Source organism: Dama dama, chromosome 5 (assembly GCF_033118175.1).
Source record: "Dama dama isolate Ldn47 chromosome 5, ASM3311817v1, whole genome shotgun sequence".
Lineage (NCBI taxonomy): Eukaryota > Metazoa > Chordata > Mammalia > Artiodactyla > Cervidae > Dama > Dama dama.
The window spans coordinates 129,617,750-129,689,838 of NC_083685.1; positions in this window are offsets into that span (position 1 = coordinate 129,617,750).

Here is a 72,089-nt window from a genome sequence, read left to right on the forward strand (position 1 = left end):
AATGCAAAAGTAGGAAGTCAAGAAACACCTGGAGTAACAGGCAAATTTGGCCTTGGAGTACGGAATGAAGCAGGGAAAAGGCTAATAGAGTTGCCAAGAGAATGCACTGGTCATAGCAAACACCCTCTTCCAACAACACAAGAGAAGACTCTACACATGGACATCACCAGATGGTCGACACTGAAATCAGATTGATTATATTCTTTGCGCCAAAGATGAAGAAGCTCTATACAGTCAGCAAAAACAAGACCAGGAGCTGACTGTGGCTCAGATCATGAACTCCTTATTGCCAAATTCAGACTTAAACTGAAGAAAGTAGGGAAAACCACTAGACCATTCAGGTATGACCTAAATCAAATCCCTTATGACTATACAGTGGAAGTGAGAAATAGATTTAAGGGACTAGATCTGATAGAGAGAGAGCCTGATGAACTATGGATGGAGGTTCGTGACACTGTACAGGAGACAGGGATCAAGACCATCCCCATGGAAAAGAAAGGCAAAATGGTTGTCTGAGGAGGCCTTACAAATAGCTGTGAAAAGAAGAGAAGCAAAAAGCAAAGGAGAAAAGGAAATATATTCCCATTTGAATGCAGAGTTCCAAAGAATAGCAAGGAGAGATAAGAGAGCCTTCCTCAAAAAGACAACCTCTTTAACAAGTGGTGCTGGGAAAACTGGTCAACCACTTGTAAAAGAATGAAACTAGAACACTTTCTAACACCATACACAAAAATAAACTCAAAATGGATTAAAGATCTAAATGTAAGACCAGAAACTATAAAACTCCTAGAGGAGAACATAGGCAAAACACTCTCCGACATAAATCAAAGCAAGATCCTCTATGACCCACCTCCCAGAATATTGGAAATAAAAGCAAAACTAAACAAATGGGACCTAATGAAACTTAAAAGCTTTTGCACTACAAAGGAAACTATAAGTAAGGTGAAAAGACAGCCCTCAGATTGGGAGAAAATAATAGCAAATGAAGAAACAGACAAAGGATTAATCTCAAAAATATACAAGCAACTCCTGCAGCTCAATTCCAGAAAAATAAATGACCCAATCAAAAAATGGGCCAAAGAACTAAACAGACATTTCTCCAAAGAAGACATACAGATGGCTAACAAACACATGAAAAGATGCTCAACATCACTCATTATTAGAGAAATGCAAATCAAAACCACAATGAGGTACCATTACACGCCAGTCAGGATGGCTGCTATCCAAAAGTCTACAAGCAATAAATGCTGGAGAGGGTGTGGAGAAAAGGGAACCCTCTTACACTGTTGGTGGGAATGCAAACTAGTACAGCCGCTATGGAAAACAGTGTGGAGATTTCTTAAAAAACTGGAAATAGAACTGCCATATGACCCAGCAATCCCACTTCTGGGCATACACACTGAGGAAACCAGATCTGAAAGAGACACATGCACCCCAATGTTCATCGCAGCACTGTTTATAATAGCCAGGACACGGAAGCAACCTAGATGCCCATCAGCAGATGAATGGATAAGGAAGCTGTGGTACATATACACCACGGAATATTACTCAGCCATTAAAAAGACTTCATTTGAACCAGTCCTAATGAGATGGATGAAGCTGGAGCCCATTATACAGAGTGAAGTAAGCCAGAAAGATAAAGAACATTACAGCATACTAACACATATATATGGAATTTAGAAAGATGGTAACGATAACCCTATATGCAAAACAGAAAAAGAGACACAGAAATACAGAACAGACTTTTGAACTCTGTGGGAGAATGTGAGGGTGGGATATTTCAAAAGAACAGCATGTATATTATCTATGGTGAAACAGATCACCAGCCCACGTGGGATGCATGAGACAAGTGCTCGGGCCTGGTGCACTGGGAAGACCCAGAGGAATCGGGTGGAGAGGGAGGTGGGAGGGGGGATCGGGATTGGGAATACATGTAAATCCATGGCTGATTCATATCAATGTATGACAAAACCCACTGGAAAAAAAAAAAAATAATAATAATAATAAAAAAAAAGAGAGCCTTCCTCAGCAATCAATGCAAAGAAATAGAGGAAAACAACAGAATGGGAAAGACTAGAGATCTCTTCAAGAAAATTAGAGATATCAAGGGAATATTTCAGGCAAAGATGGGTTTGATAAAGGACAGAAATGGTATGTACCTAACAGAAGCAGAAGATATCAAGAAGAGGTGGCAAGAATACACAGAAGAACTGTACAAAAAAGATCTTCATAACTCAGATAATCACAATGGTGTGATCACTCACCAAGAGTCAGACATCCTGGAATGTGAAGTCAAGTGGGCCTTAGAAAGCATCACTATGAACAAAGCTAGTGGAGGTGATGGAATCCCAGTTGAGCTATTTCACATCCTGAAAGATGATGCTGTGAAAGTGCTACACTCAATATGCCAGCAAATTTGGAAAACTCAGCAGTGGTCACAGGACGGGAAAAGGCCAGTTTTCATTCCAATCCCTAAGAAAGGCAATCCCAAAGAATGCTCAAACTACCACACAATTGCACTCATCTCACACGCTACTAAAGTAATGCTCAAAATTCTCCACGCCAGGCTTCAGCAATACCTGAACTGTGAACTTCCAGATGTTCAAGCTGGTTTTAGAAAAGGCAGAGGAGCCAGAGATCAAATTGCCAACATCCAATGGATCATCAAAAAAGCAAGAGAGTTCCAGAAAAACATCTATTTCTGCTTTATTGACTATGCCAAAGCTTTTGACTGTGTGGATCACAATAAACTGTGGAAAATTCTGAAAGAGATGGGAATACCAGACCACCTGACCTTCCTCTTGAGAAACCTGTATGCAGGTCAGGAAGCAACAGTTAGAACTGGACATGGAACAACAGACTGGTTCCAAATAGGAAAAGGAGTACGTCAAGGCTGTATATTGTCACCCTGCTTATTTAACTTCTATGCAGAGAACATCATGAGAAACGCTGGACTGGAAGAAGCACAAGCTGGAATCAAGATTGCCGGGAGAAATATCAATAACCTCAGATATGCAGATGACACCACCCTTATCATAAAGAGTGAAGAGGAACTAAAAAGCCTCTTGATGAAAGTGAAGGAGGATAGTGAAAAAGTTGGCTTAAAGCTTAACATTCAGAAAACTAAGATCATGGCATCTGGTCCCATCATCTCATGGGAAATAGATGGGGAGACAAAACACTGTCAGACTTTATTTTTTGGGCTCCAAAATCACTGCAGATGGTGACTGCCTCCATGAAATTAAAAGACGCTTACTCCTTGGAAGGAAGGTTATGACCAACCTAGATAGCATATTAAAAAGCAGAGACATTACTTTGCCAACAAAGGTCCATCTGGTTAAGGCTATGGCTTTTCCAGTGGTCATGTATGGATGTGAGAGTTGGACTGTGAAGAAAGCTGAATGCCGAAAAATTGATGCTTCTGAACTGTGGTATTGGAGAAGACTCTTGAGAGTCCCTTGGACTGCAAGGAGATCCAATCAGTCCATCCTGAAGGAGATCAGTCCTGGGTGTTCATTGGAAGGACTGATGCTGAAGCTGAAACTCCAGTACTTTGGCCACCTCATGCAAAGAGTTGACTCATTGGAAAAGACCCTGATGCTGGGAGGGATTGGAGGCAGGAGGAGAAGGGGACGACAGAGGATGAGATGGCTGGATGGCAACACCAACTCGATGTACATGAGTTTGAGTAAACCCCGGGAGTTGGTGATGGACAGGGAGGCCTGGGGTGCTGCGATTCATGGGGTCGCAAAGAGTCGGACAAGACTGAGCGACTGAACTGAACTGAACTGTTGCACCCCTGTTAAAGAAGAACATTTACCTGAGATTAACCTCAGACTATATTTTTGCTTAACTCCTCTTGGCAATAAAGTGTTTCTCAGGATATCAATAGTGGGTATGTGTCGGTCCCAATCTGATACGATGGATACAGTAGATCACTAACTAACGAGAGCCGCTGTGTAGCCCAGGGAGCTCTGCCCAATGCACTGCGGTGACCTGATGGGGAGGAAGCCCAGCAGGTGTGGATGTAAGTGTACACACGGCTGATCCGGGCTTCCACGTTGGCTCAGTGGTTGAGGACCCGCCTGCCAGTGCAGAAGACGTGGGTTCCATCCCTGGGTCGGGAAGATACTCCGGAGAAGTAAAAGGCAACCCACTCCAGTATTCATGCCTGGGAAATCACATGGACAAAGGAGCCTGGTGGGCTACAGTTCTCGGGGTTGCAAAGAGACAGACACGACTGAGCAACTAAACCATAACAACAAATGGCTGATTCCTTTTGTTGCATGTCAGAAACTAACACAACATTGTAAAGCAACTCTTCTCCAATAAAAAGTTAATTAGAAACAAACAAACAGACTAATGACGTCTGTGAAGAGCCCCCGAGTCAGGTCCTTCCTCCTGTGAACCTCAGACTGCTTGTCTATAAAGGAGCTCAGATTTGCAGCCTCTACACGGCGTGCCCTACTTTTGCGGCAGTGCAGGCAGCAAACGGAGGGGAAAGGGGCCGCGAGCTGGCCAACAAACAGACAAAATGACTCCACGCTAGAAACGGGTTTCACCCTCCAAGGCCCCACGTCCGTCCAGGATATCTTGTATCTGTAAATGTCAAAACTAATAGGAGAAAAGAATGCAGACAAAACCCAGAAATCTGGCCACTGCTTATTTCCATTTTCAGCTAAGATAACTCATATCTGCGTGATCAAAACAGATGTTTGAGAAATCTCAGCAATCTCTCATCAGTCAGACACCACTGAGCAAATATTAACCCCAGAATATGATGAGATAGCCCTACACACCATCAGAGCCATAATAAGACTCCGAAATTATTGATTTAATCCCTGATCGCTTCCCAGTTTCCATCCACAAGGCGATATAGAATATTCAGCCAAATTCCCTTCAAATTATCATTAAAAATCAAACTTTTCACACTGCCTCAAGTGTTTATCCTACCATCTCTCATATTTTTACTTAGATTTTCTTTATAGCATGCTTAAATTTTTAACATTTTAGCTTTATGCAATATTCATATTTATTTTGTCTTTTTTAAGCACATTATGATAATTCTTTAATATTACATCCTTTGCTACTGCACTGTTGCTTTTCCACCAAAGACAGATGTGGACTCTGACATCAGTGGACACAGAAGTGAGTGCTGTCCATCGCGATATACACCTTGCTCCCCCGTCGTCCCATCCCTGTTTACTGGATAAGAGTAAGGGAGGAATTCTGTAAAAAGCAATGCCCTTATCTTTTCTGGAATGAGCAATCTGTCATCTCAAGCCTCTTAGAAGATTTTCCAGGAAATATGAACCATTATATCGACGTTCCTCAAGTTTCTCAAAAACTCTGCAAGGCAAGGACTTCCTCGGGGGCCCAGTGGTTAAGACCACCTTCCAATGCAGTGAGTGAGGTTCGATCTCTGGCTGGGGAGCTGAGATCCCACGTGCCTTGTGGCCAAAAACTCAGAACACAAAACAGAAGCAACATTGCAGTAAGTTCAATACAAACTTTTAAAAAAAGAAAGAAAATTTATAGAACTCTGCAAGACAGAGGAAGCCCCTCAAGATCTACTGAATAGGAAAAAGAACCCACTTATTGGTAAAGGATCTTTTTTCTCGATCATTCAACAATGCTTTGATCGCCTTTTATGCACAAACCCCTGTGTTTTTGAAACTTAAATTCCTTGAGGGATATATTTGCCAGAGATTCTGCAAGAAAAAAAAATGCCACATTTGATTTGTGGTAATTTGAGGAAGATTTAATGGAGGAATTATTAGCAAAGTTGTGGGAGAGGTCAGAGAAATCACACACACACACACACACACACACACACACAAGTACACGCCAACAGGGCTGTCAGTACCCCCAGGGCTAGTAACACCCAGGTTGTAATCTGTGGCCCAGTAGATGGGAAGAGAGCAGTTCCTGTGTCCTGACAGAAGGCTCCTGGAGAGACGGGAGGAGGGGATAGCATGGGGGTGGGGGCTGGTGGGGCAGAGACAGGGGCGGCCTATGCAGACCCCACAGCAGGGGGACACAGGACAGAAAGACAACCCGGTCCCTCTCTCTTCACTCCCACTGTGGCCTCCCACTGGCTGAGCCCAAAGGAAATTCAAAGGACCTGATCGAATCTAGAGTGGTCAGCCTCCCAGAGCCCGCAGCAAGGTGGATGATGGAGAAGGACTCAGGGGGAACATCACAAGGCTGCTAGTCCCAGTGGCAACACTCATCGTAATGACCTGACTTCAATGAAATAAAGATGACCTCTGGGATGTCCCTGGAGGTCCAGCGGCTGAGACTGTGCTCCCAATGCAGGGGGCCCGGGTTCCATTCCTGGTCAGGGGAGTGGATCCCACGTGACTCAACTAAAGATCCGACAGGCCACAACCGTGACAGCTAATAAATAATTTTTTTTTTTTAAAGAAGATCGTCATCTTGTTTTAGAGGAGACTAAGAGAGGTTGGACACCCAGTTTTGGCTGAGAAGTAGAATATTCTGTCTGTTTTGTACTTTGCGGGAATGTGACATAGTCTATTTTTGTATGACGATTTGTTAATTTCTGCAGTTGGGTCTGCTTGAAAGGTTGGGAAGTCAATACCTAAATTCTGTAGTCTACGAACTGAAGAAATGCTCTGATGTGTATATTTAACACAGAGAGACCTAAAAATGAAGCATTTGGTGGACAGATGCTAAGGCAGCCACATGACCCCTGCTCTCAGGCGTTCATGCCTTGAGAGGTCCGCTCCCCCCGAGGATGGTAGTAGCTGTGACTTGCCTCTACCCCCAGAAACTGCAGAGCTGTCTCTCCTGTGACGATGCTCGCTACATGACAAAGGTGATGACGTCACTGCCATGATCACATTATATAAAATCGCTCTGCTAGCAAGCAGTCTCATGCTAAAGACTCTTTCTTCTGCCAGGCTGAGGAAATAAGCTGTTGGGAAAAAGCCTGATGAGGGTCCCAGATGACACAGAGTTACGGCAATCCTCAGAGCCGTGAGCAGTCCCCAGTCAACAGACAGCCAAGAAGCCAAGACCTCAGTTCCACAGCCACAGAGAGATGAAATCTGCCAGCACACTGGATGGTTTAGGTAGCAGATCCACCCCAGTCAAGCCGCCAGATGAGAACCCAGTTCCAACCAATACCTTGATGGCAACTTTCCAGACAACCCAGCTAAACCGAGCCCAGATTCCTCACCATGGAACCTGTGAGGTAACAAATATGTGTTGCTTTAGGCCATAAAGTTGGTGGTCATTGGGGCTTCCCTGATGGCTCAGGTAAAAAAAAATCTGCCTGCAATGCAGGACACACAGGAGACATGGGTTTGATCCTTAATTTGGAAAGACACCCTGGAGGAGGACAAGGCAACCCACTCCAGGATTCTTGCCTGGGAAATCTCATGGACAGAGGAGCCTGGAGGGCTGCAGTCCACGGGGCCACAAAGATCCAGATACGACTGAGGATGGCACACTCCACCTTACACAGGATTGACAGTTTACAAACTAGTCCCATAAATATTAAATCAACGGTTCACTGAGACAAGCTGTGAGCATGAATCTCAGGTAAGAGACAGGATGGATAGTGAGCACTGAGTCTGTGCGGTCTGAATGGGCTCACCCAAGGACAGCCAGGACTGAGGACACATCCTGGCTTTTGTCTCAGGACTCTGACCACAAGTCCCAGGCTATTCAGTCTGCCAACCTGCCTGCCTTCGTTTAGTCTTAGGTAATTAAAACTCAGCGGCCAATGAGTTACACTTTCTACCCTTACGAGAGCCAGTTATATTTTTTCTGTCCCCTGTAATGGCAAAACAACTTCCCTCTACCTCAGAAATGCATATGTTACTGGCCCCTAGATTAAAAATACACACTAGTGGGAAAAAGTCCCTTGGAGGGCCTTCCCTAGTGGCTCAATGATTACGTCTCTGCTCTCTCAATGCGGGGGTCTGGGTTTGACCCCCGCGCCACAACTAAAGATCCCGCATGCCACACTGAAGATGAAGATCCCGAATGCTGCCATGAAGACCCAGTGCAGCCAAATAAATATTTTAAAAAATCCCACGGAAAATGGATTAACATCTCCTCCCGACTGATTACAGTTGTGGTTCAATGATGCATCCTTACCTAAAATCAGGTTTCAAATTGCAGATATGAGTGTTCTTCTCATTAGCAGCAAGGGTGTAACGCCAACATTTAAAAACATCTTTTACAAAGTCTACCCAGGTTTAAAATTGCAGTTCCTTCAACGACTGCAAGAAAAAGGGAGCTGTGGCAAAACACTTCATGATTAAGGCCCAAACTCTAAACCTTATTAGGACCAAAGCAGATGGCAATATTAGCTAATAGATTTAAAAAAAAAAAAAAAAAAACTGTTCTCTGTTGAAAGAAATATTTGGAAGTGATGCGAAGCACTTACAACTTACCTCTTTCTGAATGGTCAGTGGTGGAATTCTAGCTGTGAGGTCTGTTGCAAGTTTATCCCAAAGGCCAGCTAATGGGGCACACACGGCAACCTCTTTTGAGATGGAGCAGAACGCTGTCTGCAGTGGAGATCAAAGCCATCAACGTGGGCACCTGTAATAACAGAAATGATGAGTCAAGTGGTCCCACCCTGTATCTCCCATTAGTCAATGTGAACAGCGTCATGAACATTCTCTCCCATGTCACTCTCTCCACTTAAACCCATCCGTATCACTGGAGCTGTGGGAGCCTGAGAAACATTTTATAACACATGCAGGACTGTTTCATGTTGGTCAAACACTTAATAAGCTTCTAGAAAATATCCTGCCTTTGTTCAGCTCAGAACCTGGCCCAGGATGAGAGGGTTTTTCTTGATTGTCGGTTGCTTATTTTTCTGAACCTACATTTTAAAGGACAGCAGGTTTGAAAACAAATATGAGTCAACCTTGGAAGGCTCTTGCTATGTGTCTGCATGTCTTTTACCAGGTCCCTAGATTAGAAGGAAAAGAGAAAGGAGTCCTTTTCCTTCCATCTCGCCCTGTTATTACATTCATTGCGAATCTTGCCCTTTCTTTCCGCCAGTTAGGACCTGTTCCAATATGGCGGGACCTCCAGGGGACGAGTGCAGCTTCAGAGGCGAGGCTCTTTCCAGAAGCTGCTTGGTTTGAAATTCCATCCCCCACATCCCTTTAAAAAAAAAAAAAAAGAAGAAGAAAACACAGTTCCACTAAATTCCCAAGCATTTATACTTGGAGTTTGTATGACTGAAGGATTTATTGTCAGGAGAAAATGAGGACGGTTCTATTTTCCCCCCTTACCTAAAGAAACAGGCTCTGGGGGTGCCAGGATGTTTGAAGGAGTTAGATCCTGTTGGTTGTCCTACAGAGAAGCCCCTGTCACAGCTTCAGTTCAGGAGGGCGAAGCAGAGCTGGGCAGTCGGGACTGGGATTCAAAACATGAGTCCACCACTTACTAGCTCTATGGGGTGAAACAGAGCAAGTCATCTCTTTAAGTCTACTTCCTAATCTGTACCAGAGTCATAAATCATCACAGCTTCTTGATGCAATGGAAAGGACTGAATGGATAGTCTACAAGGCCCCACCTCACCATCTGGAACATGGGGAGTCATTTAAAAAATGCTCTTATTTCAGGACTGATCATCGTATAGTTTCCTCTGCTTGCCTTTTCCAGTTAGCTCTTCCATCAGTTTGGTTTGTCCTCAGTCTTGTTTGATTAGCTCCATGCCACACATGTGGGTCTTCTATTTACACAGAACCAAAAATTTGAAGAGCTGAAAAAGCACCCATTTATTCCGGTCTCAGGTTTATCTGTATTGATCTCACTGTATTTAACTTCTGATAGGATTGCTGTCAGAGCAGTGATGCGGCCTGCAGCTTTGTTCATTCTTAGTGTCTCTGCGAAGCACGTGGGTCATAAAGCTTTCAGAGCATGTGTGCTCATGAAAATGGATAAATAAGAGAAATGCTAACACTTTTAATAATTATAGCAACCAGTGTGTTAAATCTTTCATTAAAAGTATCCTACAATTAATCATTTACATTTAAATTTCCCAGCCTTTAAAAAAAAAAATTGTATTACTCAAAGATCAACAAATTGGCAACCTGAGGATATTTTTGCTATTGGCAATTTAGGGAAAACTGCCATCTCTATGATGTTGTTTCTTCTAATGAATGCACTTCTTAAACCTTTCCACTCATCTAAAGGGCTTCCCTAGTGGCTCAGATGGCAAAGAATCTGCCGACTATGCAGGAGACCCAGATTCCATCCCTGGAATGGAAAGATCCCCTGGAGAAGGGAATGGCTACCCACTTCAGTATTTTTGCCTGAATATCCCATGGAGAGAGGAGCCTGGTGGGCTAGAGTCCAACTGGTGTCACCAACAGTTGGACACGACTGAGCACACACCCACACACACGGAATGGAGCCCAGCTTTTAAGAGACCATCTACATAAGAGCTCTGGTACAAATTTCAATGCTTTCTTGAAAATACATGATCAGAAACATGGAGAGAAGGTGCAATAGTTTTATCAGATGGTTATTTTCAAGGTTATCAGGCCCCCAAATCATGCAAATCTAAAAGGAATTTCAATTTGTGGAGATTTCAGTAAAGAGATAAAATTTAGAAACATCTGGTTCAGCAAGTCAATTCTCCTGAATTTAGAATATCCAAACAATTAATCTGTGGGCTGAATTATATGCTCACATATTTGTCTATTGCAAATGTAAATTTTACGTAACACTGGAGAGATTACAAAGAAGGCAGCTTGCCCAGAGAAAGGTGCTGTGTTAAGTCAATGTTCTTTCTTTGATTGAAACTTGGTCCATGCTCCTGAGTAAAGCACCAAGGTCTTTAGAGGTCATTGTGAGACTTCTTAAAATCAGGAGAGCTTCTGCATAACACACTCCCCCAAAGGGAATAACGGCTGACCTCCAGAGTCAAATTTTTCGAGGATGACTTTTTCTGACACAGCATACAAGTGCAACCCCATTTTCTTACTTACCTTGAGGACCTTTCTTTTCAGTCACAGCTTTGCTTTCAATATATTGCCTTCTTGACTATTTCTCTGAGCAAGTCCTCCCATCAGAATCTATATACATATAGCATGGAAGGGAGGGAGAAATGTTGGGAGAGGAACATGGGACGCGTGTTCCAAGGAGGTCCTTGCCCGTTAGTTCTTGGAGACCACTGCACATAAGACTGTGAAACCAGAAAGTGTATTTAAAAGTAGTGATGCGATCCCTTCAGAAGCGAGTCCAGGAACATAATCTTACCCATCCACGATCTGAGATCTCTGAGGGATAGGTCAAAGGCAAGAAATGGTTTCTTTCAATAATGAACAAGCAGCCCACCCATTAAAAACACTTTTCAAAATACACATGTCCCACAAATTACAAGTTTTGACTGAGAAGACAGTAGTTTATTAGCTAACCTTCAGTTTCTTTTAAAAGATCAGCCAAAGACTGTAGATAATCATATGTGAAAGAGACAAATGCATGTCATATGGATAGATGTAATCTGTGTCACTCAGTCACTTAGTCATGCCCGACTCTTTGCCACCTCATGGACAGTAGTATGCCAGCCTCCTTTGTCCCTGGAACTTTACAGGCAAAAATACTGGAATGGGTTGAAATTTCCTACTACAGGGGATCTTCCTGACCCAGGGATTGAACCCAAGTCTCTTGGGTCTCCTGCATTGGCAGGAGTTTTCTTCACCACTGTACCACCTGGGAAGCTAAGATAGATGTACAAAACTAAATATATATTTATACTTAATATATATACATATATATATATATATATATATAGTACACATCTATCTAAATGTATCTATCTTTCTACCTATCTATCTAATATTCTACATTACATCTTAAGTCTTAAAATATTAAAGATGCTTTACTTTTATTTTTTAAGGTTTATAGCAATGGTTCACAACCAAAGGCAATGTCTAGAGACATCTTTAGTTGTTATAATTAGTGGGGGGGGGGGGGGGGCGGCAACTGGTATCTAGCAGAGGCCAAAGATGCTACTAAACACCCCACAGTGTGTAAGACATTCCCTCTCCCAGTAAAGCATTGCTGCTCCTGCCACTTAATCACTTCATTTGTGTCCAACTTTGTGCAACCGTATTATATGGCTGCAGCCTGTTGGGCTCCTCTGTCCATGGGATGCTCTAGGCAAGAATCCCTCCTCCAGGGGATCCTCCCGACCCAAGGATCGAACCCGGGTCTCCTGCAGTGCAGGCAGGCTCTTTACCACTGAGCCACAAGGGAACCCCCAGCAAAGTATTACGTGTCCCCACATATCAATAGGGACAAGGTTCAGAAGCTCTGACAGAGTTACCACTGGGCAGGCAGACCAGTGAACTCGTAAGACTCCTTAGGTCTGTGACTGAGCTTCACTGGAGGAAAATAAAAAGAGATGTGAGCAGTTTAGAAAAGGGCATTCTCTTCACCTCACTTCTCTCGGGGATCAGTCAATACATTCCAGTGCCCAGTGCTGTCACTGCCCCATCAGAAAAGAGACACTTGTTCATTTCGCTTCCTGAATGAGTGAGATGGACAAAGTTGCCTCGTTAATTTTCCAGAGGATCTCAGTAACTAGGACATTATACCCTGAGTCTGAGAAAAATCGGCAAACATTTCAGGAAATTTCCCTTTTTTGGCAAAACCAAAAGGCCACAAACAAATTCACTTTCAGATGGATATTTAAGGGCATTTTATGAGTCTTCTGGATATTTCTCCAAGTCTTGCTGGAGCTGGTGTGTTGAAAAGCTGTAAACTTTAGTTGCAATAAAATAGACATTACTTTTAATTGTTTCCTCTTAGCATGATCACATATATGTAGATTTTTTTTTTAAGCGGCATGGAAAATCAGTATTTTACAGTTCCAAATGGCTTTCTTACTGTCATCAGTCTATATTCTGAGGTGTTTCTGTTTTGAGAGAAAATATATTAGGGGAGAAATATGAGGAAAGAAAAACTAAAAACTACCAGATGTTCTTGAAACCTTGGACCAGATCATCGGTGTCCTTCACAGCTTCACTGTTTCCAGGTATTATTATCCATGTGGAAGATTAGACCAGAAGAGCTGGTCGCCAGTGCAGAAGGTCAATGTTAACCTCACTACATCCAGGATAACTGAACAATGAGGCTACATAAAGAACAGTTCCAGGAACTCATGCAATTTGATTTGCTTTTCCAAAATTAAAATTGGGAAGGTGCTTTTGAATTGTGGTGCTGGAGAAGACTGTTGAGAGTCCCTTGGACTGCAAGGAGAATAAACCAGTCAGTCCTAAAGGAAATCAACCCTGGATGTTCATCAGAAGGGCTGATACTGAAGCTGAAGCTCCCGTACTTGGGCCACCTGATGGGAAGAGCCTACTCACTGGAAAAGACCCTGATGCTGGGAGGGATTGGGGGCAGGAGGAGAAGGGGACCACAGAGGATGAGATGGCTGGATGGCATCACCGACTCGATCGACAGGAGTTTGAGCAAATTCTAGGTGATAGTGAAGGACAAGGAAGCCTAGTGTGCTGCTAGTTGATGGAGTTGCAAAGAGTTGGATATGACTTAGCAACTGAAAAATAACAATTACAAAAAAATAAGCAGAATGTATAAATTCCTATAAATTATCATTAAAAAAACTGAAAACTGGGGCTACTTGACGTTGTATATCTGGGGATGCTGAAGATTCCATCAAGGACCAAATATTGCTGTGTGTGATGGTCAGTAAATGGGCCGTCCTCTGGCTGAGTTGATTCTTTCTGACAATTAGTTCTCTGGATGGCTTTTGGTACTCTCCATGTACAGAGTTCATGTGAATTTATACTTCATAATAATAATCCTATTGCATTTTTTATTTGCTTGGCTCTGTACCAATAGAAATTGTCTACATAATCAAGCATCAGCTACTATAGTCACAAGGGCAGTATTGAAGTAAGAATTCCATTGTAAATAGAAGATAAGAAATTTTATTGCCATAAGGGATTGGAACCTGGAGAAACTCAAGGATTCAGAACTATGAGACCTTGCATCACGTCTTTGGGGCTTTCATTAAACATCCTGCTTAGAAGGAAATGTCATGAAGTAAATATAGTACAGAAATAATTGCTTATTTCTTTACCATTGTCACTTCTTTCTTTACCTTGGTTTTCTGATTAAAGGGATAGTTTGTTTCTCGTTTTCATCCTAAGCAATATTGTTGTCTGTTGTTTAGTTGCTAGGTCACGTCCAACTCTTTGCAATGCCATGGACTGACTGTAGCAAGCCAGGTTCCTCTGTCCATGGCAAGAGAATACTGGAGTGGGAGGCCTTCTCCAGGGGAACTTCCTGACCCAGGGATCGATCCCACATTTCCTGCATTGCAGGCAGGTTCTTTACCCCTGAGACACAAGTTTTTCTCCACCAAGTTTGGTACATTTTATGACCTTAACCTGACGTCATAGAAGTCGACGGTACACCAGAAAGCATGATGGAAATAGCTATGCAGTATCTCTAGCTTTTTGTGACAAAGTCAGCCGGTCAGCCTGATGTCAATAAGAAAGACTAGTGTTTTGGTGTGATTATTTGTCAACTGTATCTACACTGTAAAAGGGAAGCCCTCTTAGAAATTAAGAAAGGAGAAAACAGAAGTTTGGAAAGATTTAGAAACCTTTAGAAGATGAAGCTGCTGCTGCTGTGTACCCAGGTTTGCTTTTCCCAAAACCTTCCCGCTTCTTCTGTGTCTCAGCCTCTGTCTCACCCAAAACCTTCCTGCTTCTTTCTGTGTCTCAGCCTCTGTCTCACCCAAATCCTTCTCGCTTCTTCTGTGTCTCAGCCTCTGTCTCACCCAAATCCTTCTCGCTTCTTTCTGTGTCTCAGCCTCTGTCTCACCCAAAACCTTCTCGCTTCTTCTGTGTCTCAGCCTCTGTCTCACCCAAATCCTTCTCGCTTCTTTCTGTGTCTCAGCCTCTGTCTCACCCAAAACCTTCTCGCTTCTTTCTGTGTCTCAGCCTCTGTCTCACCCAAATCCTTCTCGCTTCTTTCTCTGTCTCAGCCTCTGTCTCACCCAAAACCTTCTTGCTTCTTCTGTGTCTCAGCCTCTGTCTCACCCAAATCCTTCTCGCTTCTTTCTGTGTCTCAGCCTCTGTCTCACCCAAAACCTTCTCGCTTCTTCTGTGTCTCAGCCTCTGTCTCACCCAAATCCTTCTCGCTTCTTTCTGTGTCTCAGCCTCTGTCTCACCCAAAACCTTCTCGCTTCTTTCTGTGTCTCAGCCTCTGTCTCACCCAAAACCTTCTCGCTTCTTTCTGTGTCTCAGCCTCTGTCTCACCCAAAACCTTCTTGCTTCTTTCTGTGTCTCAGCCTCTGTCTTGTAAAACAGAAAGAGGAACACAGTAACTCCTGGAGGCGCTGTTTCTGGCAAAGCAGTAACTCACATTCACTGAGCAGCCAACTATTTGGCGCCTCCTTGGACTTAAGAGCCTTGTTCTTCCTCTGTCCACCCTACAGTATTTGGGTCTGCACCATGAAAATCTTACAAAATGCTCTCCCATTTGTGGAAATTTTGAGGATTTCAACACGTAATCTCTAACTGTTGATGGCATAGGATTATAAAATATGAAGAAGAAAATTAATTTATTTGAGTTTATTCATTATTTTTCTCTGTAGAATTTCTCTTCCTACCACCCACTGAAATCTAGTTTGTTTAAAAAACTAAACGAAAACCTTTGAGAGTTCCCTGTTATCCTCTTGGTCTTGTTCTTTACCAAGGAACATCCATTAGAGCAAAAGAAATGGGACTAAATGTCCTCTATGAAAGGATTCTGGAGACAAACCATTGCTCCCTTGGGTTCACATTTTTAAACACAATAATTTATGCCATTTGAAGCAAAACTATAGTAAAAATTTTCATTTTGTTGTCTTCTGAATGCTCAAAAGAGGCAAAGATGACCATCTGAAGCAGAATCCAGCCTATCAATGCATTTCTCTTTGGCTTAAAATTCCAACCAAAGCAAATTTTATCACATTGGATAAGCAAATATTAAGCTCATAAATGTGCCTGATCGAAATCTAAATAAAAATAAAAAAGCTTCTAGAAAAAAATCCACCCAGCATTAATAGCTCTTCTAAAAAATTTTTAATTTTTTCCATCTGGTCACTTCCAAGAAAAACGATTCAGCACTTCCAAGTAATGGAGAATCAAACTAGGTAAGTCCTGCTCACAGAATTTCAGAGAGACGACCAGAGGGAATAAAAACTGCTCTTAAATTTCAAAGACACAAGTTTTTCTCCACCAAGTTTGGCCAGTTTTGTGACCTTACTTCTGAGGTCATACAAGCTGATGGTCCACCAGAAAGCCCAATGTCAATAAGAAAGACAAGTGCTTCAGTAAGGTTATTTGTCAATCGTACCTACACTCTATCACCTTGACAAGAACAAATGTCCAGGCAGTAAAGTATTTCCCTTCTCATGCATATTCTTTTGTACAAGTTTTATTTATTTGTTTTGGGCTGTGCTTTTTTTTTCCTTGCTCCGCCGGGTTTTCTCCAGCTGCTGTGAGCAGAGCCTGCTCTTCATTGGGGTGCATGGGCTTCTCCTTGAGGTGGCTTCTCTTGTTGCATGACAGTGTGTGTGTGCCCAGAAATCGTGGCCCCCGGCTCTAACACACGGGCTCTGTAGTTGTAACACGGGCTTGGTTGCTCCACAGCAGTGTGCGGGATCTTCCTGGATCAAAGGTCAAACCCATGTCTCCTGCATCAGCAGGTGGATCCTTTACCACCAAGCCCCCAGGGAAGTACCTCATCCATGTGCTTCAGAGAATTAATGGCACTTTTGTTACAAGGAGAAAAACAAAGGTTCCTCTTTGGTTCTCTACGGGGAATAAACAGCAGTAAGAAATGCTCCTCCAAGCGCATGATGGAATTCCCTACCTTTGAAACGGTCTCTCACTCTCCTCCGCCCACAGATGCCACCCATGTCATTAGTTGTCACAACTCACGGGGCGTCGGGCGGACATGAAGCCGAAGGACTCCTTCCTCTACGTCCAGGGGAATCACCAGAGTGTCCAACCGTTCCCAGTTCGGCTTTCGTTGCCAAGGGTGAAGGTTACTCATGGGGTTTGATAGCAAAGGCGATGACTGTCGAGTTCTGGGCCATCATCCCAGAGGTTACCAAGCCCTCCTCTTTCTCTGACTCTTTTCTAATGACTTATTTTCCTTCACTTTCTTCAGGTCAAATTCATAGGCTATACTTTGACCTGCCAGGGAATATAGGCTATCTAAAAATGTATCTGGGCTTCCCTGGTGGCTTAGATGCTAAAGAATCTGCCTGCAATGCACGGGACCTGGATTTGATGCCTGGGTCAGGAAGTTTCCCTGGAGAAGGGAATGGCAACTCACTCCAATATTCTTGCCTGGAGATTCCATGGATGGAGGAGCCTGGCAGCTGTAGTCCATGGAGTTGCAGAGTTGGACACAATTGAGCAACTAACGCATTGACTTGCACTTTTTTTAAATAAAAAATATAGCTAGGAACTTCCCTGATGCTTCAGGTATTAAGATTGTGCATTGCTAATGCAAGGGGTGTGAATTCCATCCCTGGTTAGGAACCTAAGATCCCCCATGCTGGGCAGTAGTGGCCAAAAAATAAATAAAATAAATAAAAATAAGAATAATAAAATAATTGTAAAATAAAGAATAGAAACATAGCTAAAGGATAATAATCCCCTTACTTCGGCATGTTTCCAGAGTAAAATAAAATATTAGACTTACCTCTGTTGGTCTAGAGGTAAGCTATGTTCCCACTCTCCCAGGTCTCCATGTTATCCTTTTCTTCAAGCAGATTCATCACTCTCCTGCATCTTGGTTGGGAGAACAAGAAGAAATCTGATCACCCCTGGCAGAAATTCACACTGTAGGAAGGAATAAAACAGGAGGCCAAAACCCCCCAAATGGCTGGTTCTCATTGTTCATCACAGGCATTGATTAATGAGCAAAGTTGTCACAGAAATACCCCTGACTCCAAACCATCTTTTTTTAAGCATGAAGGGGTCAACAGGCCCACTGAATCTGACCCAAGGAAGCTACTGAAATGATCCTATGTTATTGCAAGCTTATTAGAAAGGGTCCCAGAAACTGATACAGACACACAAGGTACCCAAACCCGGAGACTCAATCTAGGATTAGAGGATCAGGAATGAACATATTCTATGTGGGCTTTGGTGGAGGTAAATCCAGATTTCTTGCCAGACTTTTCATCCTCTTCTGTCTGTCCTTCTGATTATTAAACTTGCCCATGGTAGACTCTTCCAAGAATCATCAAAATTTTGTCAAGAACAAAAGCCATGGCAATAACTAGCTGTTGTTCGGGAAAGGGGTGAGGGGAGAGGAGCAAATTAGAGGACAGTCATTTATTCCATGTTAAAAAACCTGCCCACCTGTCATGATGGAGGGCTCATTGAATTATAAGGGGAGGAGTAATACTGCAGTAGTCACGTACAGATGTGAGAATCAAAAAGGCTGAGCACTGAAGTTCTGATGCTCTCAAATGGTGGTGCTGGAGAAGACTCTTGAGAGTCCTTTGGACTGAAAGGAGATCCAACTAGTCCACCCCAAAGGAAATCAACCCTGAATCTTCATTAGAAGGACTGACGCTGAAGCTCCAATACTTTAGCCACCTAATTCGAAGAGCTGACTCATTGGAAAAGACCCTGACACTGGGAAAGACTGAGGGCAGGCGGAGAAGTAGGTGGCAGAGGATGAGATGGTTGGATGGCATCACCGACTCAACGGACTTGAGTCTGAGCAAACTCCAGGAGATGGGGAAGGACAAATAAGCCTGGCGTGCTGCAGTCCACGGGGTCTCAGGGTCGGACACAACTTAGTGACTAAACAACAACAATATGACCAAATTTTATGTGAAAAAGTAAACAATGACAGTGTTATAGGAGGTACAGATAAGGTGCGTGAAATACAGGGAAGGAATCCCTTGTAATAATTTAGGGGAGGGATGTTATACACATAACAAGGGATGGAGAAATTGGGGAGGTGGGAGAAATAATAAAGTGGAAAAAATAACGAGAGAATTCAGTGATTAGATTGATGTATTTATGACATCGTTGTAGGACCATGAAGTAGAATACACGTGTTGCTTGTGTGACATGAGATTGTTCTTCAGGGACCGTCCCTCCATTCCTGCAGAATTTCTGTGGGAGGAGTATATTTCTCCAACACACAAATGCGTAACTTATAATAATGAGTGGAAAGGATAGCATGCACGTTACAATTCTGAGCCTTGAGAGGTATGGTTTGTTTTTCCTCATCCTCTTTGGGGTCATCCGTCCCCCTTGATGAGCACGTTCCCTGTCTCGCCTCCTGGTCCCTGAAGATGAACACACACAGCAACACTGAGCTGACTCCAGAGCCCAGGTCCGGCTGGCCCCAGCCACCCAGGGAATCCCCACCCCACACCCTGCTTCCACACAGACACACAGACGGGAAATAAGTGCTTGTGCCTGAGTGCCACTGAGTTCCCGTTGTTGTTTAGGAGCCAAAGTGGATTGATGCACCACAGGGCCCAAATTTCAATGAGCCATTATGCCCAACTCCACGTTCCTTTAAAAATAATTGACCACAAGCTTTACCCTCTTTTCTTTAAATACTAAAAGATCAAAGGAAGATAATTCTTTTTTTTAAAAGAGTTTTTGATGTGGACCATTTTTTATCTCTATTGAACTTGTTATAATATTGCTTCTGTTTTATGTTTTGGTTTTTTTGGCCCCGAAGCATGTGAAATCTTAGCTCCTCAACCAGGGGCGAAATCTTAACCACTGGACCGCCAGGAAGCCCCAAAGGATGACATTCTTAAATGGATACACCTGATATGCTTTTATTTGGGGGGTTATTTTTAATCAATTATCCCTATGTAACCATGAACCAAGACATGTAGTTATAAAGATTTAAACTTCCCCTCAAACATGAGAATTTAGATTTTTAACACTATTGATTGTGCAAGTTGACTAGTTCTCAGTGTAAGCAACAGCATAAAGCCATGTAAAAAGCAGATATGCAAAAGTTAATTTTACTTAGACTTGAGTAGATTCGCTTAGGTTAATCAGTTAGATGTTTCTGGGGCACACACAGTAAAAGTTTTAGTCCTAAACCCACTCAACAAAGACCTTTAAAATTTTCGACCTTTCATCCACTTTAAATGCTATCATTAGCTCTCTTCTTGGTTTGAAACAAAGCATATAATGTTTTTATTAGTGCAAATATCAGTAAATAAAAGAGTGATCATGCTTTAGGAAGAGTTTATTTGCAAACCTTCAAAAGCAGTTTACTTTCATATCCAACGTATATGCAGATTATAGTTCAGATAATGAGGACATATAATAAACAGATAAAATTCACTGAAAGGTTTGCCAAGATGTATTCTTTTGTTTGCATTAAACACACTCTAGGAGGTTGTAATTTTCCCTCTTTCATCAAAGGACATTAGCTTTGGTTTATTTCTTAAGAATTTTATTGAGATCATATCATTTGACATTAATGGACTTGGGAGAAAGCTGGGTGAACATATATCAGAGAGCTTATATCTGAAGTCCAAGGGAGCGGTACCCGGGGATGCAGAGAGGGCCAGGGAGCACCGATAACTGGGATGTGCAGAGTCTTTTTTAGATGATTTAGCACAATCTGTGACGAAACAGATTTGCCAGGGAAATATGCAGAAGCCTCAGTCTGGTGCACCCTCCTCTTCAGGAGTCGTCCTTAGAGTTCGTGGGCTGGCATCACCAATATATCAATTTCCTACCACTTGGTTTCTTTGAGTCTGTTTTTAATTGTGGAAGTAATAGAGCACTGTTGAAGAATATGAATAAGGTGAAAGAAATATCATCCTTTTAACCTCATCCTACTTTCATTTCTGCGTGTCTTTCTCAAGATTTGAAGAGGGCTTTCTGAGTGCATACTTACTGACACTGTCTCTGTCTCAGCTCATGTAAGTCTTATGACAGCAACGGCATGTATGATTGTCCTTGTAGAGAGAGATGCGTGGTCATTTACCTGTGACCTGTGAAGGAGGTAGCCAAAACCAGATTCAGCTCCTCTCAGCCTATCACCTACCTTCTTTTATGTAACAAAAGCTAAGACTGCACTGGGAAGATGGCTAAGTAAGGTTTTAGAACAATTGTCAGTAAGTCCCACAGTTTTCTTCCCCTCCACTCTGCTTTACCACCCAGTCTCAGGTCAAGCGAGAAAACGTGGCTATGTGAGGAATTTGGAAAACAAAGAAGCTGACCCTCGCCTGAAACATTTAAAGGCAAGAGGTGGGATGGAAGGAATCCAGAGGGCTCAGCACAGAAAAGGAAACTGAGTCAGGATGGACCCTGCAGAGAGGGGGAGAGGACCACTGCAGAGGACCATCCGTGGCCTGCCTGCAAGAGTAAGAGGGTGTAAGAAGTCCTCCACGAGGGGCAGGAGTTCAGACAGACATCATTCACGGCCACCCGCGTGGGCCACTGCCCAAGTCACTGGGTGGGATCACGGGTGGTCTCTGAAGAGTCCATAAACACCCTGAGGCAGAAAGGCCAGCATGTAACTACGTGCCTCCATCGTGGGTCACTGGACCAGTGCACAAACTGGTAACTTTTAAGACCCAGTTCCTCTTCTCTGACTCCTTATCGCCAAGGAGGGGCCAAGCAGCACAGTAAGGAAGGAGGAACAGAGAACAAGGTGGACAGATGACAGATCCTCCACCTTCCGCACTCCAGGTTTCCAAGTTCTAAGTCAGGTGTCCAGAGAAGCGTGAAGCAGGATTACACAATGAAGGGCTGGCGCTGTGTTTGTTTCCTAAGCTCAAACTGGACTTCTGTATACTCAAAAATGAATTTACCAGAGGTTTTTGTCCAAAAGCAAAGAAGGTAGATTCAACACAGAACTTTAACAGGCTACTGTGAAAGAAAAACATAATTTTTTCACTGTTTCACATCTCTGAACGTAGCTCATTCAATCAACAAGTATGTGGAAGTTGAAGTTGCATCCCAAAACATTTTTACCTATTTACAAGTTTCATCAGTGATGAAGGAAAGTTGGTTCTATGATGCTTTTGCTAGCTTTAAAAATTCCCTTTTGATGTTTACTGTAATTTAACAGATGAAATATGACCTTAACTTAATGACAATGTTTAATCATCAACATAAGTAAATATTTTTATTTGCATATCTGTTATCCATATTTGCTCATATAAATTAGCTACAACATTGGATAGTATATCTATTAGTTAATTATTTTGTTATGAATTTGCACATGGCATTAACAAGAGAGACAAACTCCCTTTGGGTACTCTGCAGCTTGCCTTTCAATATAAAGTAATTTTTTATGTATGAAATTTGAAAAATGTATTGTAATTCCAACAGTCAACTTTTTCCTTTCAATTCTCCTCTTTGGAAATTTCGGGGAAAAAATGTCTATCTTTTCTTTATTCTTTTGTCACGGGGTTTCTAACGTGTAAATGTTTGACTGTTTCTCCCATCTGGAGTTCATTTGTATAAGGCTCAGAATCTGATAAGCGTGCGTTGAGTATAACAATTTGGCTGGAAAAACCTGTTGTTTGTATGGATATATCACTTTCAGCAATATTGGTATTCCAGTTTAAAGTACAACAAATGTTCTCACTCTCTAGTAAAGGCTGAGGAGAATTTCATAATAAATTTTCCTTACAAAAGGAATTCAGAATTTTCCCCTTTGTAAACACCAAGCTGTCTGAGCATAGCTCTTTCCTTTTCTCTGCCCCAGCCCCTCCCCACCAGAGCAGACACACCAGCCCCTGTCAGGGACGCAGACCGTCCTCCAGTTTGTCGCTGTCCAAGAAAGGCCATCACCTCTGAATCATTTTTTCCCCAAACATAAATCCTTGGGCCAACAAAGAAAAGTGGTATTTTTCCATCTCCATAATTCCTGTTATTTTAAGTCGATCCTTTAACCAAAGTGGCTTTGTGTTTCTTTTTCCTTGATAACTCACAGGTTCAAATGTAAAAATTTATTATTACAAGGAACAATTATGAGGTTCAAAGCATACTGGGTGCATTCCATGCTTCTCCTTCTGGTGCTGATCCACAGAACAGAATACTTGTGGTTATCCATTCGCATGGAGTGGACGGGTTCCAGCCACTGGTGGTGAGCGGCTCTAATGAAAGTCTGCCTTCGTCAGACCCATCGGGGGCCCAGCATCGCGGGAGGTGGCCCAAGTGCCCTGCTGGAAGCATCTCGGCAACAAGACTTTGACCATTAACTGGCTCCATCCAAGGGGAAACCACGAAGTGGGGGTGGTGGGTGGCGGGCTTTGCTGATTTTCTTAGTTTGAACGTTATTCTAGATTTCAAGATCTCTTTCCTAAGATGTTGAACTAGAAAAACCACTGACCTTTTAAAACACTTTTTGTTTTTACTTCTTCAGTTCGGTTTGTTTTGCATTTTGATAACCCCTTACTCGTAAACTACCTTATTTAATGAGATACTACAGGCATGGTTAATTACTGCTGACTTTTCCCTCACCACCTCTGTTTACTTCTCTTATCAGACCAGGACATAATAGTTCCCTTTTTGGTGCCTCTATAGCACATATATCCCTGCAGAAGGAAATGGCAACCCACTCCAGTATTCTTGCCTGGAGAATCCCATGGACAGAGGAACTTGGAATGGGTATTATAAAAATTTACTTATAAATGACAGAAATAATAAATAAAATAATATAAATAATCAGTAATAGTTGATGAGCCAAGAGTTCATCAAAAGCAATTGCTTGAATTTTAATAGCCCTATAATGGATTCCAATATTGAAAAATATTGTAGATATTCATTCTTCATTTTTGTCTTTGTCTCTTTCTATTCTATCTGATTTATCTATACATATATATATATATATGTGCTTCCAGGCGGCGCCAGTGGTAAAGAACCTGCCTGCCAATGCAGGAGAGGCAGGAGACCAATTTTGATCCCTGGGTCAGGAAGATCCCCTGGAGAAGGGAACGGCAACCCACTCCAGTAGTCTTGCCTGGAGGATTCCATGGACAAAGAAGCCTGGCCAGCTACAGTCCGTGGGGTCACAAAGAGTCAGACCCGACTGAAGCAACTTAGAACACATAGCACACATGTACTGTTTTAAACCATTTTTTATTGAAGTGCAGTGAATTGAAGTGCAGTGAATTGAAGTGCAGTTAATTCACAATGCTGTATTGGCTTCAGGAGCAGAGAAAAGTGATTCAGCTATAGACAGGTGACAGACAGAAAGATAATATAGACAGATTCTTTTCCATTACAGGTTCTTATAAGACACTGAATATAGCTCCCCGAGCTATATGGACTTCCATGGTGGCCCAGTGATAGCGAAGCTCCTGCCAGTGCAGGAGACATAGCTTTGATCCCTGTGTTGGGAAGATCCCCTGGAGAAGGAAATGCAACCCACTCTAGTATCCTTGCCTGGAGAATCCCATGGACAGAGGAGCCTGGAGGATCACAGCCCACGGGGTCACAAAAGAGTCGGATACAACTTCGTTGTTGCTCAGTCACTAAGTCATGTCCAACTCTTTGTGGCCCCGAGGACTGCAGCACTCCAGGCCTCCACGTCCTTCACCAACTCCCAGAGCTTGCTCAAACTCATGTCCATTGAGTCAGCGATGCCATCCAACCATCTCATCCTCTATTGCCCCCTTCTCCTCCTGCCCTCAATCTTTCCCAGCATCAGGGACACGAGTTAGCAACTAAAAAACAACAATCCTGAGCTTTACAACAGGTCATTGCTGCTTATCTACTTTATATATAGTAGTGTGTATATGTTAACCCCAAATGTATATAATTTTATTATAGAAAAAAGGGTTGTATTTTAGTTACATGTGCACATGCCTGCCTCCTCTAAATACTGGGAGCTTTTCAAGGATAAGAATGTATCTTATTGATCTCCATTGGTCTAGCACTTCATACAGTGTCCGATTACCAGATATTATCAAGTACACCAATTGTTGTTGTCGTTCAGTTGGTAAGCTGTGTCTGACTCTTTGTGACCCCATGGACTGCAGCATGTCAGGCTTTCCTGTCCTTCATCTCCTGGAGTTTGCTCAAACTCATGTTCATGGGGTCATGATGCCATCCAACTATCACTCCCTTCTCCTCCTGCCCTCAAGAATACTGGAGTGGGTAGGCTTTCCCTTCTCCAGGGAATCTTCCCAACCCAGGGATCGAACCCAGGTCTCCTATATTGCAGGCAGATTCTTTATCATCTGAGCCACCAGGGAAGCCCATATCAATAATATATATAACAATACATTTGGGTAAATAAACGACTTCTGATCTATGATGCTTTGAACACCTTGAGATTTTAAAATCACTGGATAAGAATATTATTCTATTAACAGGGATTTTGCTGCTAACTATTCAATAACTGCCAGTGATGGTTACCCCTAAGCAACGCTCTGTAACCAAGTGCAGCTGGCTTTTGGTGAACAATATACTCATTTCTGCACCCTCTGGTGATGGAGACGGCACACACATACCAGATTCCATACCTTTTCCCACTGGAAACATACCAGAATACACGTCCTGTCACCCTTGGCAACTAGGTATAAATATAGCTCAATCGGTAAAGAATCTGCCTGCAGTGCAGGAGACCTGGGTTCAATCCCCAGGAAGATCCCCTGAAGAAGGAAATGGCAACCCTTTCCAATATTCTTGCCTGGAAAATCCCATGGGGAGCCTGGCGGGCTACAGTCCATGGGGTCCCAAAGAGTCCAACACAACTTAGCAACTAAACCACGATAGGATTTAACTGGGCTTTCCTGGTGGCTCACTGGTAAAGAATCCATCTGAAATGCAGGAGACACAGGAAATTCAGACTTGATCCCTGGGTTGGGAAGATTCCCTGGAGGAGGGCAAAGCAACCCACTTCAGTATTCTTGTGTAGAGAATCCCGTGGACAGAGAAGCTTGGCGGGCTACAGTCCATAGGTTTGAAAAGAATTGGACATGACTGCCAAAGCCTTTGACTGTGTGGATCACAATAAACTGTGGAAAATTCTGAAAGAGATGGGAATACCAGACCACCTGACCTGCCTCTTGAGAAACCTGTATGCAGGTCAGGAAGCAACAGTTAGAACTGGACATGGAACAACAGACTGGTTCCAAATAGGAAAAGGAGTACGTCAAGGCTGTATATTGTCACCCTGCTTATTTAACTTATATGCAGAGTACATCATGAGAAATGCTGGGCTGGAAGAAGCACAAGCTGGAATCAAGACTGCCGGGAGAAATATCAATAACCTCAGATATGCAGATGACACCACCCTTATGGCAGAAAGTGAAGAGGAACTAAAAAGCCTCTTGATGAAAGTGAAAGAGGAGAGTAAAAAAGTTGGCTTAAAGCTCAACATTCAGAAAACTAAGATCATGGCATCTGGTCCCATCACTTCATGGGAAATAGATGATGGGATGGGAATAGATGGAAATAGATGGGGAAACAGTGGAAACACTGTCAGACTTTATTTTTGGGGCTCCAAAATCACTGCGGATGGTGACTGCAGCCATGAAATTAAAAGGTGCTTACTCCTTGGAAGGAAAGTTATGACCAACCTAGATAGCATATTAAAAAACAGAGACATTACTTTGCCAACAAAGGTCCGTCTAGTCAAGGCTATGGTTTTTCCAGTGGTCATGTATGGATGTGAGAGTTGGACTGTGAAGAAGGCTGAGCGCCGAAGAATTGATGCTTTTGAACTGTTGTATTGGAGACGACTCTTGAGAGTCCCTTGGACTGCAAGGAGATCCAACCAGCCCATCCTAAAGGAGATAGTCCTGAATATTCATTGGAAGGACTGATGCTGAGGCTGAAACTCCAATACTTTGGCCACCTCATGCAAAGAGTTGACTCATTGGAAAAGACGCTGATGCTGGGAGGGATTGAGGGCAGGAGGAGAAGGGGACGACAGAGGATGAGATGGCTGGATGGCATCACCGACTCGATGGGCATGAGTCTGAGTAAACTCCGGGAGTTGGTGATGGACAGGGAGGCCTGGGGTTGCAAAGAGTCGGACACGACTGAGCGACTGAACTGAACTGAACTGAAGTGACTTAGCATGCATGCCTAGAACTTAGCTGGTCAATAGAAGGTGAGCAAAAATGATGTTCACTTATGGCTCAGTCTGAGCTAGAGACTAGTTATCTGTCTAAAAAAATTATTTTACCTCTCTTGCTTGGTTTTCTTTCTCCAAAAGAAAAGGAACTAGATTTAGAATAATTCATCTTTCCTATCCCTGTGTTCTAAGCTGATAAAATCAAATACATCTATATTTTCATTTTCATGCAAATTAGTTCATTAATAAATGTAATTCCTTTGCATGCTTGAATTTTTCCCACTATAGATGTTCTTATGACTAATTTGCAACTAAGAAGAAATGTGGAAAAATGTGCGCTATGTCAGAATATCTGCTTGGGTATTAAATGGCTTTCTTCATTTCATTGTCGAGAGGTAAGAAATGAAATAACTTTCTCTTTAGACTCAGGGAGAAATGGACCAGAGGATCTTAAATATTTGAAGTTTCATCAGCAGACATCAGATTTAGTTGGAACTACAGGTACAGTGAGGATAGTCATAGAGGATGCAGAAAGGGTCAAAGTGAAGGGATTCGTTACTCAGTCATGTCCGACTCTTTGGGACCCCATGGGCTGTAGCCCGCCAGGCTCCTCTATCCATGGGATTCTCCAGGCGAGAACACTGCAGTGGGTTGCCATTTCCTTCTCCAGGGGATCTTCCTGACCCAGGGATTGAACCCAGGCCTCCCACATTGCCGACAGATTCTTTACCATCTGAGCCACTGGGGAAGCCCACAGAAAGGGTAAGTAAGTAGGTGGTACCCCGTCGTGCCCGACTCTTTGGGACCCCATGGACTGCAGCCCACCAGGCTCTTCTGTCCACGAGATTTTCCAGGCAAGGATACTGGAGTGGGTTGCCATAAAGTGTCCTGAAAAGGAAGCAGAAAATGAGTCTCTATCACCACAGAGAGGAAAATAGGCCCTCTGCTTTTAGTTGACTGTTAGAAGATTCCGAAGAGGAACTCTGTTTCACAGCTGTTGGGAGAGAATCGAAACACAACTGTGACCAACAATTGCAAAGCAGCCGCTTGTTCTCCATGTCAATTAGACAAGAGGAGTTGGCTTGGCCGTGCAGCCAAAGGGGCTTGATTGAAAGAGAAATCGCCAGAGCAGGGAAGTAATTAGATGGTGGGATAGGAAACTGTAAGAGATCACAGAATCTGCTTTTCTGAGAGCAGAAAATGGTTTAAATTGCCTCTGCCTGGTATGTTATCTGAAGGCAGGAAGGTGTCCCAGTTAATCTCTTATAGACTCATGTAGGGAACATTTGGATGTCAGCCTGATTTCTGGCACATTTCTCCTCCCAGTAGGTCCTCACATACACCGTGCACATAACTCAGACTTTTCTAAAATTTCCCTTTACAAGTAACTTCCCCATTCTGCTGTCAAGTAACGTGACCTGAAAACGCTAAAAAAAAGTCAGGTTGGGTCCTACAAGACGAAATCTCTCCATGGAAGACAAAACCTCAGATCAGGCAAGCTTACCAATCACGTCTACAAAGTCTTCTCTTTTATCATAGTGAGCAAAGTCACTTCAGTCGTGTCCAACTCTTTGTGACCCATGGACTGCAGCCCGCCAGGCTCCTCTGTCCATGGGATTCTCCAGGCGAGAGTACTGGAGTGGGTTGCCAGGCCCTCCTCCAGGGGATCTTCCCCACCCAGGGACCGAACCCACCTCTCTTGCATCTCATGCACTGGCAGGCAGGTTCTTTACCGCTAGTACCACCTGGGAAGCCCTCTTTTATCATAAGTCCTGGTTAAAACCTACTGAGCAAGTATACGATGAGAAGGCTCTGTAGCATGCTGCAAGTGTCTGAACTCCAGGCTGTGACATGTCCGGGGACTTTTACCGTGGGCCGTGAGCACAGGCGACTCCTATGAAGAGCTGGCTTCAGAAGAGTCAGGTGGCTCTGGGTTGCCTGGGCTTGGTGAGCAGGCTCTTCAGCACATAGGATGTGCTTGCTCAGTTGCTTTTTATCAAGGGAAAGCATTTTGATTCTGTCCAAATGCAGACACCAAACCCCAGATTCAGAGATTAAAGAAAACAGTCCTGTAAAGTGACAGGACAGACACGTCAGGGCCCTGGAAACATGCTCTTTAAACTCAGGCTTCCCAAACAGGATGCCCTGTGTCACTGACCAGATTGTCAAATCGGTGTCTTGGCAGGAGCCGTTCAGTCTTCTCTGAAGATTCTCTGGATCCAGATCTCTGCGGTATGAAAACAAACAGTAAATATTTTCCTTGCAGTTTACATCCCAGATCTAAATATTTCCAAGCATGTCAAACTCACTTTTCTCCACCACTCCCTGCGGGGTCCGTGTAGACTTCGGCTGCCAAGGAACCCGGTTGAACTTGCCTTGGGAGGGGCTCCTTCCCCGAGGACGGGCGGAGCGCGGAGCAGCGGCCAGGAGCTGAGAGCCTGGAGCGGCCCGGCGGGCCTGGCAGAGGCCCCGCGCAGGAGCAGGTGTGCGTCTGCCGGTCTCTCCGCGCAGCCGGGGGAGGCTCTGCCCGGCTGTTCCCTCCGCGAGCTCGAAGCCCCGCCGCTCCCCTGGTGCCTGTTCGCAGAGAAGCATTAAGCACCCACCGGGGACACGCGCTCTTCTTTCGCTAGCTTTTCCCGTGCAAGCCATTCTGTGTGTGCGTGCGTGTGCGCATGAGCGTGTGCGCGCGTGCTAAAGCGCTTCATTCGTGTCCAGCTCTCTGTGACCCCATGCGCTGCAGCCCGCCAGGCTCCCCTGTCCCTGGGATTCTCCAGGCAAGAGCACTGGAGTGGGCTGCCGTGCCCTCCTCCGGGGGGTCATCCCGACCCCGGGATGGAGCCCCCGTGCACCTCGCATCGCCTGCCCTGCAGGCGGTCTCTTCAGGACCAGCGCCGCCTGGGAGCCGGCTCACTTCCCAGCCTGCGCTGTCACCTTAGCCGCATCTGTAAGAGAAAGGGATTTCTCTGAAGAACCCAGCAAAGGGTACCAGCAGACTGTTTCTCTCCATCTCCCCCTCTTTTTTAAAACACTTTTAAAGTTGGAGTATGGTTGCTTTGCAGTGGTGTTAGTTACCCCAGTACCCTTTTTTAACCTTTTATTTTATATTAGAGTAGAGCTGAGTTGATTAACAATGTTGTGTTGGTTTCAGGTGTCAGCCAAGCACTTCAGTGATGCACATACCTGTATCTCTTCTTTCTTCAAACTCTTTTCCCATTTAGGTTGTCGCACTATATTAAGCAGAGTTCCCTGTGCTCTGGGAAGGTCCTTGTTTGCTATCCACGTTAAACACAGCAGTGTGCACATGTCCGTTCCAAGCTTGTGTTTGCAATTCAGAATGTATTGATACTTGAAGTTATCTTAGGAAAAGGGAACAGTTGCAATTGAATCTAAGTCCCATCTCAGTCAGCATTTCCTTAGACCATGTAGCATCTTGGGGACTTAGTCTGGAAGTGTCCTGTCTGCTTAGTAGCTTAGTCGCTCAGTCATGTCCGAATGTTTTGTGACCCCATGGACTGTAGCCTTCCAGGCTTCTCTGTCCATGGGATTCTCCAGGCAAGAATACTGGAGTGGGTTGCCATCCCCTTCTCCAGGGAATCTTCTCGATCCAGAGATCGAACCCATGTCTCCTGCATTGGCAGGTGAATTCTTTACCAATGAGACACCAGGGAAGCCCGAAAGAGTCCTGACGTAGTGGCCAAGGCAGTGGTTGAGTTTTCAAAAACATGTCTCTTTTCTAGGTGCTGACAGCAAATTCTAAAACTGCCATAACAAATGCAATTTAACTGAGCTCAACCAGAAAATGATGAACATAACAGTGGACACTGAAACCCTTGTCTGTGGCCTCAGAGAGGTACTGCAAAGCAGAGGAAATAAATAAGCCCTACCTTTAAAGGGAGAACTTCCATTTGTCTGGAGCTCCCCGGCACAGGTGGGCACGGGGCTGCAGCGCACAGACCCTCTTCACTGAAGAACGGCTGCCCTTCAGTCCCTGAGAAGTCAGCCCCTTCAAATAGCTGCCTCCCCCCGGCCCACCCTTTCCCAGGTCCAGCAGCTGACCGATGGAGCAGTAGGGTCCTGTCTGCATCAGCCCAGCCTGAGACAAGCCCAAAGCATCTTTCTAGCTCTGTGGTCCCCCGGGCTGTCATCAGGCCCACTGCAGCTCAGTATCTTCCTCTGCCTCATCTGCTTCCTGCTTCTTTCTCCTCGGGTGTTGATCCAAAGAGGACACCTCGATCAATATCCTGAGCTGTAATTCCCACCTCAGTATCTGCCTCACAGTATCTGCCCATCTGTGCTGGCCACGTGGGCCCAAACAGGACCCATCTATGCAAATCATTTCTATGCTTGATGCACGAGGTTGATCATTCAAGATTTGATAAATGGGTCCAATGGACAAGCAACGTCCATAGGGAAAAAACATTAATATCCACACCTATCTTGGCAAGAGTTTATAATCTAGTAGGGGAAGCAGCTTTCATAGTGTGGTGTTGGAGAAAACTTTTGAGAGTCCCTGGGAGCAAGGAGATCAAACCAGTCCATCCTAAAGGAAATCAGTCCTGCATATTCATTGGAAGGACTGATGCTGAAGCTCCAATGCTTTGGCCACCTGAGGCAAAGAGCCGACTCGTTGGAAAAGACCCAGATGCTAGGAAGGATTGAAGACAAAAGGAGAGGGCAGGAGAAGATTAGCTGGCACCACCAACTCAATGGACATGAGTTTGTGCAAACTCTGGGAGATAGTGAAGGACAGAGGAGCCTGGCAGGCTACATTCCATGGGTTTGCAAAAAGTTGGACACGACTTAGGGACTGAACGACAACAACAAAGAGGGGCTAGCCTAAATACACAAAAAGATGATCTGAAATATTATATAATTGTTGTTGCTCAATAGTATATAATAACTGACAACTCTCAGAGGACTTTGTGATATTAGGATTTAGGAGAAAGGAAGACTGGTTTTAGGACAAAGTAGCTGCTTGGCTGTTTGGGGGTCATCAAGGTTGATGACCATTCCCTACAAGCTATTGTCCTTTCTTGATAGTGAATTTACCAGTATTTAAAGAGCCCTCAGGCTGCAAATGAGCTTGACTCCAAGTGGTCTTTCTATGTCTTCTTGCCTCCCCTGATGAAGCTATCAGACAATTCACCATGGCAAGAGGTAAAAAACATATTTCCACAAATAACTTTTGCTGCGAGATTTGCCCTACTTGGCCCCTTCTTCCAGTTGCTTAGGCGCTCAGAGTGTCTCAGCTTTTCCCATCCAAGCTCCAAGGCATTGGCATCCATCGAAGGCACCCTGCCCTTCTTTCTTATTGCTGGGCTGATTTGTAGGCTCAGCCCTGCCAATTCAAATCACTAAAGATAGGTCTTGGTCCTGTCAGGATCTGCCTTATTTCTTCAGAGGTTTCCTCAGTTGACCTCGATTTTCCTGGCATCCACCTTGCCTCCACTTCTACTTCTTAATTCTCATCACCCATTTGCTACTCTTAGATTTTTATCACCCTCTGTGAGCTCCCAGCTTCTATCCAGATCTAGCAGGATTTGCTCTGTCTCAGCACAAAACCACAGCCCAAGGAAAAGGCCAAGGGCACATTAACTGCGTGACCTTGAGCAAGTCCCAGGATCCTGCTCGTCATTCAGTGGTCTTATTTATAAAACTAGGATGCTAGTCCCCACCTTTCACAGATGATAATGATGATGATTCATGAACCGGCTTGGAAGCAAGAGTCTCCAAGAAGCAAAAACAAAACCCAGAGTCCTAGCACCGTCCTTGTAATTTATGAAGTGTTTATGCCAGGTACCATGCAACACATTATCACAATATATAACCTTCCAGTAGAAACTCTAAGAAGCTAAATGACCAGCAGTGGTGCAGGCTGGTACTAAAAATGTAACTTGGCTTCTGCTGCTCTGTCTTGATCCCAGATGCGTCAGCTCCGTCTTCCTCTCCATTCCTGCTCATGGTCATGTCCTTCCCCACTTCCCGTGTCCATTCCTCCTCCCACCTCCTTGGAGGTGAAGCCTTGGATGCTAAGTCGCTTCAGTCATGTCTGACGCTTTGCGACCCTATGGACTATAGCCCGCCAGGCTTCTCTGTCCACGGGATTCTCCAGGCAACAATACTGGACTGGGCTGCCATGCCCTCCTCCAGGGGATCTTCCTGACCCAGGGATTGAATCTGGGTCTCTTATGTCTCCTGCATTGGCAGGCAGGTTCTTTACCACTAGCACCACATGGGAAGCCCAGGTTAAGCCTTAGGAGCATATAACTCATATAGGGACTTCCCTGGTAGACCAGTGGCTAAGACTCCGTGCTCCTAAGGCAGAGGGCTGGGGTTTCATCCCTAGTTGGGGAACTAGATCTCACATGCTCCAACTTAAGATCCTGCAAGCCACAGCAAAGATTGAAGACCCCAAGAGCCTCAACTAAGAAGGGGCAAAGCCAAATAAATAAACATAAAACATTTTTTAAAAGCATATAACTTAAAAAAAAAAAAAAAAAAGCATATAACTTGTGCAAAGTGCCCAGTTTACCTAACTCCAATCAAATCTCTGTGCACAATTCCCCTGCCCAGCCAACCTTGGAGTCAGGTAAGGAAAAGCATCAGGGGGCAGTGTCTCAGCTGCTAGGATGGGGAGTTAGTCTTCTATATTAGAATTAACAACAAGACTGGAACTGGAAAGCTGGAGAAAGACCACTGTCAAAGCCAGGATTACAAAAATCAGGATTGCTAATCTGAAGAAGACAGAAAAGGTGGTCTCAGATATCAAATCAAAGTCAGTGTGAAAACAAGAAGGGCTAATGAACAAACGATTCTGAAACACACAAAAAGAGTTAAGTTGAACAATTTACAAGGGTGTTTGGATATACGAATTTTCAAAACACATTATTTTTTAATGAAGATGGAATTAACACGCCATAAATTTCGCCATTTCATATAATGGGGAAGATCCCCTGGAGGAGGGCATGGCAACCCACTCCAGTATTCTTGCCTAGAGAAACCCATGGACGGAGGAGCCTGGTGGGCTACCGTCCATGGGGTTGCAACGAGCTGGACATGACTGAAGGGACTTAGCAAGAGCAAATAGAGGGAACTTGTTGCTCATGAATATTGGTTTTAAAGCAAATGAACAGCATTTGCCCAGTGAAGTTAGATTATTGTCTTATTGAGATTTAGATGTTGATTGATCTTTGGAATGAAGAATTTGGATTCAATAATTTCTCCCTTCTTAGCAAGCAATTATCTTCTAATGGCCAGTCTTATCTCATCACGTGAAAATGATAATAAGTCTCCATGGCAATTATCTCTGTGCAAACAGGGAGATTCACTTCTAACTTTCACCTTTTCCTACACAGTTCACCAGTTAGCTTGCCTTTCTGGCCAGTTTCTTTGAAAGTGAGAAGTCCACTCAAACAGGCTTCTTTCTTTGAACATACATCTTAAAGTTTCACTAATTCATTGTGCAAACATTTTATGAAGGTCCTGTGTTGTGTGAGGTACACTGTTATACAAAAGTCGACACACTAAGGCCTCTGTCTTCAGGGATCCTATGATTTAGTAAATGTGTGTGTGTGCACGCTTAGTCGCTCAAGCGTGTCCCACTCTTTGCGACCCATGGACTGTAGCCCGCCAGCCTTCTCTGTCCGTGGGATTCTGCAGGCAAGAATACTGGAATGGGTAGCCATTCCTGTCTCCAAGGGGTCTTTCCAACCCAGGGATTGAACTCGGGTCTGCCACATTACAGGCAGATCCTTGACCGTCTGAGCCAGCAGAGAAGCCCATTTTAATAATCAGATATAGATAATAAAACAGAAGCTAGGTGCATACACAAAAGAAGCTTAGAAACAACGTTTGTGAGTTCAGAGAACCATAAGGTATTTAGAAGACTGGCAAGAAGTGTTCTTTTAAGGGGATTCCCTGGTGCTCCAGTGGTAAAGAATCCGCCTGCCAATGCAGGAGACACGGGTTTAATCCCTGGGCCGGGAAGATCCCACATGCTGCAGGGCAACCAAGCCCGGGTGCTGCAACTATAGTCTGTGCTCTAGAGCCGGAGCCGCAACTACTGAGCTCACGTGACGAAACTACTGAGCCTGCGCTTTGCAGCGAGAGACGCCAGCTCGAAGAGAAGCCCACCCACCCCAACTAGACAGCAGCCCCTGCTCACGGCAGCCAGGGCAAAGCTGCGCGGCAACGGAGGGCCCGGCCCAGGCAGCAATGAATAAATGAGTAAAAGTGTTTAAACGCGTTCTTTTAACATGCTTGTTTCTATCTGATGGGCCCTACAGGTATCAGAACAGATCATTTTTCCCTTTTTGGTTTAATCTACAGGATGGTCAGGGCCAATTTCTGTGGTCCCTCACTAGCCATATGGTAGTTTGACCTACAGTTCAGATTTGATACCTCTATGGAAACTCTGAGTTTTCCTCATATCGCCACTTTTGTTTTTCCCATCAGCTGCTCTTATTTTTATTTTTAGCTTAGTTTTATGTATCATTTTCAGCCATCTAAAAATATATTTTACACGAAGTGGGATGTAAGGAATGATGCTAAAAATAATTTTGAGAAAGGCACAGTAAATGCACCTGTTCACTCAGAGCAGCTATGTTTTCTAAGTCTCATCATATCATTTAGCCAAACATTGCAAAGGATGTTAATTACATGGGAGAAATAATCTTATTCACAGTATACTGATTCACACACTCCAATTTGAACTGTTTTGTGGGATCCCAGAGATTCACATAAAGGAAAAACAAAATAAACTCAGTACAGAATTTGAAAGCAGTTAATGTGTGGTCTATGTTGACTTTGCTGCTCAGATCCTAATCTGTAGGGCTCAGTCCATGTACATAAAGGTAAAGGTCTCCTGCACAGAGGAAAAGGCAATCCTCATAGAGGCAACCTACAGTCCTGTCTCTTGGTTGAGTCAGTGAATCAATAAGCAAGCAATGTTTCTGAGCTGAAGTCCACTGCCTAGACATTTTGCATGTAGGCTTTTTTTTTGTTTGTTTTTGAAGTCTTTATTGAGCCTGTCACAATACTGCTTCTGTTTTACATTCTGCCTGTTCAGCTGAGACGCACATGTGATCTTAGCTCCCCGACCGCGGATCAAACCTGAGCCCTGGAAGGCAAAGTCAGAACCGCTGGAGCACCAGGGAGGTCTGTGCAAGCATCCTGACTTTGTTCCTCAGATCCATCCTAAAGGCTGCTTCTCCCCGCATCGCTGAGAATAAGCAGAGAACAAGGCGTGGGTAGTAACACAAGCACTCAGGGCTCTCTGCACGTGCTGACTCATAGGTCTTCTCACTAAGCCCACGGAGCAGGGTCTATTTACTTTTATCCTCACTTTATAATTGAAGAAATCAGGGACAGAGGAGTTACATAAACGTCCCCAGGTTGTACAATGAGTAATAGAACCGGGATGCAAACCCTAGCGATCCGACTCCAGAGTTTGTACCCTTAACCACTACACTGAAAAAAAAAAACCCAAATCTATTTTGCTGAACAAATGACAGACATCTGTGTCCCACAGCGGCGTCTGGGCTCCTGAATTTACACCACAGTGCCTTAGGGTCCAGCCCAAATTGCACCTACTGTGCGCACCCTTTTTGTGTGTGTGGGATTCAGGCAGAATGAGTTACTCTGTCCCTGGGCCTTCCTAGCACGTTCTCTCTCTCTCTCACGATTTATACGCAAGTCCGTGCCTACAGAAGTGCCACTCCACCAGAACTGCTCACGTGGAAACGGGCTGTGTATGAGAAAGCAGCCGCTGTTGTGCAAGGCTCTGCGATCCGGGGGCGCCTCTGTTATAGCAGCTCAAATAATCATCCCACGAGGATTCAGAGAAACGACACATGCTGTTTGCTTGGCTTTGGTCAATCAAGCAACTGCCAACGAATAAGCCCTTACTTGGCGCTTACTGTCATGCTAGGTGCTGTAGGGCACAAAGAAATAAAAACTCTTTGCGACCCCACAGACCCCACAGTCCATGGGATTCTCCAGGCCAGAACACTGGAGTGGGCAGCCTTTCCCTTCTCCAGGGGATCTTCCCAACCCAGGGATTGAACCCAGGTCTCCTGCCTTGCAGGCGGATTCTTTGCCAGCTGAGCCACCAGGGAAACCCAAGAATACTGCAGTGGGTAGCCTATCCCTTCTCCAGGGGATCTTCCCGACCCAGGAATCAAACCGAGGTCTCCTGCACTGCAGGCAGATTCTTTACCAGCTGAGCTATCAGGGAAGCCCCAGCACTGGCATATATATGCTATCACGTGTAACAGAGAGAGCTAGTGCGGAGCTGCCGGGCAGAACAGGGAGCTCAGCTCGGGGCTCTGGGGTGAGGGTGGGACAGGGCGTAGCGGGGAGGCTCGAGGGGGCGGGGATATCTGTGTGCAAACGGCTGATTCATATGTTCCTACAGCAGAAGCCAACACAACATTGTAAAGCAATTCTACTCCAATAAAAAAGTGCTTTCAGAATATTTCGGATTTAAAAACAAACAAACAAAAAAAACAACTATGGCGCCTACCTCCACATTTCTGGGAAGGCAGTGGATCATAAGAACACTGCTAAATGCTGACATGTACAGAAATGCCACCAAGTTAACGTTTGAAAGAGTGGTTTATCCACAGAGGCTGGTGAAGTCAGAAGGGCTTCATTCGATGAGCTGGACGTTGACCTTGGCTCGAAGCCCAGGAGGAACTGGGATCTGTGCAGGGTCTCCCAGGAAGGAGGGGGCCCTTGCAGGAAACAAATGTGAAGAAATGCCAGGCATAAGTGAGAGATGGTGAGGCCTCTGCCCCATAGAAGCAGAGAGTCTTGCTGAGGAGTGCTGGTCACCCAGAGAAGCACCCAAGCTCACGTCAGACTGGGACAAGCCTGGGGAGCAGGCAGTTATTTCAGCCGGTTGAGTTCAGCACAGCAGTCCAGCCTCAAACCTGACTGGAGAAAAGCTCTTCAGAAAATTCTCTTTTGGGTCTTTTTCTTTGAATATCTACTTCTTATTTGTGTCCCCCCTCCTTGCACACTTCTTTCTGGGACTTGTGAACAGACACTCAGATTCAACTCTAAGCACATCCCCCACCCCCATGGCTCACCCCCATCTCACACATTTATTTTGTGTTCATTATTTTCATTCCACTATCATGTGTAAATCTTACTTCAAACCCCCACTTTTATCTTGGGCTATTTTTTATGAAGCTTCTGCTGCACATGAAAGGATTTCCTTCTTTGCTCATTTATAATAGAACAGGGACTTCATTTTGGATTCTCAAATAAAACATCATCCGCACTGTCCCTTGTTTTAACCCTGGCTCTCCTCTGGCGTACCTTAGTGTAACTCTCTTGTTCAGCATCTCTGTCTGTCTCTTGGCCACTTGCTACAAGACTCCAGCCAGCATTTCCTGCAGCACTCAGTCATGCCACGGTAATAGTTTTTCCATTGAAAAATACCACAAGTACAATATTTCCAATGGAAATACCACAAGAACAGTGTTTCCACTGAGCGTACCGCAACGAGAGTGCTTTTGTGGTATCTAAATTCTGAGATGAACGCGTAATGTTCATCTTGGATTCATTATAACTCGAGCCCCTACTTTCTGGAAAGCACTGAAACGGAGATGGAATTTTTATTTGTAGTTAAAAAAATACAATAAAAATAAAAGCTGGGTGATGCCAAGACAACTTTGCACTTGCTTTTGTGAGTAAAATATAAATAGATTTAGCAAGTGGAAGAATGAGGAAAAACTTCATAAAAATGTACAGAGAGGCTTAACAGCTGGGAAAGGAAGAATGCGTGTGTGTGTGCATGTGTGTGTGTGTGTGTGATAACATTTAAGGCTGTTCAGCAGCTGGGGAAGCAACAACCTGTAAAAACATTTAACATTTACAGCCACTCAGTGGCTGGAAAACCAAGTTCTCATAAAATCGATTTAACATTTTGGTCGCTGTTGAAGACATTTAATGCATGCATGTTTATATATCTCTGTTTATACTATAGCCCCATGGATTTCAGTGGGTTTTAATGGTCTTAAATTGGAAGAGACCATTTGAAACGGTTGAGAATATATAACATTTTTGCACCACTGGCAATAAAGATGTTTACCAACACATATAGAATGCCTCTAGACATGTGAGTAAGTGTACCTAGAGTCTGATGAATTACACTCTCTTTATTAACTTTTGCGTTTGTACCGTATCACTAATCTGCAATGTCCTACTTTTGAAAGTCTTTTTTTTTTTTTTTTACAAAATTTCCAGTTGGAATAATTCTCTTATTTTCCAGGAGTTTAAGACTAAGCTTCTTAAATCCTGATCTGCCTGTAGTTTGGCAAACAAAATTATCTGTCAGGATAGCCCAATTTTTTCCATTTCCCTTGTTATGTCTTAAACCAGTGCAGTTAAAGAGGGTGACATTTTGCTATTTTTTCTTCCAGTTGTTTTTTTTTTTTCCCCTCTTGGTTAGTTCCACAAAATGAATTTGATGAGCAACAGGTTAAAGAGAATCCCCTTTTTTTTTTAATTTGGGAGGAGGGAGGGATGGTATTGAAAAAAAGTAAGTGGAATTTTTAAAAATTTTCCTTGAAACTTTTAAAGTTAATAATACTGGAACAAGCTATATTAGAAAGGCACAAAAAATTCTAACATGCAGCCCCCATGATTTATAGATGTGTGACCTTGAAGTTAAAGAAGTCACAGTATCTTGAAACTTCATGTTTCTACTCATAAAATATAAATAGTTGGATTTCTTTTACCTACTCTTCTGATAGCTTTGAGGTTCAAATAATGTACTAGGTAGAAATGTGTTTAGGTTGGCTTTGTATGGGTCAAAGGCAATCGACTCCAGTATTCTTGCTTCAAGAATCTCTTGGACAGATGAGTCTGGTGGGCTAAAGTCCATGGGGCCACAAAGAGCTGGACATGACTGGAGCAACTCAGCATGGACAAAGACATGGAATATTATCATAACACAATAATAAAGCTATAACTCTCATGAAAACTTGGGCACATATTTGCTTAATCAAAATGATAAGGATGTATATGTTCCTAGGCCTCCACAAGTGGAAGATGAGAGCTAGAAAAATTACAAGATCCACAGACTGGTCATGCAAACATTCATCACATTATCCATGCTGAATCCTGGCTGTTATTTTCATTTGTTTTCTTCTCTAAGCAGAGGCCTTCAAGAGGACTAAATACTTTTAACCTATTTATTGTACTTAAGGTTCGAATCATTTTTACTCTTGAAGAAAGGCTTTATGATTATTTATATCGGGGTTTTCTCAAAGCAACTCAGGGGAGTAAGATCCTAGATTATTATTGTATATTAGTAATATTTCACTACAGCACAGCAAATAAGATATAGAATTTTTCTCTTCCTCCTCTTTCTCCTTCTTTCTTCCTTCTTTTACTTCTTTGTGTTCTAGGGACAGAATCTACATAGAAAAAATGACTGCAACTACCCCTTTCCCACAAGTCACTTTTATGGCTTGGGACCCAGATGATATTGTTATACTTCGTGTCATGAAACTCAGATGATATTATTACACTCAGTGTCATGGCCTCAGCTAAGGTCCCCAACCCCAGTGAATAAACTCCCTTTAACAGGCAAACAGATACAAAGATTTGAAATCACAGTTCTCTGGATTTCTAGGCCACTGATCCTTTGAAATTAAAAACAAATATCGATAGCTCCATAACCTCTAATTCCAGCAAGGAAGGCCCAGAGTCAGCCCTTATTTTATTAATTTTATAACTGATAATAGGTTCAAGTGGTAGTACAAATAAAACATGATGAAAAAAAAATGGTTAAATGTCATTCATTTGAGAGATCTTTCTCCCAAGAAACCCTACTCCCTTCTAACAATTGCGGGCACGCATGTTCATTTGCTCAGTTGTGTCTGACTCTTTGCGACCCCATGGACTGTAGCCCACCAGGCTCCTCTGTCCATGGGGGTTCTCCAGGCAAGAGTACTGAAGTGGGTGGCCATGCCCTCCTCCAGGGGATCTTCCCGACCCAGGGACTGAACTGGGTCTCCTGAGTCTCCTGTACTGGCAGGAGGATTCTTTACCGCTGAGTCACCTGATGAACACAAGATCTGACGGAGGAATGAGACTGAACTTGTCCATCGCTCCATAAAGATGCTTTCTCGGTGCTCAAGACGAGCACACATTTTGGACATTGTATTAGGAGAGAGTAGCGCTGACACAGGGCTTCCCAGGTGGCCCAGTGGTAAAGAACCCGCTGGCCAATGCAGGAGACGCAGGTACAAGGGTTCTATCCCTGGGTCAGGAAGATCCCCTGGAGGAGGGCGTGGCAACCCACTCCAGCGTTCTCGCCTGGAGAATCCCATGGACAGAGGAGCCTGGTGGGCCACAGTCTGTGGGGTCACAGAGAGTCAGACTCGACAGAAGCAACTCAGCACGCACACAGAGCTGACACATGTACACTGCCAAGTGTAAATAGAGAGCTAGCGGGAGGCTGCTATGTAGCACCCGGAGCTCAGCTCAGCGCCCTGTGATGACCGAGAGGGGTGGGATGGGGGCGGGAGGGAGCCTTAAGAGGGAGAAGATGCTGTGTGTACATCGCTGAGTCACGTGGTTACACAGCAGAAATCGGCACAACATTGTTAAGCAATTACACTCCAATTTAAAAGTATGTCCTATGATAAACCATAACGGAAAAGAACGTTAAAAAGGGGTGTGTGTGAATGTATAACCGAGTCACTCTGCTGTGTAACAGGGACGGGCACTACTGCAAACCAGCCATACTGCAATAAAAATAAACAAATAAGGAAATGAAAGATAGAGAAAAGACCCAACAGCAGCATGCCTTCCTGCTAAGTCATGGATATTTCGACCTCATAGAAAACCAAAGAAAAGAAGTGTTTTTTAAAAACATGTAAACTAGAGAGGCGTGAACTAACGCCACAAAAATTCTCAACTAATCCCTGGGTTCCAGGTCACCAGGCAGGGTTTCCACAGGGCTCAAACCGCCGTCCCAGGCGCCCTCCCTGGAAATGTCCAAACAGCGCAGGGTGACCACCGACCCTGGTGCTATGCACTCATGCTTCCTGCGGGAAGTGGCAAGGCTTTGCGAGTGAAGAGACAGCCAAAGCTCCAAAGTTGTAAACAAGATAAATCATGAGCCTGTGTGGCAGACCCAGGAGAAGGGAGCGGGGGTGCGGGGTGACACTCTAACTGGCCCTGGCTTTTCCCCCTTCTGCTGCTACTGAAGCCAAAGCGAGCTTCTTCTAGAGCCACGGAGCACTGGGCGAGGGATTGTACCCGTTGTTAGGCTTCCTGAACGTAAGCATGTAACACAGCGTCGTCTTGGAGGCACTTAATTCAAGAGAGGGAGGATTGCAGAAAGCAGTGGTCTCCTCTTATCCACACTTCTCTGATGTAAGGGAACACGAAACTCTCATTAGGAAGAGGGTCTAAACAATCAATAGCTAATGAACGAGGGTTAGCCCGAGAGTCTACATCTCAAATTTATGAGATTCAAGAAAATCTGAACGTTCAGTGGAATGTGATTGAGCAAAACAAGTCATTTACCCATCTCATGGGTAGTGCTTAATTTATAAACATTGTGGCTGCTGGCCAAGGACTTCAAAATCAGAGATGAAAGTGTAGAGATGAAAGAGACCAGCAGTGTAAGAATATACAAGAATAAGAAACAGCAAGAGGCTCTAGTGAAGATACGGTTGGATCCAGGAAGGGGTGGGGGGGAACTAAAGTGAAAGAAGAGGAGGGCAGGGAGAGCAGAGGAGAAACTTCTGGAAAAAGATACTCTCTTGGCAAGATGAATGGAAAATAAAACTGCAGAATGAAAGATTGCTTAAAAGAGCAGTCCCTAATCCTCTGCCAGCAACGGGCTAATTTGTATTTCTGGAACTAGCAGAAAGGATGTCAGCTGAAACCCATGTTAGAGTCACCTTGCAGCAAATGTTCCCCCTCACATGTGAAGTCAGGGGGAATGAATGGAGGCTTCCTGGAGAGGAGGATGCCTGTGAGAACTGCGAGCGTCCCGTTCCTGACCGCCAGCCTCAGAGCATATGCTCTTTCCTTGTGCCTGCGCCGAGGAAAGAAGGAAAACAGGGCCTGGCCTGTCCATTAAGATCTCAGTCTGGCCCCGAGGGGAGGGCGTTAGCACCCGTCCAGCTGTAGATGCTTCTTGAATGCAGGATGAAGGGCTTAAGCTTGACACCGAGAAAGAGTCCCCGGCGGACCGTTGGACAGACAGCTGAACAAGCTGTACGCGCTCCAGACTAACATTCTCCTTCTCCACTTCGCTTTGTTAGTGTGAATGGTAATCCGTTCAGGCTGATCTTGGTCCACGATGCTGTTCATATCATTTCGTTGTTGCCGTTGTTCAGTTGTAAGCCCGTGGGGAAGGGGGTGGAATTCACAAAAATGGCAGGGCCAAGAAATGAGGCTATCTGGTGCAAGACAACTATTTGTTCCAGGAAAGTCCTTCAAGCCAGCTTCTCCAGGCAAATATTTTATTTATCTAGGAAACTGTCTTCTGTCAGGATAATCGCTTTCCTATCTGAGCAAGCGATTGACTTACCAGAAGTCATTGTGCTCACCTAGACTTGATTCAGGACTCTGCCGCCCAACCTGAACGATGATGTCATGTATTTTCCTAATCGTATTCAGTTCCCAGCCCTGAAAGATTTACCTTTAGCCACTTCAGTCCAAATCTCCAAGCTCCAAATAGCTTACTTTGACTTACGTCAAAACGTAGATCTAATAAATTCAGTTTCTGTAATCAATAAGTTTGGGGGTGGTCTCTTCAGGAGTTGGTAGCAGACAGAGGAAAGGCGTGTTTGGCTCCTTAGAGACACCAAACTGACTTAGCCCCACCTCTCAGGATTCTGCTGCATGTCATTTTGTTATAAACTGTTTCTGTCTACTTGATGCCAATACCACACTTTCAGAACCACACTTTCCTAAATACTACCTGGGACTCTGCATCTCCCAACGTGGTTGTTTTCCAAGATTTTTCTTGGCTAATTTTGGTCCTTGGTATTTCGAAATGAGTTCTGGAGTCAGCTTGCTAGTTCTGGAGTCAGTTTTCTGGTTTCTAGCAACACCACCCAGAATTCTACTCAATCTAATAGTCAACTGGGGGTAAACTAATCTGTAAACTATTGGGACCTTCTAAATGCATATATTTAATTAAGTTCTATTTCTCTCACTAAGGCTTTATAGTTTTCTTCGTAGCTGTTTTGTACATCTATCATCACATTTATTCCTAAGTATTTTACATGTTTTGAATAAGTTACAAATGGTATCTTTTTTCTATTTTCTCTTTGTTGTATTCAGAGATCGTGCTAAAATGGCTCATTAAGGCAAATTCCTTATCTGTTAGGGATTAGCTACTTAAGCAATCACGTCATCTGTGAATAAAGATCATTTTATTTCTTTCCAAACCGTGCTTGTGTGTAAATACTTTCTTGCTAGCGGAGTAGTGTTTGTCCCTCCTGCAATATATCTGATCTATGTGCTTTGGGTGGTCTCTTGCAGACCTGACAGTTGACAGAAGCAAGATCTATTTAAGTCCTTTGAATTCCAATAGTTAATCAGCCCTGGGATTGGAAACAGAAGACCTGAGCTCTCTGTTACAGCATAATTTTCAAAAGGAAAAAATTACGACTTTCATGTTGCTGTTCAGTCGCTAAGTCACATCCTACGCTTTGTGACCCCATGGACTGCAGCACGCCAGGCTTCCCCGTCCTTCACTGTCTCCAGAGTTTGCTCAAACTCAAGTCCATTGAGTCAGTGATGCCATCCCACCATCTCATCCTCTGTCGTCCCCTTCTCCTCCCGCCCTCATTCTTTCTCAGCATCAGGGTCTTTTCCAATGAGTAGGTCGTTCACATCAGGTGGTCAAAGTATTGGAGCTCCAGCTTCAGCATCAGTCCTTCCAGTGAATAATCAGAGTTGATTTTCTTCAGGATTAACTGGCTTAATCTCCTTGCAGTCCCAGGGACTGTCAAGAGTCTTCTCCAGCACCACAGTTTGAAAGCATGAGTTCTTCGGTGCTCAACCTTCCTTATGGTCCAACTCTCACAGCCAAACGTGACCACTGGAAAAGCCATAGTTTTGACTGCATGGACCTTTGTTGGCAAAGTGATGTCTAAATTTATGTCCCTAAATAAGCAAAACCACATAACTTCTAATCTCTAAGTCCTTAGAATGAAGACACATGCTGACTGACATCCCTATTCACTGGAGGCAGAATACGGCCTTAAAGTTGGCAAAGGAGGCCTGGAAGCAGTAGGACTTGCAGGCTCTAACTTTCTTGACCTCCTCATTGCCAGGGATGCAGCTGACTCTCAATAAACATATGTCTGATGCAGTTGTTAAGCTAGAAAAATATGTTTCTGATAATCACTCACTAACACACTGAATGCCAATTTATTCTGTTGATTTCAGTAAGATTTTCTCTTCTAATACATGCTAGCCAGAGAAGTCTGCAAGTATATTATTTGAACTCAGATCTTTTTATCAGGATATTTCTTTTGTAGTTCCTTATTATAACACTTCTGCTCCTTTGGCTTACAAATGTTTATATTGACACAGTAATGAATCCTGGAAAATTATTTTATAGATAAAGATGTATATTAAAAAAATGCAGATACGGATGGAGGTACAATAGATAAACAGAATGTCTGTCTATCTACCTATCTACCTATGACATTTTTCATTCTTATCCCTGTGTTATATCTTTCTAGTATTTCCATTTGGTTCTCTTATTTCCATCTCTTTTCTAAAACTATCCATCTAGTACTTACACTTTTCCAGTAGTCATGTTTGGATGTGAGAGTTGGGCTATCAAGAAAGTTGTGTGCTAAAGAACTGATGCTTTTGAACTGTGGTGTTGGAGAAGACTCTTGAGAGTCCCTTGAACTATAAGATCATACCAGTCAATTAATTATAAAGGAAATCAGTCCTGAATATTCATTGGAACGATGGATGCAGAAGCTGAAACTCAAATATTTTGGCCACCTGATGCGAAGAACTCATTTGAAAAGACTCTGATGTGGGAAAGATTGAAAGCAGGAGGAGAAGGGGATGACAGAGAATGAGATGGTTGGATGGCATCACCGACTTGATGGACATGAGTTTGAGCAAGCTCTCGGAGTTGGTGATGGACAGGGAAGCCTAGTGTGCTGCAGTCCGTGGGGTCGCAAAAAGTCAGACATGACTGAGCAACTGAACTGATACTGAAAACTTATACTTATCCTCTTTTTCATAACTTTTCATAGTTACATTAAATTGCATTGATAAGTTCCAACATCTGTGTCATATCTGAGTCTGGTTCTCTTCCTTGTGTTGTGTCTTGGCAGTGTGTTGTGTGGGGTTTGTTTGATTTTTTTTAGTATGCCTTGTAATTTTTTCCTGAAAGCCACACGTTTTGTGTAGGACAGCAAAGATCGAGGTAAATAGACTTCCATGCCTGGAAATGGGCTCATGTTTCTTTCTGCTGAGTCTTTGGTGTGGGGTTTGAGTCAGTCAAGGGTGAGAGTTGAGACGGGTTTGGGGTTTGCCATTGCAATCCTTACCAAGTGCACCCCAAGCTTCAGCTTCCTTTCGTGTTGAGGGCAGTGCCTGGTTTCCCAGAGGTTCTCTCCTCCTCCATTTCTGCTCAACTCCCAGCTTTAAGCCTCCTCTTCACACTGTGAGTCAGGAGGCTCTTTCTCCTGCAGTTTCCCACTGTACTTGTTATTCAGTGCTGAACCCACTGCTTAGGGTGGGAGGGGACACTCTTGTTATTCTGGATAAACCTCAGGTGCAGACACGCACTGCGTTCCCGGGCCGTGGGGTCTGACCCTCTGTGCTCCTGCCCTGCCCTCAGCCCTCGTTCCCAATTTACATGCCTGGCCCTCTCCTGGGCTTGGAGGACTCTTGTTGTTGTCACTCCCGTTCCCAGCTGCAAGGAGTTTTGAGCAGTGACCTAAAAGCTAGGCGGCTCCTCCCCGGTCCTGACTCCCAGGGCACACGGCTCTCACTGCAGGTGAAGTGGGGCACACGCTCCCCAGCAGTGACCACAGTCCACTCCTGCCCTCCCAGCCTGCACGGCTACGCGTGCCTCCTCAGGGCCCTCACCCATATGTTTTGTGAGCATCCAGAGGAGTCCAGAGCCTCCCAGTGGATGTAAACTATTCCCATATTGGCTGCCCCTCAAACCTCCACGATCTCTTCAGCCTGTGCATGGATGCATGCTAAGTTGTTTCAGTCATGTCCGACTTTGCGATCCCACGGACTATAGCCCGCCAGGTTCCTCTGCCCATGGGATTCTCCAGGCAAGAATACTGGAGTGTGTTGACATTTCATACTCAGGGGAGCTTCCCGACCCAGGGATCAAACCCGCGTCTCTTATGTCTCCTGCATTGGCAGATGGGTTCTCTACCACTAGTGGCCCCCAAACACATGACCAGTTCTAGGTGACTTCTTGGGCCTGTGTCCATGGCTACGTTTGCCCCAGGTAAGCAAGGGCTGCCTGCAGGTGTCTGTCTGTCCTTAGATCTGGGGCTCGCTCGTAGCCCTGAAACCCCTGCTCTCTGATGAGTTTATGAAAAATCATGACACCAGTTTGCCCAACACTTTTTGTGGATGGGAAGCTACACTCTTCCTAGCTGACCCCAAGTAGTAACCAGAAGTCAGAGAGGAAGGCTTCAATCTTTTTCAGCATTGGGGTCTTTTCCAATGAGTCAGCTCTTCACATCAGGGGGCCAAACTATTGGAGCTTCAGCATCAGTCCTTCAAATGGATATTCAGGGTTGATTTTCTTTAAGATTGACTATTTGATGCCCTTGAAGTCCAAGGGACTCTCAAGAGTCTTCACCAGCACAATAATTTGAAAGCATCAGTTCTTTGGTGCCCAGCCTTCTTTATGGTCCAACTCTCACATCCATACACTGCTACTGGAAAAACCACAGCTTTGACTATACAGACTTTGGCATTAGTGATACAACCATAGAAAAATAAGTAGGCAATCAAGTTTAAAGCAGGATCATCTTTCTTCTCCATTTTCCCAGTGTCTGGAGTTTCCGAAGCTCTGGGCTTTCATTTTCACAGAAACTCCATTGTGCCTTGGTTACAAGTCACTTTGCACAATTATTCTCAAATCCACCCCGGTGCTGGATTCCTGATCTGTGCTGAGTGCTGGCCTCTTGGCTCCCAAGTGCCATTCCCTCACTTTCCCTGCTCACCCCACCCACCCTCATGCCTGGGTCCTCGGCTTGTCCCAAAGCATCATGGGGCTGGAACACACGTAACCGTGAGAGCCAATCTAGGTCATCCTGCCTGTTCCCACGGTCTCAGCAGCCCCTGTGGATAAGTACATCTTCTGTACCTGTCATCAGCCAAACTTTTCCTAATTTAAACTTTGTAATGACCTTCAGGAGCCTCTGCCTTTTCAAACTTTCCACAAGAAACCCTTAGCATTGCCAAATAAATCTGCCTGTGCCATAAATTACAGCGGCACGATCTACGTGACCGAGGCTGAATCTGCAGGGGTACTGAACTCGGAACAAATCGGTTTCATATCTGAATTCACCCTGGAATTACAGGCAGTTTTTTATTTTATTTTATTTTGCAATCTGCTTGCATTCTACCTTTTCTTCCCCAAGTTTCAATGGTGTAAAACTGTGGTCACTTTTACTGACAAGTTTAGGTGGGTGGTAATGAGGCTTCCCTTGGAAGTAATCTGTCTTGTTTCATTCTGAGAGATGACTTTCCACTATTAATTATTTACCTGGCATCTGTGTCACAACACCGTGACTCCAAAGCTGTCATTAGGAAATAGCTCATGTGTGAGTCAAATAACACCCTTTAGGGCTGATCGGCCTTTCTCTTTTTTCTGCCATCTCTTCTCCCCTCTCTCAACTTTCTTCGGATATAACTGACAAAATTGTAAGGTATTAAACCATACCGCATGATGGTTTGATATATGAAATCATTGTGAAAGGATGTCCCCATGTCCCCCACTGAGTTAATTATCACATGCATCAGCTAATATAGTTACCTTTTTTTTGAGAGAACATTTACATTTTATTCCCTTAGCACATTTCAACTACAGAATGCAGCACCGTCAACTATAGTCACCACGTTATGCATGAGATCCCCAGAACTTCATCTTGTAACAGCAAGATGGCTGTTTCTAACACAATGTATACCTTCAACAATACACCAAAAATGTACTTATTACCTATTTTCCAAACACCTGTAAAGAAATAACTCTAATGTGAACAGGACATTTTCCTTAGTGGGAGTGCGCTCGTTCCCTCCTGATTCCCCATGATCTGTCAGTTAAATCATTTCTTTGTACTTGACTTTCAGTGTTTCCTCCTTATTTGAGAAGGAGATAGCTAACACCAAAAAATTCCAAAGTCCCACATTGCATGTCCACCTGCAGCAGGTGTTCTTTGGGTAAATCTGCCCCAAAGTTTTCTGATCACCTTCTCACTAGAACAGACCCTGAACAGTACAGCCAGTTGCCCTCCACAGAGGTCCTCATAGTGCGAGTTCTGAAGATCTTTAATAGCAGTAATTACAGAGCACTGTCGGCGACCTTGCCAAGTGCGGTGAAATCTCACAGCCGGACGGACTATCCAGGATCACCCAGCACAACTATGCATCTCAGATTAGGTACTCAGGAGGGTAAAGCGACCTGTTCACAAACTGGGAGCTGAACAAAAAGCTTTCCCCAGATCTCTCAACCTGCTTATCTCCCTTGTAATCTATTTGCATGTCGATCTCATTTCTAAAGCAAATATTTATTGAATTCTACTCCAGGATAGGCTCTCTTCCTGTCAATCATATGAAGCGAAGAGCAAGACAGGTGCAGGCTGTCCCTTTGTGGCAGGTGCATCCTTGAGACTTCAGCAAAGCGCCCAAGGTCAGTTTCTGCATTCAGTTGTCATGGAAATGCGGGGGGGGGCGGGGCGCCAGGAGGACCACTGCGACCATGGACCAGGATCCACTCCCAGAACCACTGTCGCTTGTTAATACACATTGCTCCCACTCCAGGAACATTTTTCTGAAACAGACTTGCCCTCTCACTTCTGATTCTAAACTTGAATCAAACCCCTGTTTTCACAGAGCCTCTGAAAAGCACCTAAAACTACTCAACACACCTTGAATCCTCCCATTTGGTTGTGAATGTATTCAGGAAAAGGATGACCTTACCCCAAGCCCAAAAAGCCCTGAAAATAAATAAAAGCATCTTCTCTGAGGACAGACAAGCACCTCTATTTGTATAGTGGTTCTCAGTGGAGGCAGTTTCACCTCCCAGGAGACATGTAGCTGCATCTAGAGACAGCTGGAAAGGGGTGGTCCAGGCCCCAAGCAGGGAGAGACCAGGGGTGCTGCTCACGACCCTACGATACACAGCACAGTCCTCACCACTGACAAGCAGCCCAGAGTGTCAGCCCCAAAGGTCAACCGTGTCCGGGTTGAGAAACTCTTACCTAGAGCTCCGGTCACCTCATGCACAAGTAGCCCTAACCCGTGAAGCTCCATGGACCCTTCACCCACCCAGGGTAAACTGGTGTTTCTGCTTTATCCCAATGGACTCAAGTCCAAACCCTTTGGAGGACCCAGTCAGCTCGCTGGGTCCAGTCTCATCCCTAATGAGGAACTGCAGTCTGTTGGTTGTGGTTTGGTCTCTAAGTCGTGTCTGACTCTTGTGACCTCATGGACAGAGGAGCCTGGCAGGCTATAGCGCATGGGATTCTCCAGGCAAGAATACTGGAGTGGGTTGCCATTTCCTTCTCCAGGGCATCTTCCCAATCCAGGAATCGAACCTGGGTCTCCTGCATTGTAGGTGGATTCCTTACCAACTGAGCTACAAGGGAAGCCTGTAGTCTGTTATCCACACACATAAATGCTTACATAAAAATAAGGAATGTCAGACTTTACTAGTGGTCCAGTGGTTAAGAATCCACCTACCAATGGAGGGAACACAGGTTCAATCCCTGGTTCGGGTAAATCTCACCTGCTGCAGAGCAGCTGAGCCCATGAACCCCACCCAACTACTGAGCCCGCACGCCTCAAGCCACTGCTCTGCAACAAAAGCCCATCACAGTGAGAAGACTGTGCGCCGCTACTAGAGAGTAGCCCCTGCTCGCTGCAACTAGAGACAGCCCATGTGAAGCAATGGGGACTCGGCACAGCCAAAAATAAAAACAAATAAGGAGTCTCAATAATCAACACGAGGTGTATGCAACACCATTAGACTGCTTGGTGGTCTTCAATAGCACATGAAACTACTGTCAGCATTAGCTACATTTTGTAATACTTAATGATAAATAAACTATAGGTTAAAAAGTCTAGCAGTATACAACTAGGACATATTTTCCCCCACAAACCTGCAAATGATTGCAGAGGAGAAATGTTAACCTTGTGAAAAATGCAGTAATTGCATTTTAAGACAGAATACTCTCAACCCAGTTCTGAACTAAACCTACCCAAGAAGGCACGATGGAGTAAGCTATTTCCTCTAAATATCGTCAGTTCACCTCTTGAACGACTCAACACTTGTACTCTCCAGTTGACAAAAACAGAATTGGTAATGCCGAGGCAACCTGATGAGTAAAGATCAGTCCTTTTAACACAACTGCTAAGGCAGTAAATTATTACATACCACATACAGAGCTCACAGGATGAAAAACCCTGATATGCGTGGTCAAAAGTCACCCTTCTTATTGGATTCCCCCCACGTGCTTCTTCGTGGGTCACAGCTCAGGTTCACAACCTTGGTGACAGGCATCATTTTCTCCAGGCTGCAGTGGCGGTAGTCGCTCAGTAGCGTCTGACTCTTTGCCACCCCATGGGCTGGAGCCCGCCAGGCTCCTCTGTCCTTGGGACTCTCTAGGCCAGAATACTGGAGTGGGTTGCCATGCCCTCCTCCAGGGGATCTTCTCGACCCACGGATCAAACCCAGGTCTCCCCCATTGCAGGCAGATGCCATACTATCTGAGCCACCAGGGAAGGCCCTTCTCTGGGTTAAGATCCTTTTAAAAGTTCAAGCAGATGGACTCACACAGAAGGAAAACTGAACCCAGCGAGATCTCCTGATCAAGTCCCAAGCCATGTCCCCACAGTCCTCTCTCCAAACTCCCCTGCAGGTGATCCTAGCCCCTGGCACCAGCATGTCACGGAAGGCTCCCGTCACTCACTGACCCTCGTCTTCCGGGAGGCTCCCCTGGGTCCCGCGCCCTCTGAGAGTCTGCAAGCTCCCGCAGCACAGAAAAACCCAAGCGTACCAAGGCCTGGTCCCTAGTCAGCTCAGCCACATGGACTCACCTGGCGTGGCCTAATTCTGTTCACCTTCCCGAGGGCGGACGACACCACCCGACCGGGCACAGCTGGCTGGACAGTCCCCTCAGTCAGTGACCTAAAATTGCCTTTGATCAGAAGCAAACGTGGTTTGTGGAACGGACTGGTTTTAGATGCCAAAAAAACAAATACAATCATTTTTTTTGGAGCTAGACAAACACTGGGAACGCTTACTAGCGACCGCAAACTTAGTGCATTTGATCTTCCATGCTTGACGTCAAGACGAGGTTTTTAAATATCCTAGCAGCTTGGCTTGCTCTCAGCTCAGCGCTGGAGATGTTTAGAGATATTTTAGTTAATAACATTGACACATACAAGGGAAGGGGGTCACTTACGAGAAGAAAACATGTGGATTTAAATCACGAACTAGTGCAAAGCGCAGTAGTCCTCAACCCTCACACAGGAGAGAAACCTCGTAGGCAGAGTCGGAGGCGTGCTTTTAGAAAAGGCAAACGCCGAGTCCCCCTCCAGGCCAACCGAGTCAGAATCCTGGGGGGTGTAGAGCGGGGAGGCAGTTGTCATTGTTTCCAAACTTCCGGGGTTGGTTGTTATGGACAGGAAATGCTGAAAATGATGGCGTAGAGGGTGTTTGAGACAGGAAATTATGCATGCAAACCTGAGCTCTGACATTCCCAACTGCATACGCTGAGAAAACCCATAAATTCTCTGACCTTCCCCTTCCCACACTGGGACGTCCTTACCACTCCATGGGGCTGTAGGGTGAAGGCAAGACATGAGACGCATCTGTCACATAACACAGGGTCAATGTCATTATCGTGCTAAGATCCAAGGTGTCCACACCCTCCTATAAGTAAAGGATTTTAGTTCTAACACAGGTAAACAGACCCTTCCTAAGGCTGTGAAACTACCCATCTCTGCTTCTTTCTATGACTGGGTGGGCGATCCGGCTGCATCTGCCTGCCTTCCATCTGGGCTGGAGCCGGGAGAGGCACAGAGCAGAAGGCTGCTGATTCCAATGGCGCCAAGGTGCTGTGTGGGCCGGAAGCCAGAACTCCGAGCATCCCTCGCCATCACAAATGCAGAGTTTTGCTGGGATTCTGAACAGCAGGGGCTTCTGTTAGCCACAGAATCGAGTAGGTTAATGACGATATCAAAACATCTATCAGAGTGATGGCTGAGCAACATGGATGGACCTAGAGACTATCATCCTGAGTCAAGTAAGTCAGAGCGAGAAGGAGAAATACTGCTTGACATCCCTTATACGTGGCATGTAGAAAGAAACGCTACAAATGAATTTACTTACAAAGCAGAAACAGAGAACAAACTTAGGGTTGCTAGGGAGGAAGGATGCGGGAAGGGACAACTAGGAAGTTTGGAATGGGCGTGTTTATTTAAAGTGGATAACCAACGAAGACCTACTCTGTAGCACAGGAAATTCTGCTCAATGTAGTGCGGCAGTTTGAATGGGAGGGGAGTTTGGGGGAGAGTGGATACATGCACATGGATGACGAAGTCCTTCTGCTGAAACTGAAACTGTCACAACATCGTTAATCAGTTATTGTTGTTGTTCAGTTGCTAAGTCATGTCCAACTCTTGGCAGCCCCATGGACTGCAGCATGCCAGGCTTCCCTGTCCTTCACTATCTCCTAGAGTTTGCTCAAATTCATGCCCATTGAGTTGGTGATGCCATCCAACCATCTCATCCTCTGTCACCCCCTTCTCCTCCTGACTTGGTCTTTTCCAAAGAGTTGGCTCTTCACATGATGTGGCCAAAGTATCTGGAGCTTCAGCTTCAGCCTCAGTCCTACCAATGAATATTCAGGGTTGATTTCCTTTAGGATTGACTAGTTTGATCTCCTTGCAGTCCAAAGAACTCTCAGGAGTCTTCTCTAGCACCACAATTTGAAAGCATCAGTTCTTGGGTACTCAGCCTTCTTTATGATCCAATTCTCACATGTCTACATGACTACTGGAAAACCACAGCTTTGACTATATGGACCTTTATTGGCAAAGTGATGTCTCTGCTTATACTTTAATAAAAAAGTGAAAACTTTAAAAGGAAACAAAATGACTGCTAATATCCAAAAAGACGCTAAGTACTTCATTTATTCCGGTGTCCTTATATGAGAAGCATGACCTAAGCTTCACCAACAAAGAAACTGACATTAAACCATGTGTCAGAATTCTCCCAGTTAGTGGTGTCTCCTGAATCTGAAGCCATACTTACTTGATTCAAAAACCCACTCTCTTAAACCAACTGATTCACTGTATTTGGAATTAACAGAAAACACGACCTAGCACCCTGACTACACTTTGATCTGCGACATCCCAGGCTGGCTATGTCCCGGGTGATCTAACCTGCAGGGGTGTGTGGCTCTGGGGAGCTCACAGTTGGCAGGTCGTGCCAAACAACCCTCGGGATGGGGATGAGCATGCAGAAGTCCAGGCCCTGTCTGCCAGTGACTCCAAAGCTGTCTCTCTGAGGGGGAGCCCCGAAGCTGCCTCTCTGGCATTCATTCTCTTGTTGTTTAGCTGCCAAGTTGTATCTGACTCTTTTGCAACCCCACAGACTGCAGCCTCCCACGCTCCACTGTCCATGGAATTCTCCAGGCGAGAATAAGTGGGTTGCCATTTCCTTCGCCCAGAGAATCTTCCCAGTCCAGGGATCGAACCTGCGTCTCCTACATTGGCAGGTGGGTTCTTTACCACTGAGCCTCCAGGGGAGTCTAGCCTTCATTCTAGGTTTCTTTAATTCACATCGTTTCTATTTTGGTTCCTTTGAGAAATATGTTACTGAAGGACATCTCTGGCTTTTATTTCATTACTTTAAACATATTGTCCTAAGACAGGAGGCCTCGGGCCAAAATAAGCCAGGCACCTGTTTTGGCAAATAAAGTTTTATTAGCACTTTATTAGACGACTCCACTCCTCTGCATCGTCTGTGCTTGCTCTCACACCTGCAGAGCCAATGATCTGCAACAGAGGCTGTGTGGCCAACCAAAGCGGAGAATATTTACTATCTGGCCCTTTGCAGCAAAGGTTTGCCAACCCCTGTCCTAAAATGACTCTGTTGCTGCTAGACTTTGGCACAAGTGTGGGCCCCTGATTAATTTAGAAATGCTTTTTCTGTATCGAAGAGCATCTGAATTGCCCAGCTTCAGGGATACAATGAGTGTATGAAAAATGTATTTTATTCGTGGAAAACATATCGTTCGTTATGTCCCGAGCCGTGCCTGTCAGACAAACACTTAAATAAATGACATTATCTCATCTTCTGACCTTCTGACTAGCCACAAATCCAACGGCAAGAGAAACAGACTTCTCTCCAGCAGATGACCAAAAAAAGCAGGTGCTCCACATCTCATCTGCAAGACAAACGGAGAAAACTGGGAGGAATTCATTAAGAATCCCTCTCATTTACTTGGAAAAAAAAAAGTTAGCAAAGGCACAGACATTTTCATGTTGCCATATACTTAGAAAAATACCAAGACTGAGGGGAAGAGCCAGTTGACGCTGGTGGAGGTAACTGCTTCCCGTTGCTGACTGCTAGGAAAGTTAACCCACCCCTTCCTCCCCAACCCATCATTAGGCACGGCAAATAGTTACCACATTAGGTCAAGTGCCTTTGGACCACAGAGAGAAAAGGAGACACATCATCAGGCCAGAGCAAAGCAAAGCAGATGAGCAAGGTGATAGTCAAGCACCCAGAGGATGTAGTTTAGACCATCAGCGGGAGGAAACGGCAGACAAGATGCAGATCAACATGAACTCGGAGGTGACAAAAGAGGACCTTATACGGTGCAGGCGCTCAGGGGCTGCTCAATGCTTGCTGAACGAACGCACTGAGAAAAATATAGCTGAATTGGGGGTTCCAAAGCGAGGAACGATGCTCGGAGTTCAAAGAAGGAAAACAAAAACACTGTTCTTTTACACATACTCATCTGGTATCAGATGAATGATCTCTGAGTACTTTCCCACTAGGGAAAAGAAAAAGCCCAAATTCCGTCCTCCGCGCTTCGTTTCCTGGAGGAGCTGCAGGCTTGACCAGGTCTAGACCACATTTTATGCCCCGCGGCCTGCCAGGTCCTTTGGCATCAGTGGTGGCGGAGCTGCAGAGTCCGTGTGGACCCGCCTCCTCGGCCGGGCACACTGCAGGTTTCGCCGTCTGGTTCAACAGGAAGCACGCACTATTTGCGGGATGCTACTTAGCTTTTTTTTTTTTTTTTTACTTAGCTATTTTTAAGAGTGGAGCTGCATACAGGTATTTATGAATCTGGGTCCGACTTGGGGAAACAAAATCTCTGCCAGCGCGAGGGCAGTGAACGTTTTAACAGGCAACCACGAGGCCTCGGATGGAGACAGTCCGGGTGAGTGAGTGGACCAACTCTTCCTGGAGCCCAGAGAGCCGTGAGCGTTCTTGCAGGTGGTCATGTCGGAGTCTAGAAACGGCCATTGCTGGCAGGAGTGGGGTGCTGAGCTCTGACCTGGATGGCAAGAATGGCAGGGATTCTGAAACACTATTTTTCATACCATGAGACACATGGAGATACTACTTTTGCTTATAAAGGTTAACCATGAATGTTCACTGGAAGGACTGATGCTGAAGCTGAAGTTCCAATACTCTGGCCACCTGAAGCGAAGAACTGGCTCATTAGAAAAGACTCTGATGCTAGGAAAGATTGAAGGCAGGAGGAGGAGCAGGCAACATAAGATGAGATGGTTGGATGGCATCACCGACAAGATGGACATGAGTTTGAGCAAACTCCAGGAGATAGTGAAAGACAGGGAAGGCTGGCGTGCTGCAATCCATGAGGTTGCAAAGAATTGAACATGACCTAGCAACTGAACAACAAGGAATCCTATAAAGTTTGTATTAGTCAGGATTCCTGAGCACAACAGAATACCCTACGGGTGAAAGTCGCTCAGTCATGTCCAACTCTGTGCGACCCCATGGACTATACAGTCCATGGAATTCTCCAGGCCAGAATACTGGAGTGGGTAGCTCATCCCTTCTCCAGGGGAGCTTCTCAACCGAGGGATCGAACCCAGGTCTCCTGCATTGCATGCAGATTCTTTACCAGCTGAACCACCAGGGAAGCCCAAGAACACTGGAACGGGTAGCCTATCCCTTCTTCAGCGGATCTTCCCGACCCAGGAATGGAATTGGGTTCTCCTGCACTGCAGGCGGATTCTTTACCAACTAAGCTATCAGGAAAGCCCTACCCCATGGGTGGGGTATCTGTGTAAAGTGTATGTGTACTTATATATGGATATAAGTACATAAAATTAGTCAAAAAGTTAAGTGCTCTTAGCCCAACCTATGTGTGTTGAACATACAAAGAGAATGATTACAAGACATAATAAGATATATGTGTGTGTGTGTGTGTGTTGGAATATAGGATATATATAGAATATAGGAATATAAGATATATATATATATATCTCCTATATATGTGCATTGTACATACAAAGTGATTATAAGAAATAAGATGATACAGGCTCATATGATTATATAGGCTGGTGAGTTTCAAAATCTCCATCGTCTGGATGCCCTATGGGTTATTCAATCAATCAGAGTTCCAGTCGACACAGAGGTTATTTCCAGCATTTTGTCACTACAGAATGTCTTGAGTGTACGTCTTGGTGCATGTACTTCTTTGTTTGTGTGTTAACGGTGGCTTTGCGATGGCTTCTGAGAAGTGGGATTGTTGGGTGAAAGGGTGGATGCATGTACCATCGTTGTGTGTGTGCTCAGGTGCTCAGCTGTGTCAGACTCACTGCAGCCCCATGGACTACAGCCCCAGGCTCCTCTGTCCATGGGATTCTCCAGGCAAGAAGACTGGAGGAGGTTGCCATTTCCTCCTCCAGGGGATCTTCCCAACCCAGGGATCGAACCTGCATCTCCTGGGTCTCCTTCGTGGCAGGTGGATTCTTTACCACTGAGCAACTGGGGAAGTCCAGAGAAATGTCAATTATTAGGGCACACCTTTCTCTCTTTCGAGGTTTTGGGATGCATGGTAAACTTTTAATTGTATGACATTTTATTTTAGTCTTCTTTTACTGTCTTTGAAAGGAAAGAGAAAATGCGAGATACCTTAATTCTTACAGAAAATCAAGCCTTCTCCTCCATGACATCTTCTTGGGTATTCAAATGTTAATTACACTAGTTGAGTAGGTGACATTGTTACTGGAGTGGACTGATGGAAATCAGCGCACTCAGATCTTTGTCACTTTTTAACTAAGTGAGAGAATGCAAGGGAACATGTCTCCCAATCAGACACATGTACTGGCTACAACTGCAACTCATGTGGGATGAATTTTTCTAAGGGAGTCACAGGTGCTAGGTAGACAGGTGTTTGGGTGCAGGACTTTCTGCCATACACCAAGGGAGCCCAAAAGAGTGGGAAAAACATTAGCTTGACTCAGTAATCCCACATACAACTTCGATTCAACACATCGAGATTAAAGATTGGGACACGACTGAGCGACTGAACTGAATGGACTTCGCACTCCAGGATGTCTGGCTCTAGGTATGGGATCACACCATCATGGTTATCTGGGTCATGAAGATGTTTTTTTGTACAGTTCTGTGTTTTCTTGCCACCTCGTCTTAATATCTTCTGCTTTTGTTAAGTCCATACAGTTTTTGTCCTTTATTGTGCCCATCTTTGCATGAAAAATTCCCTTGGAATCTCTCATTTTCTTGAAGAGATCTCTAGTCTTTCCCATTCTATTGTTTTCCTGTTTCTTTCCATTAACCACTGAGGAAGGCTTTCTTATCTCTCCTTGCTATTCTTTGGAACTTTGCATTCAGATGGGTATATCTTTCCTTTTTTCCTTGGCTTTTTGCTTCTGTTTTCTCAACTATTTGTAAGGCCTCCTAAGAAAACCATTTTGCCTTTTTGCATTTCTTCTTGAGGATGGTTTTGATCACCTCCTCCTATACAATGTTATGAACCTCTGTCCATAGTTCTTCAGGCACTCTATCAGATCTAATCCCTTGACTATTTGCCACTTCCAATGTATAACCATAAGAGATTTGATTTAGGTTGTACCTGAATGGTCTAGTGGTTTTCCCTTCTTTCTTCAATTTAAGTCTGAATTTTTCAATAAGGAGTTCATGATCTGAGCCACAGTCAGCTCCCGGTCTTGTTTTTAGTGACTGATGCCAAACATGAAAGGAAAAAAAAAAAATGAAGGAAGAAAGGGAGGGAGGAAGGGAAGGAGGAAGGAAAGAAAAAGAGAAAGCAAGTGAGGGAGAAGGAAAAGAAAAGTAAACCATAACATTTTAAAGCAGAGAAAGTACAGCTAACGATTGAATGGAGGAGATAAAAATGGAAGACCAGGAACACGCGTTTGATCCAAAGCAGACCACCAGCCCATTCACTTATAACTATTCTTTTTTTTTTTTTTTTTTTACTTATAACTATTCTTAACGTTAGCAATACTCCATGGGGGGCTACAGTCCTTGGGTCCAAAAGAGTTGGACATGACCGAGGTGACTCCACATGCACACACCTGAAATTTATAATCAGCTCATCCAAAAATACTGATTAATTGGCAATCTGTTAGCCATGACATCTTCCAAATCCTTTGACTTTTCTGAGGTACAAAAGATAATGTATTAATATCTCCTTATGGAATTCAAGTTCTGAAAGATGCAAGCAGAACTCTGACTTTATCCTCCATGCCTCTGGAACTGAAAGTGACTCTATGAACAAGCAAGCCTTCAAGAGATCTGTTACTGATACATCTCAGTGAACTATATCTCATCAAGGCTTTACCCTCCTCCCATCTAGCTTTTTGGGGAAGAAGTAAGGTTTTGATTATTTCTCCTTAAGTTGCTCTCCTTAAGTTGTTGGGAAGTCACCAACATCTTATTCCCAGAAAATGGATAAAATAGATCCAGCTCTTGGTATTTTTTTTCTAAATAAATTGAATTGTGGCTTTATTTGATTTACAAAAAATTTTTAAGAAAAAAAAAAGACAAATATACTGTAGCTACAAAACTAGTTTCTCTTTTTTAAAGATCAGAGGCAAATAGCCTCAGAATAACCCTGAACATTCCTTTGATGATACATTCCCCAGGAAAATGTTTTTAAAGTAAATAATTGTATATGTATTTGGTTAGCACAAAAGCTGGTTGTCTTTACAGACAACGTTCTTGATGTGGTTGGGAACTGGAACCAGTTTGGAAAGCAACTGGACATTTTATGGCTGAGATATCTTCTCCTCTGCTTTCTACTTTCAGAAATGGAATACATCGTGATAGAGAGAAGAGCCAGAGGCCTGAAATTCAACCAGGAATAAATATTCTAAACTACAGGTAGCCTGCACCCTTCCGAATGGCAGTCCTCAGACGCGTGGTGCATTTCTCTCCCTGGTTCCTTCCTCCACTCAGCTTCCTCTGCAAGCAATCACAGCATGCAAGTAAGAAAATGTTTCACAACATTTCTGAAGATGTTGGTGGAAAAACAGGTGGTGCCTGTCTACAACGGTACTTGGGTATTGGCAGAACCTGCAAACTCACCTTGGGCTGCTGGTGGCTTTTCTGTTTTGTTTTCTTTCAAAATTATTTCTTTCCAAACAAGGCAGAAAGAGATGAAAGAAAAGGCTATCCCAATAATGTAGCATTACGACGTTATATTACCGTTGGAAGAAATAGGACGACGTTCAACTTCTGCAAGAAGAGAGTCAATTTCGGGGACTTCGTGGGCCAGGGCCTCATCTAGGTTTCGGTCCTGCTTCCCGGCTTGAAAGCTTTCCAGGGCTTCTCTGTCTCGCAGTCACTTCACTGAGCATAAGAGCGCTGGGGTCGGCCTTCCCGCATAACTCACGCGCCACCCCTCCACGGCCCAGTCAGACCCGTCTCTCCCCGTCTTCTCACGCTTCTCCTTTGTTGTTATTTTGTCACTAAGTCGTGTCTGACTCTTTGCAACCACGTGGACGGCAGCCCTCCGAGCCCCTCTGTCCATGGGCTTCCCCAGGCAAGGATCCCGGAGTGGGTTGCCATTTCCTTCTTCTGGGGATCTTCTTGACCCAGGGATCAAACCTGCATCTCCTGCATTGCCAGGAAGATTCTTCCCAGTGAGCCACCAAGGAAGCCCCCTCACCTTCCCTTACCTGGGTGTTTTAAGAAGAAAATTACACAGAATGTGGTCATCATCCATCCAGAGTACACAGGGAATTATTTTAAAATATGGCATGCAGCTGACTCTTCATCACATTGCACATTTGGACTACTTGGATAACACAGGGTTGGGGAGGAAGGTTGCTCATCAGCAGATGTGACACTTGCCTTGTGCGAGATGGATGAATTCCAGAGGTCACCGGAACAGCACCACTAGAGCTAATAACGCTTACATTTTGGCATGTGGGTAGATCACATGTTGTGTTCTTACCACAATGAAACAAATTTAAAAAAAAAACAAACAACTACTTGGATAACACTGAAATAATGGCTTCCCAGGTGGCTCGGTGGTAAAGAACCTGCTTGCAATACAGGATCCCTGGGTCAGGAAGATCCCTCGGAGAAGGAAATGATAACCCTCTCCAATATTCCTGCCTGAAAAATTCCATGGACAGAGGAGCCTGGCAGGCTACAGTCCATGGAATCACAAAGAGTCAGACATGACTACACATGCATGCTGATAAAATAACAATATAAAACAGTAACTAGCTTCTTGTTTACTACTTTATCCTGGAAAGTGAACCAACTCTACATATATTTGCTCTATTTTTTCAATATGCCCTCTATTTGGAAGAGGGTTATACAGAGTCTCAAAGAGCTTACTAAAGTAACTGACCCAGCCAGATATATAATTTGCAAAGCCAGGCCTGGCCCCTCAGTCTGTCTGAGGCCAGAGCTCAAGTTGAAGCTGAAATTTAATGTAGAAACTCAAATCACCTTGATGTTCCCTGACTTTTTTTACAGGCTAACAGCCTGTTTCGATTAGGACAAAGTATCAAATGTTGCAAGATAGAATTTCCATTTTATCCATGAAAAATCAAAGGACTTTTAAACTTAGGGTATTTCCCACCTTAATAGCATCTGATTTTGATTGCTCCTTCATTCCATCTTCACTTTGTTTAAATATACTCATCCCACACTGCAATGACATCTTATTAATTCAGACCTGGCTTGTTTGGAATCTGTTATAATTTGACTGAGACAGGATGGGCTTTTACATTCACTTCTCCGTTATCTAAGAAGGAACTTTTGAAGAAAGTGAATTCTATTAACATGACTTCCTGGAGTTTAATCTACTTAAGAAAATATAGCAATTCTCCAGAACCCAGCGGCTACAATTTGCATATAAATGATTCCTTTTCAAATATCTCTTATGAAGTGATCAAAGACAGCCCACAAAACTCAGCAGCCCTCAAACATTATTTCACGTTATCCTCCACGGTTCAAAGAACTCACAAAGATAAAAATTTAAGAACCCACCTTTCATGACACAATGGCTTCCCAGGTGGCTTAGTGGTGAAGAATCCGCCTGCCAATGTGGGAGACACAGGTTCAACCCCTGGGTGGGGAAGATCCCCTGGAGGAGGAAATGGCAACCCACTCCAGTATTCTTGCCTGGAGAATCTCAGGGACAGAGGAGCCTGGAGGGCTGCAGTCCACGGGGCCGCAAAGAGATGGCCACAACCCAGTATGCCGACACACACATCATAACATAAACTGTTCATTCCCTCAATGATTTTCAACTGCTGAGAGTGTTACAAACGTGCTCGCTTCACATGCTGTTTTTCAAGCCCTGTTTTGTGAATATCCTTGGGGTTGGGTGTGCCTGGAACCCTTGAAGGAGCCGTACATTGTTCGAGGAGTTTTGTTTGTTTTTCTGTTTTAACCTGAGCTTTGTACCGAGATACAAAGATTCTAATCTCGGGGCGCTGCCTTTGAGACAGTTGGAGGTTAGGGAAATCATTTTGTCTCTGAACCTATTTCCAATAAAAGATAAAATATCCAGCTTCTGTGTGAGAGTGAAAAAGTAAAGGATGTGAAACAAAGGCTAGCACCCGGTGCCGTGCCGGGCGCAGAGGTACCGCGTGACACGAGAGCGTTTCCTCCGGCCCGTCCTTCCTTACACACCTGCCGCCCGCTCCAGGCACCTACGCGCAGGAAAGGCGCGTTTAAAAGTGGCCACGGAGACGAGTGAGAACAGCCGTGCCCACCTGCCCCCCCGCCCCAAATTACGTGCCCTTACCCCTCTCCCCACCCAGAACCGAGTCTCAAGAGTAGAATTCAGAAGGCTCAGAAGGGTCTTAGAGTTTTAGACAGAGAGCAAATCATAGGCTAAGACTGATACATAGAAACTGAAAATAACAATCAAAGCCTCAAAGAGTGCCTGTTCTAAAGCTCAGGTGCCCCACTGTTCTAAAGCTCAGGCTCAGGGTATCACTGAAAAATGAGGAGAGTGAAAGTGAAAGTCACTCAGTTGTGTCCTCTCTTTGTGACCCCAAGGATGGTATAGTCCATGGAATTCTCCTGGCCAGAATACTGGAGTGGGTAGCCTTTCCCTCCTCCAGGGCATCTTCCCAACCCAGGGATCAAACCCAGGTCTCCCGCGTTGCGGAAACAAAGCCGCTCCAGGAAAAGAATGATTGCATTTGCTGGATGGTACTTTCCTCTGGATCCTGGTCTGGCTCTGATGGGAACACCTAGTCAGCAACACTTTCTGAGTCAATAGATCCAAGGGCCACTCGGCCGGCAGCTGTTTTAGGCAAATACTTTCAGAACCTGGCAAGGGCCCCCAATGCCACTGTGCTCAGGATGTGTCTCACAGTCGCCAGAGTCAGAAGGAAGCCTGTGGGTAAAGACGCAAGCTTGCAGCTGCACCTATGCTCTGCACTGGGGCAAGAGCTGAGCGTGACGCCCGTTGGGACCAAATGGGAAGAGCATCTTCTCCTGTCAGTTTGCACGGACAGACCAAGCTGAGGCGGACACGCCGCCCTCTCCCCGGGGCGACTCCAGCCAGTAGGCAGGAGAGAGGGGTGGCACCCCAGCAGTTGTATGCAGACAGGGCTTCACTCCCAGGAACCCTTGCAGTTACCATGGTAACACTGTGGTAAGAAGCATCACCACCTTCATCACTCCCCCTCCTCACTATCATCATGTCATCCTTGATCTACGGGAAGGATGCTGAGGAGTTGGAGGCAGTGAATGATTGACCCGGACCCCGGAAGCCACAGGCTCATTCCACACGAGCCACTGTGCAAACACCCCCAGTTCAGAGAAGGCAGCTTTGGTATCAGAACCCACTTCTGTCGCCTGTCTATGTGTCTCTAAGTACATTCAACCCTCTCTCACGCCATCATTTCTTCCTGAAAAGTAAGAGGGCTGAGTGAGGCGATACACGCGTGAGAGGTGAGGCTGTGTTTGCTACAAGGTTTGACACCCAGGGAAGATCCTTTCCGCTCAGGCGTCCTCCCACACGCTGGCTCTTCTCTTCCCACTGACAGGAGAGTCTGCAGAGAAGCGAGCACTGACAGCACCCCGTGGCATTGCTGGAAGCTGGGCGGGCCAGTCTCCCTCCTTAAAACACTCCAGGAAAGAGAGAGGCCGCGCAAGCAGCTCTGACGTTCCTGCCTCTGCTGTCCTGCTGAACTCCGCACTGAAGCAAAGCCGGCCAGCCAGCGCCGTCTGAGACGGCTTTCTCATCTCTGATCCAGTACAAACACAGGAACTAAATTCTATTTCCAACCAATCAATCCAGGTCCTCTGAGAAAGAAAAGCGTTTTCCCGGACTGACAGATGAACTCCAATCAGAAGAGGACGGTTTACATTCGCAGGTGGACCAAGGAATTCACAACCCGCAAGACGGGAGCAAAAGTGCCCACCCCTAGACTCCCCCGACACTGCTCTCAAGGCAGGAAAGGAACACACAGTGCGAGGCTCTTAGAGCAATCTGAAGACGCCTTTCGTGGAGGCCCGAGTACCTACAGGAACCTTGAAACAGAAATACCAGGATCTCAAGAAACATAATTCATTAAATCCAGTTTTATCTGTAAAAAGCCCTTTCTGGAGGTCTGCCATAAAGTCAACAAATTCACGTCACTTGGGAACTATTAATCTAACAAAATATCAGCAATACAGAATGAATTGGGAAAGATATTTGGCAGAAAATAGAAATATCTCCAGACTAATGTGTGGGGTTGTGGGGGCAGGGAGGGAAGGAAGATTCCCTTGGAATCTTTATTAGCACAAATCTCTGCACATGTAGGATTTTTCAACTTGGCCACCGATAGAGGAACACAATCAGTAGGACCATCAGTACCAAAAGCATACACTGCCTAGCTCTGTGTGTGTGTGTGTGTGTGTGTGTGTGTGTGTGAAAACCAAAGTGTTACATAATGATTGCAGTAAAATCTGGAAGTATAAATATCAAAACAAAAACAACATAAAACCACCTGTAGCTCTATCAACATAGAGATAACAACTAGTGACATCTTGGCACGTATCTTTCCAGGTAGCTTTAAATGCATAAATAGTTAGGTGTGCTGTTTACTGCTCTGCGTGTGTGCCAAGTCACTTCAGTCACGTCTGACTCTTTGTGACCCCATGGACTGTAGCCCACCAGGGTCCTTGGTCCATGGGATTCTCCAGGCAAGAATACTGGGGTGGGTAAGCATGCCCTCCTCCAGGGACTCTTCCTCACCCAGGGATCAAACCCGCCTCTCTTGCATCTCCTGCATTGGCAGGCGGGTTCTTCACCACTAGTACCACCTGAGAAGCACTGTTTATTGCTGTAGGTCACTATATTTGCTTTACAAAAATGGAATCATAATATATCAACTTCTTTTAGAAATTTTGAGTAAACGAAAATGAAAATGTTTTATTAATAAACCATCTATTTCTCCAATGCTTAAATCATCTAGAAACTCTCATATCTCTTTCCCCTGATATTTCTGATGCACATTTATACATTAAATAGAATTTTTTTTAATAAACATCACAGTTGTATGGAAGATACTCTGCTACCTGATTTTCTCATTAGCCCTGAACATTTTTCATGTCAAACAATATGGGTATGCATGCTTGCTGCTGCTGGTCTCCTAGTCCATCGTAGAATAGTCTTTGTATTTCTGGAAAAGGAATTTTGGGCTCAGAAGGTATACGATTTATCCTCTCCAAATCACAGCAGGAGAGGAGCCATTGCCTTGTAACCCAGTCAATGCTGAACCTCGCTGGTCATTCTTGTTGTTGTCAGTTTCGTGGAAGAGAAGTGTTACGTTTAGTGCTTATTAAATAAAATTCACCTTGAAAAATGCCTGTGTTCAATGTTTAACAAATAGCTTCAGAACTTGACTGTGTGCCAGGTACTGTTATAAGGACTTAATAGCGATTCCTTTAATTCTCTTAACAACCCTATAAAATAGATGATATCTATAGTATCTTACCATTACTTCCATTTCATAGATGGGAAAACTGAGGCATGAAGAAATGAATTAACCAGGAGCAAGAGAGCGAGAATTCAGACCAGGCAGTTGAGCTCTGGCATCGACTTCTGCACTTTGGCACCTGGGTGCTCTCCCAGGCACCTTCCTACCAGCGAGATCCCGTCACAACTCTGCTTCTCTTGGTGCCAATAAGGCACACACTAAGTACTCCCAGCATATTTTCCTTATAGGATGGCAACTCCCCGTGGCTGCAAGGCTGCAAGGGAGGCTCAGAAAACAAAGAGGGAGCAAAAACGATTCCGGCGACCCTGATTGGCTGACAATATAAAGACTCACCCCCTGGGACTCGGCTCATCACTGGGGCAGCAGTAAAAGGCAGGGTCCTGTTTGCAAACAAGAAGCAGTGGTGATGACAACAGCTGCCTAAAGGGGTCTGCCCCCCAGCACCCCGTGCCCAGCGTCAGCAGCTGCCGGCGGAGGTCTTCCACGACCTGGACCACGGTCATAGTGACCAGGGGCCGTGACGCCACTCGTAAACTGGTCTCTCTTCCAAGCAACAGAGTCTGCAGTGCAAGAGAAACAGATCAGAGTCCTGGTTCCAGTTTCGGAATTCGTGAAAGTGAGACTTGCCTTTCAGTGTCAGCCAGTTCCATTCTGTCTCCGGGTGGAGGAGCCGGGCTCTCCCAGCGTGGGCAGGGCCTGGGAAAGGGCAGACCCAGAGGTACATTGCACGGTGCACACCCAGCTACTGCAGCCCGCGGGGCACGCACCACAGATGAGGCCTACACACACTGCCCGGGAACCGGCCCTAGACGGTGCCCAAAGCGAAAGATGCAGTGAGCTCAGAATTTATGAATTTACGCAGACAGCTCATGGATGATCGTCAAAAGGCTTAAGTTGAGAAATCTAAACTGGCCAGAGCAGGAGACAGGTCCAAGTTTTGGATCCTTGTTGGACAGAGGGAAGGAAGGGGACGAGAACTCGGAACAGGGATAGCATCTCAAGTTCACAAACAGGTCGGTGGACGCGGTCATGTACACCGGGAGCTCTGTGCCAAGAACCAGTGATGGCAGGCCCGGGCTGAGACGGGGGACAGCCTTCTCCCTGGAGACTCATCACAGTTCACACTCAAGGCCCGTCGCACATATTTATTTGCTGAGGCTTCTGTGGGCTAAAAAGCTGAGTGATTTATCCAGATGACTCAGCTTTTCAAAGCTGTGAGCTGGAAATCGCTCCCGTGGTCTTTCCATTTGCATGTTCGCCAGCTCAGTTCTATAGAAAAACAGCGAGCGCACAAACTTCTTTGGTTCTGCAAGTTGCAATTCCCTGCTCAAAGTGCCCCCCCCCCCGCAAAAAAAAAAAAAAAATGTTTTCTGCATTAGAGCCAACCAAATGAACGAAGGGAGGTGTTCTTGCTCCGGGCACAGGTTATTACAGCTGTGAAGTAACTAAAGAAACAAGGAGGGCAGCAGGATTTCTGTCCCCGAGCTGGGACTCAGCTCAGACCTCACACACGCCCTCCCGCGCACACGCTCCCCACACGCACAGAGGCACCAACCCTGGCTCATTTAAGCCAGCAGGGAAGCTCATCTTCAGAGCAGCACCCACCCTGCCATACCTCACTGCTAACCTGTAAAGGATCAGAATATGTTTCTTACTGGAAAAGGAAAAAAAAAAAAAAAAGAAAGAAATTAAATAAATAAATCCACAGAAATGTCTCCAATGATTGAAAACAGAAGCTGGCCATTAAGACATTCTCATTGGAAAAAAAAAAACCTAATGGAAAGTCAAATGAAATGGAACTCCACCAGTGCTTTTATCAACTGCATGTAGAGACACCACACCCAGCACATTTTATCAAAGGAATGAGAGACACGCTGGACTGTTAATTACCTACAGGCTTCCCTTCTAAATTTATGTCCCTCCTGGGACTATGGCTGAACAAGGAATATGCTGGTGATGGAGAGCGTGCTGGGGAGGAAGGTGGGTGAGCAGGATCTCAGAAAACAATGGACCTCTCTTTCTTCAACTCTAAGTTGTGAGCATTCAGCTGAGCCAGAAAACCGTATGCCTACCTGGAGGGGGGCGGGTGTCTGACTGGCAAGGTGACCTTCCAACCATGGAGACAATCTGATAGCATCTGCCCTGTACTTGGGGTTTGTTTGTTTGTTTGTTTGTTTTTCTATTACTTTGTGACCACTTTTTTAAAGAGATCAAGAAGAAGAAGAAGCCACGAAAATCTAGGTTAGTCTCATGGTAGACACATACAACTTATTTTTTTATTTTATTCGGTCTCTACTGCTTGAATACTAACCTTGATTTCAGAGAACCCTACAAGAAATATTCACAAAATCATTGATTCATTTATTCATCTTCTCTCTCTCTCGCCCCATTTCTCTCTCTCCCCTAAATACACAGAGCTAAGCAGAATTTAAAACTCAAGACAAAACGGCAGTGGAATTTTGGGGACATTTGTTTTTTGTTGATAATGATATGGGAATATGTCTCACTGTACTTTTGCCAGCAGGAGCTGGCTGTGAATTTGGGAAAGAGTGTGGCTGAAAGCTGACAAAAGAGAAGAGTATTTATGCGTGTGAGTGAGTGAGTTTGTATGTGTGTGTGTGTGTGTGTGTGTGTGTGTGTGTGTGTGACAGCATGGAAGCGCGCAAGTGTGGGGCAGAGCGGAGCAGGGAGAAAGTGAGAATAAATTTTTCTTGCTCCCTGGAGATCAGTCCTTAGTGTTCATTTAAATAAATAAGAGTCAAGCAGAAGGCATTTAGCCCAAGGGAGACAGGCGCTTTGGTCTGCAAACGCCCTTTTTCCTGATTCTCTCGTCCGTGGCGTTCGTGGTGGTTTGGAGGGGACACGATGTGAGAAGGTCTCTGAGAATACCTGGTCACGGTGATAGGAAGAAGTGTGAGATGCATATTTTTATAGAGAATCACAGCATATTTCATTGGGAGGACTGATACTGACACGGAAGCTCCAATACTTTGGACACCTGGTCACTTTCCGACTCCCTGGAAAAGACCCTGATGCTGGGAAAGACTGAAGTCAGAAGGGCCCGACAGAGGATGAGATGGTTGGATGGCATCACCTACTCAATAGACGTGAATCTGAGCGAACTCTGGGAGACAGTGAGGACAAGGAAGCCGGGCGTGTTTTGCAGTCCACGGGGTCGCTGAGAGTCAGACATGACGGAGTGACTCAGCAGCAGCAAGCTTCGTGTTTCTTCCTTAGAGGGATCCACCCAAGCCTCCACGGGCCTGCGGCTGTGAGAACCTGTCTGCTCACCTCTCCTTTCCAGCAGACCCCTGGACGTGTGCATCCCTCCACTTCGTCTGTGCCTCCGCTTCCCCGAGGAGGGGGCGGCCGTGGGCACTTACCCCGTCCTGGCTGCTGGATGAGACCCGGGAGGCGGGCTTGGGTGGGTGGGTAGGCGGGGGACAGAGTCAGGGAGAGAGCAGCCAACAGCCCAAGGAACTCTGTGCCAGCAGTGTCCTGCCCTGATGTGAATGAAACATAACTATTGCACAATAAGCCACTAAACAACCTCTTCCAAACACGATGCTCTCGCATGACGGGTGTCTGAGGGGAGGCAGTGACCTTCCGTCTCATCCCTGCAGAAGTTCAGAGTGGCCTGGAAGCTGAGAAACCAACTTCAGAAACACTTACTGTTTAGATCCACTTAGTGGTTGGGGAAAAAGAAAAAAACTTTAGAAAAATATTTAAGAGCTGCTCTAGCAAGTGGAAACAGCAACTCCTTGTAAACAAACCTAACATGAAGCTAAGTCTCAGTGGTGGAAAGCCTAACTTCATAAAGTCAGATTTCCGATATGCTTTTTTTTTTTAAGCTCCTCAGAGACTACAAAAGCAACCACACTCTGTCAGTTGATGCAGCAAATAAACAAACGGGCATGAGAGATTTTCCGTCCGGTATGTCAGCGGCATGTGTGTCTGATCAAGCGAGGGGTGCAGACTTCGTACCTGCTCACCGCGGAGAAGATCAATCATGAGGAGAAGCGAGTGTCCGCCCGCCTCCGCGGCTGCTCCCCAGTGGACCCTGGGATAGCGTTAACTGTGACGGGAGCTCTCCGAGGCTCTTTTCCCTCGCATCTCTTTCCAGCCACCAGCGAGATCCTAATGGACGGTGTCGATTCTGAAGCAGGGGGACTGACTTGTCGTTGGAAATCCACCCCATTACCCAGCTCACTAGGGTGGTGCCGGGGCGGCAGGTCAGAGCCCACTTAGAACACCATGCCCTCCAAATCTAGCGTCCTATCACAAGAGCGAAGTAAGTCAGAAAGAGAAAAACAAATACATATTAAAACGCACACGTGTGCATGCCTGAAAAATGGTGCAGATGAACGTATGTGCCGGGCAGGGCTAGAGACGCAGACGTAAGAACAGCCGGGTGCACACGGCGTGGGGGAGAGAGTGGGGTGCACTGGGGGGTCGGCACTGGCACATACACCCCACGTGGGAACAGTAGCTGGTGGGCAGCTGCTCCGCAGCCCGGAGCTCAGCTCGGTGCTCTGATGACCTAAGGGGTGGGACGTGGGGGCGGGAGAGAGGCTCCCGAGGGCAGGGGTGTCTGTGGCCGCATAGCTGGTCCCTGTTGCAGAGCAGAGACTAACACGGCACTGTCAGTGATGATGTGCGGGCGTGCTCAATGGCTCAGTCCGCCGACTCTGTGGCCCCATGGACTGTAACCCACCAGACCCCTCTGTCCATGGAGATTCTCCAGGCAAGAATAATGGAGTGGGTTGGCATGCCCTCCACCAGGAGATCATCCTGACTCAGGGATTGAACCCAGGTCTCCCACATCCCCTGTGTTGGCGGGTGGATTCTTTACCACTGTGCTACCCCGGGAAGCTCCAAGCAATTATACTCCAATTGAAAAAAAGTCAAAGTAAAGCCTATCCCCGGCTCTCAGCATCAGCCCTGTTTCTCAGCAGAACAGAAACAACTCAGGTTTACGCACTGAATGGGGCTGTCAGCACCTCACCAAAAATCTCACTGGAAACCTATCATTCGAAATTAACACAGTTCCATTTTTGCTAAAGAACTACACCATAGGGCAAGTATCCCTCCGCCTCTCATAGCAGGAATCCCTTGACCTTCTCCTGTCTCAGCTCCATTTCTTTCTCCAGTGGGGAGCTTGGGCGGCTCACTCAGCCAGGCTACGCCTCAGCTTCCCCATCTGTAAAAAGGAGCGATTCTCCCCACTGCACAGTGTCCACATAAATAACAGATGAGACGGGTGCAGAGTCGGGATGGAAAAGCAGGCCTGCCCGGCCCAC